The following is a 60,948-nucleotide window of genomic DNA, read 5'->3' on the forward strand; positions in this document are numbered from 1 at the left end:
TACAGATTGACTAAGTGGTCTAATAAGGTTATGAAATTAAAATAATAATAAAAGTCTAATTTTAGAATCAAGACTTATTGTTAAAATTTGTAAAAGTATGATCTACAGATAATTTTAAAACTTTTATCTTTCTAAATCTATTCACACACAGCACAATTTATAAATAGTTAATAATGGAAAAAGTAGCCAATTATTAATTTATTTTTCAAGTGTTTCGTATCTGAAAGCATACATCAGTGGCAATTTTCAACAGTAAAAATTTAGTTAGCAATATTCTAGAAAAGTGAGAAATAATGATGAATTGTGGTAAGAACAAATTAGTCTTAATTTTAATAGTGAAACAAATTTAAGAAAAAAAACTGTTTTTTATTCCTCCATTCCGGCAAATGAAAATGTACATTTTGCACTGCAGAAAGGGAGTATTAAAAAAACATCAGAATTGAAAGTATAGAGATCATCAGAATTATACTAGATCTGAAGTTTTTTTTGTGAAAGAGAAGTTTTCAGAATTATTGTGCCACAGATAGTGAGGACCAGCTAACCGAAAACAAGCTTTTCTTTTATGTATATTAAAGTAGTACAACTTTTTCCCAGATTCACTTTTATTATGCCAAGATTTACGTTAAAATATATATCTTCTTATTCATTTGTGTCGCTGTTCAGTCTAGTGAGGGTGTACTCAACAACATACTTGATCATGTTATATCTGGAGAAGATGTGATCATGTGCCAACTGTGCTAAAAATATCCAACCTTCTGTATACATTATCGCAAAAGAAAATGTCATTTAAGAAACGTGTACAGTTTAATAAAATCTTTGGATTACAAGTGGTATAATAATCCTAGTGATATCATAAAACACCAATGGGGAATTAAGATGGCAAGATCTAAAGGTACTGGTCCAGTTTATGTTATGAAGGCATATCTAAAAACTGGCAGCCATATAGATTTTCACTAACAAACCGGTATTATGGAAACTGTTGACTGTATGTAAATTACCTTCAGCCGAAAAAAATCTTGGGGTGATTTTGTAAAAATGTGCTGCGAATACTGAGATGGAGCTTACATTATACTTAACATAACATAACCAAAAATCAGCTAATTCTATATTGGATTCAGTCAGAGAATAGTTAACTAAAAGATGGATTTGATCATAAACAAATGTTTCTGAAATCCATGACAAAAAAATAAATGTTATAAAATGTTAAAAAAAAAATCACAACTAAATGATCATGATTTTAATAAATATGAAAATTTGTTCAAGAAAAATATTTAGAATTAGCAGCGAGATAAATTAAAATGTAAAATTATCACAACATGATAAAATACAACTTGTTGAATGCAATAATAATATCAAAAACTAAACAAGTGTAAAAAAAAAGGAAAACTACATACAATAACATTTGTATATGCTCCTAGTACAGTTTTGAAAATACTATCCAATAAATTTTAAGTAGAATTAAATATTTTTCCAAGGTGGCTGCTGTTTTGTGTTATAATCAGTAGATAAAACATGAAAACTGTTCCACATTAAATCATTTATATTATGTAGAAAGTGTAAGAAAAAAAAACTTATAAGGCTAAATTTAAAATTTATATAATTTTCTGATTAACTAGAATTATAAAAATGTTGTGAAATAATTATGTAATATGTTTCCAAAAAATAGAAAGAAATTTGTATACAATCTACAGTTTCTATACATTAATGCATAAATATCTAAATATGGCAGTAGTTCATTCAAAGAATTCTGGAGAATCTTCAATATTTTTAATTGAAAAGGGCAAACGGTCAAAAGGGAAAACTGTGCAGATTAACCTTTCTATTAGGAGTGCCTTATTTTGAAAATTTGATTCAAGATATTACTGGAGTAATAACATTTTTACACTGTATCTACATTATTACACAATAATCCTAACAAATCACATTTGAATTGTACGTCAGGGTAGTGCAGAGGGTTTCTCTTCTCCTGTAAGGTTGACTGCTTTTAGCAAAACTAGTTATATTTTAGTATTACTAGTTCAATTCCATATCCTGGCCATAACTTTGTTAACAGGATGTAATTAACAACACATCCAAGCAAGGCAATCTTGGAGTATCAGATGATACTGAAATGATTTGAACTGAACATGTAACAGAACAATATTGACTACTATTGTTCTTCAATACAATAACAAAAATAAATATCCTTAAATAATTAAACACAAACAAAAATTGATATCAAACAAAACTCTTTATTGCATTATTTGAAAGACTAAACAAAATAATATTGAATGCTGCGCATAAAAGTTATGCTACAGATTGTACATCATCGTACAAGCATGTTATGTATCCACCTATCTCATCACAAGATTAATACAAAATATGACTTTATTAAAACATACGAGGGTTATCACTTTTTTTGACAACTGGCACATGAATAAGGGGAAAACTTCAGATTTACTTAATTTCCTTTACTTCTTTATTAAAATCATAGATTTCTTAATTATTTTTACAGTATTTTTGGAAATAAGAATTAAGTTTTTTAAACTTCTTGCACTAGAAGGCTTAAGCTTGATTGATATACTCAAAAAATGTAAGAATACATTGTCCTAACAAAAATTTTCTATGTTGAAAATTACACCTGGTTTAAAAATGAACTACTCCAGAAAAATAGTTAACTTATTTTTTTATTAATAGTTAACTATCTTAATGCAGCAGTCTAAATAGTGTTGCAAACCAGTGCACAAACAAAGGATAGTTCCTGGTTTGAAAGACCTTTTTTCCCGCTACATATGTCTAACCATCATTTACCAGAAAATAATTTTAAAAAATCAGAGTATTAACATACCTTTTTGAAATCGATCTAAAAAATTCCAAACTACATTTCTTTTTGTGCTTCTGACAACATTTACAAATTTAAGTTTACAAAATGGGAAGAAACCTTTTTTCCCACTATGTGTGTCTAACCATCATTTACCAGAAAATAATAAAAAAGAAAAAAAATCAGAGTATTTACATACCTTTTTGAAAACTATCTAAAAATTTCAAACTATATTTCTTTTTGTGCTTCTGACAACATTTACAAATTTAAGTTTACAAAATGTGAAGTCTACCTTTATATATAGATTCAGTATTTTATTTTATTTTTTTTTTAAATTTAAATCTATAAATTCACTATAAACACTTGTTACGAATTATTTATTTTGAAATTGTCATAAAATAGAATATTTCAATTTTTCTAAATTACTGATTATTTTCAAGTATATTCAAAATACACCAGGATGTTCTTGAGCTGATGTTGTTCATATTGTGCTTATAAAAATATTGATAACAGAAAACAAGTAAAGCAACATTAAAATACATAAAAAGAAAGTTTTCACAGTACATCAACTGATCTATGAAATAAAACTATTTTTCATGTAAAATCATAATCAAATTATTGAGAAAGTAAGTAAGTTAGGTTTTAAATAAGCATTACTCAGTTAATAAATGAACCTACTGTTAAGATAAACAATATAAATATCACATAAAAAATGTCCTAATAATATATCAAAATTAACACAATATTTAACTTCCATGTAGTACATAACTGGTTTCTTGTGTTAAAATTGAGTATTATAATACTATTTTTCCGAAAACTAACTTTTAACAAATAAAACCTTTTTTCTGAACCATATATATTTGAAATGAATGTGCTTTTAAAGTTAAAACACACCTACAAAAACAGGAGATTTTAGAGAATTAAAAGGCATAAGTCTAGATTTTTTATCTAATATGTAGCATAGATAGGTCTATCCTAGATCTATTTTGTCACACTCGGATTGAAAAAAAAAATAAGAGGTGATCAACACCAGCAAACAAATTTATCTTTCTGTGAATTTTTCAGAAATTTGTTGTCAAATACATGCATAGAACCTATACTCCTTGCAACAGATTATCTGAGAATGTTCCTACAAGTTTTAGTCTAATAAACTATATAAATTTAGTTTTACAGAAAATAAATGTTCCTTTTTATTTATATATTTTGTACCTTGTACTATAAATGAAAAAAAATTTAAAAATTAAGTTTTAAAACAAGTCATGTATAAAATGTTTTTATGAGCTTGAAATAATAAGCTTCGTGATTTTAAAGCCAAACTTCATCTTTCAATAAATGTGATATGAAGCAGGTTTTTTTTAATCAATTTTATGCATTGGAGAAAGATACGAAGCAGGTTTTCTTTTATCAATTTTATGCATTGGAGGAAGGTAAATGAAGTTCTAGCAAGGAGGCACTATAACAGGTGTTAAAGCAACCCAGATTTGTGTAAAGCTAATAAATGTAAAAGGAAACTTTAACAAAGGAAAATTTTCTTTACCAACTCACAATTTATCTATGGTATTATCATAAGGAGTTTATAAGGTTTGTCGAATGACTTATGAAAATATTGGACTACCTTTTCAACAGAAATTATATCTGAAGCACTCAATCTACAAATTCAGCATATCAACAGATATTTGCACTACAGGAATAAAATGGAAAAGTAGTATATCAAAAGTAGTTTGTAAAAAGAATATGACAATTATTTATATTTGGAAAACGCTAAAGGAAGCGTTGGTCAAAGAAATTTAGTAAGCAAATTACAAGTATACCAAACATTACGTAAGACACAAAATATAATTTTTCAGCAGATAAGAATTGGAAATTTTATCCTTTCTAAACCATCATTTTTTACAGGCATAAACACACATGTGAAGAAACTTAATGAGAACATAAATGAAAAGTGTGGTTCACATCATTCTTTTAATTAATTAAAATTTAGCTTAATTTATACTCAAGGACGGAAAAAATTATTTTTTTTTTTAAATGCAGATGGACTATCAACAACCTAAATGTCTCATAGCTAGTCTTACATAAACTAAACATCTCTTTTCTTTTCTCGATTATTTATTATGGTTTTCTGAAGCACCGGTCAATTTTGTTTTTTTATTTTTTTTGTAACCGTTTCAAATTTAATTTCCACATGAAATAGTAAAAATAAATAAACAGGATATAAAATTCGCCACTCCAACAAATTTACATATGATTCATGGATAATGCATTTACAATTACTAAATTAATCTAATCAGTTAATTAATTACTAAAGGTAATCCTTGTTTATCTGAGATAAAAATAGAAATTATACTATGAAATTAACCTGGCTTCATACATTATTAATATTTAGAATTTTATTTCAGAGATCATCATTCATCTGACTTCATGCTATTCTCCAGTCCTTTGCATTGCATGCTAATTTTTTTATTCCAGTATCCAAAATATTATTATTTTCCCATATTAATTCTAATCTATTTCTCTTGAGATTAATTCAATTTATCTTAAAACTCCTTTATTTTACACATAATAAGACATTTATTCTTCCTGAATACATTTTTTTTTAAAAGCCTCAGTAGTTTTTTCAGATTTACTTAAAATTTCATGCCTATATTGCCATTAGGCACTGCACTTTTCAAGAATTTCATTCTAATTATTAGATCTAATTATTTCACGCAAGTAGGCTGTATCTCAGGTTTGAGGTAGATAGCAAATCTATCTCATAAGTTATGTTTAATAACATAACATGGTAATAATTTACATCATGATTTTACAAATTTTCTCCAGCAATTAATTTGGTCTTCCAGCTCTCTTTTCATACACCATAAATTTTTGTCATCTTATAATGATTACATATTCCTATCTATCTTTAACTTTCTTTTTAACTACTTCTATTGAATTCCTCAGTAACCGCACTTTTTTTTACTATGATACATTTTTATATTAAAAGGGGGATAAATGTATTATGTACATTTTCTGCACTCTTTTACTATTAATTACAGTAGCTTCTAAAAAAAGCTTAAAAGTAGCTTCTTAACAAATGTGTTTTCATTCGATTTATTTCTGTTAATCTTCTTTCAATAACACTTTCCAGGCTCCTTACATGTTTTTTCTGTTTGGTCTTTTGTACAATATAACATAAAAGATATTCTATTTCTTTACCAAATTTCTCAGCACTCATCTATTTTTCACATCTTGATTCCTCAGTAAAAATAATGGTTATCTAATTAAACTGTCTTGCTTCTTCAACTTCTATTTATTTATATATATGTATATATATATATTAAGTATTTTGTTCTTTAAGTATTCATATGAATATCTATATAGAACAGAACAATTTGTTAAATAATTAGAAGGAAGACATCTCAATAACTTTATTTAAGACTAACATTTTGGCTAAGAAAATGCCATAACCTATCGCTATGAATGTACCCTGATGTTTGTATCCAGCAAAGGTCTGTAGTTTCCTTAAAAGGCTGAACTGCATATCAAGGCCACCCTGTGTTCTGTCAAATCAATAAAAGCTAATTACTAAGAAAATAAAAAAGATCTGAATACAATTTTGAACAAGTGAAAGAAATAACTGGGAACTGTTCTTAAGATCGGTTTAATTACAAGCCATATGTCAAAAGTAAAGGCCAGTCACTGAGAAAGTGATTTTAATTGAATTGCACATTAGTAATAGCTTCAATTGGTATATTAGATAACTACCGACCATTTTGAGAGCAGGCTACTATTCAATTTCCACGACAATTAGGAATGATAGCTACAATAAAACATTCCTTCTCTTACGAAGTACAATCTATTATTCAAACTTTCATCATAAAAATTCTTAAATTCTTAATGTTATTCAAATTAATTACTTAATTCATTACAAATTGTGTAAAATTTGTAAGTTTACAACAATAAAAACAAACAAGGTAATGTATGTATTGAGAATTTAATAATGACCATTAATTACGAAAATAGTAGCTAGCAGTGATCAGAATGACTACAGAGTTAAACAAGTTAATGCTATAAGTTTGTAGAAACTGATGCTACATAAGTGTTCTTGGCATAAATTTGCCAAGACAATACAGAGATTTAATACTGAAAACCTAAGCTGCAGTAAACTATACAGGTCTTGAAAATGTAAACTAACACACTAGCAAAACTCCACAGATACTTGTATGCTAACTTTCATACTACTGAAGAGATAAATTTTCTCCCAGTACCTTAATCGATGATTAAATGTAAATTCCTTACATTGACGATAGATCAAAACAATACATGTGATAAGCATTAAAGTTCATTAATACAAAATTTCAAGCATAATATCTATCACTATGGAAGATCATGACCACTATTTTCTGAAACCAAACAGGTGACACTTTGGTGAGTTTAACTGAACCAAAATAAACAATTAGAGTGAAAGCATACCATATAATATTTTTAAAAAACTGAGCGAGGTATGACAATCAGAAACAATAAAGGAGACATAACATAAAGCTCACTGCAGTTCATAAAATATGGTTGTACCGCTATTGTCTGATGTGTTCTACAATTCTGACAACTTTTTCAGCCAAGACCTTGCATCTGCTGATTTACAGATTTTTCTTAACTCAAGAGAGCTTGGTTCTTCACAGGGCAAGAGAATAATGAGCTAAAACAGCAGTATTGAATGGTCTGGATTCTGAGAAGCAAATTTTTACACTCAAGGTATGAAAAAACTAAAAAAAGCTTAGAAAAAAAAAAGATTTTGTAGAAAATTAAAGTTTACTTACAACACTTATCTGTTAATTTTTTTCTTACAATTTGAATTTATAATGACTGATCTGCCTTTACTTTAGACATACACTTGTGAAGTTTTATATAAAATGAGCTAAAGAAAAACTGACAATTTTAATCAGATAGAATATACAAATTTCAAAACCGCTTTGAGTAGCAACATCAAAAGCCCCTTTTCCACCCTCCAAAAAAAAAACAAAGTTTAAATAATCATCCATGTAAGTCAATATATTTTAACCTTGTTAAAATAACTAAACTACATAAAAAATATAAAATCTTAAATAAAAGATGAGATATATAACAAACAGAAGCCTCATGTAGACAGTTATTTTTTAAATAGTTAAATAAATATACAACACATAGTCATATTGATCTAAGTAACAACATATAAAACATTAGAATAAATTTTTGAAATATTACTTAAATCAATAACACACTTAATATCAATGTTTCATTAATATTAAAACAATTTTTTTTTATATTAACAGAAAGATCTCTTACTTTAAAAAAAATAAAATAACTTAATATACAGTCAAAAAATAAACAATTTTAAAATAGTACTAGTCATAATATATATACCTTCAATAACCCTTTGAATCAATTAATACAAATAACCGAAATAAATAAATAAATATTATAAAACAAAATTAAGTTTTACTATTAAGTACGATAAAATAATAAGTTATTTTATGTGTTTTTATTACTTTATAATAAATAAATAAATACTAAAACCATAATCAAAAATGATTAATAATAAAATTATAACAACATAATTTATATAATACTATATTCATCATAATTGTTTTAAAAATAATGTTTTTAATAAAATAAATAATATATTAATAAAATCTTTAAGAAAAATGAATACAAACAAACGATCACATGAGATCCAATATAATAACACTATTAAATTATATTAAAATATAAACATTATTTTATTATTTTTTTTATATTATGCGATCGATTACACATCCCTTATTAATAAATAAAATGTTTTATTATTAAGTCCATTTAAAAATAGAATTACTGGATAAAATAATAAAAATTGAAAATAATTAAAAAGAAAAAAGTAATTTCACATACATATAAACATAATGTGATGTAGTATGAAATATAAAAACAAAATTAAATATATTTTTATTATATTATATACATTATATTAATATCATCTGTCCGCTACCGACAATAAATTCAGGCGATGTATTAATTATTCCATGCACTTCACAAACGACTTTACTTTGACTCCATCGATTAAATAAAAATATAATATATTTATATATGTCTTTGATTAATAATTAATTAAATATATAAGTAATTAATTACATTGCTTATAATAATTAAATAAGTTCTCTTTTATTAATTAAAATTTTAGTGTCGCTTGCTACGGAATTTAAAAACGACAGTACGAGGTTTTTTAGTCGATTTAACATTTTTCATATCACAGCTTGCTTTACGTTTACCGGTTACAGTTGCACGCGGCTTTTCTTCTGGCTGTTCCGGTATAGTCAGAGTAGCGACCGGTGTTTTATTACTTTCTTGTTCGGCACTGCTCCAAGTGTTCCATACTTCATCTGTACTCGTTCCAGGTAAAGTACCTGGAAAGCCAGCATCTAAACAAGGTTCTTCACCGATAGCTAATTCTGTATGCATGATTCCAACTCCTTGATTTAACATAGCCTGCACTTGTCCGAGTTCTTCAGTTGGTAAAGGAGCAGCCAATTTACCGCATGCGACACACATTGGGTTTAAAGGTGATTTTGAACGCCAATACTGCAATTCTGTTTTACACTTATTTAATTCCTGTAAAATAAAAATGTTAGGTTATAAGCTTATATAACTTACAGTAAAAATTATAAGTTACAATAAAGTGTATTCTCTGAACAAAGAAAAGAATCAGATTTATAAGAAATACATATAATCCAGAAAGCACAGCAGTTATCCAAAATAAAGCAATGATATATTGATAATTTATGAAATAATCTGTTTGAAAGTCGCCTTCGTTACTCATTTTAACCAGTTTCTCATGAAGTCAAAAATGAGCAAGTGAATGCAGAGTTTGCAAATCTCAAGTATCTTTAACTATCTTTTATCAAAAATAAACTAGTAATAAGTTAACAATATTTTTGACAAAATCAATCCTATATAAAAGCAACAGCAGAACTTGAGATTTTTATTGACTTCAAAAACGTATTGCAAATCCCAACTAATGTAGAACATTTAGTGTGAGAATAATAATGGATAATGGTAACATCATATTAATGCCTGGTGTTAGCTTTGTCTCATATTAATATGCCAGCAACCACCACCTGAAAGCTACACAGAAAGGGAAGTTCAATTATTTACTGTGATTATATATATTAGCTGTATGTGGAGGAAATGGCTATGTAGAAAAGAAGCAAAACTGTGGAAGAAAGAGGAATAATATAATACACTTTTACAGCCGAGCTATGTTGTACTATGATATAAATAGAAGGGAAATGGAATTTGCACATACCAAAAGCAAGAAGATAAAGACGGAATACACTTCAAATGAAGGAAGTAGTCAAAACTAGCGTCTTCCTCCCATTCTTGTATAATTACAAACAATGTAATCAGAAGTCATGGTTGAATTAGTTTATATGGATATACACATACAAGTATATATACATGACCTGGGTGAGATGGAGGTGTATAGTTGTTACCACTCACCTAATACAAACATTGAAGCCTTTGTTGATTTTTGGAAGACCTTAGCCAAAAAGTAAACAGAAACTGAAGTAGAAGAGTCCTAGTAGCGGTAGACTTCAATGCTAAGTTGAAGTCTCCCGCACAATGTTCTCCAGCTGTTTGTAGGTTATAAACATTATTACTGTTGCTGTGACTGTGAGTTTAATATTGTATGTGTTGTAATTAGTGCATAATTTCTGGTTTTCAAGTGATTTTGAAGTGAAAAATTTGTTAAATCAAGATGTCACAAAAATGTGTAAATTCAGGGAATAATTTTTGTTACATTTGTGGTGAAATAACATTTTTATCACAGAAACGCTATCTGATGCCTCTTGTAAAGACTGCCTATCAGCATTATTTAGTATAAGGTTAGGGGACCAGATTAAGTCATGGGCTCCACATATATGTTGCAATTCTTGGTCAGTTATACTACGGGAATGGCTGAAAATAAAAAATTATCTATGGTTTTTGCTGTGCCTACAAACCATACAGATAACTGATATTTCTGCTTGATTCCACCTATAAAGGCAGGATTGTCAATGAAGAAAAGAGAAACAGTTCAATACTCTAATCTTCCCATCTGAGCTTGAAGTAGAAAATGAAGACAGTGTGGAAGAAGAACCTAACATGCCTTCCACATCCCATGAATCTGATTTTGACCAAGAAGCCGACAAACCGCACAGACTGAGTCAAGCGGAATTGAGTGTCATTCGAGATGTTGATTTGTCAAAGGAGAAGGCACTTCTAGCATATACAGCAATATAATCTTCTCCAACGTGATATAAGGGTCTTACAGTACAGACATCAAAGGGATCTGCTTTCTTTTTTTAAGAAGAAAAACCATCTTGTTGTTTGATGTGACATTAATGGCTTGATGAAATGTTAGAATTTGAATCATGATCCAACTGACTGGAGGCTATCCATAGATTCCTCCAAGCTTAGTTTGAAAGCTGTATTAGTTCACAGTTAGAAGGACAGGTAGAAGGGAAAAATTGTGTAGGCAGGCCACGTTTGGAGTATGTAAAACAAATTGTTGGGGATGTAGGATGTAGAGGGTATACTGAAATGAAACGACTAGCACTAGATAGGGAATCTTGGAGAGCTGCATCAAACCAGTCAAATGACTGAAGACAAAAAAAAAAATTAGTTCACAATGAACCATCTTCCTTACATTCCTGTTGGTTATGCAGTTCACATGATGGATGGAAGATGTACATTTTTTAGTTAATTATTCATAAATGGTGTCATCAAATAATTTATCACAGTTCACATTATGGAGAATTATGCAAATATGGCAATCCTCCTAGACTCAATCAAATATGTAGAACACAAGTGGAAATCCTGTGACAATCTAAAGGTCATTGCTATACTCTTAAGAATGCAACTGGGGTACACTAAATACTGCTGCTTTTTATGAATGTGGGACTGTAGGGATAGGAAATCACATTATATTCAAGCAGACTGGCTTGTAACAAATCATAACTCTAGTGAGAAAAATGTGTTGCGGAGCCTCTTGTGGATCTTGTGGGTGGATGGTCTTCCACCCTTTCATATAAAGCTGGGTTTGATAAATAATTTTGTCAAAAGTATGAACTGACAACGACAGGCCTTTAACTACTTAAGAGACAAATTTCCTACATTAAGTGTTGCAAAAGTTAAGGAAAGCATTTTTGTTGGGCCACAAATTTGACAACTTGTAAAGGATCCTGTGTTTGACTGAATTTTTGAAGAGGGAAAAAAAAGGAAGCTTGAGAAGCCTTGAAGGTACTCATTCATGGATTTTTAGGCAACAAAAGAGATGAAAACTAGTCAGTTGTGACAGTACTTCTGCAAAAATACCATCAACTTGGATGCAAGATTTCCCTTAAAATCAATTTTTTCACTCACACCTGGACTTTTTCCCTCCTAGTGGTAAAGTCGTCACTGATTAACACGGAGAAATACTCCATCAGGACATTTCTGTAATGGAACAAAGATATCAGGGCCATTGGAATGAAGCAATGCTTGCAAATTACTGCCAGTCTGTGTGTAGGGATGCTCCAGAAGTCACTTAGAAGAGGAAAGCCAAAAGACAACGATCTCATGAAACAACCACATGATTCTCTTCAGACCCAACAAACTGCCAGGTATTCTTCCTCTCAGTAAGAACTCTTAGAATGTAACTGTCACTAAAAAAAATGTCAAATGGACTTTCTGTGTAATTTGTATATGCAATTAAAATGTATTATTTTCTCATAATCCGTTAAAATAAAATACTTCCACTTATTGTATATCAGAGAAACTACAGCTAATAAACAATTTTCTTTGTCATATTCGTTTTTCTCAACCCATAATTAGTAAGATTTGACTCTGAAAGTAAAGGAAACATTCAAAAAAATTTTTTTGTTGGGCAATGTAATTAAACAGGTTAACATCAAATGGTATTTATTACATAGATAGTTAATAACAATCAATAAATACAATATTATTATATATTTAAAATTACTGGAAAAAAAATTAAAACAGATTAATTTTCAATTATAAATTTACTAAAGGAAACTATAAGATATCTGAGGTGACCAAGTAAAAGTATAAGTAGAAAACCATGGATAACAAGTTTTATTACAACTAAATTTTTTGTTTGGATCAACTCAAAAATAAAAATGCGAAAGATGATAGATAATCATACTGAAATATAAGAGATTAAATTATTAGAAAGTGCAAAGTTGCAAAGTAAAACCAGTTAAATAAGAAATAAAGTGAGACAGATAAAAATTAACTACAAAGACAATGTAGCAAGTAGAAAAATAAGAGAAAACTTGGGTAAATGAATTAATAACAGAGGTGTGTTTGTGAAAAAAATCAGTTAGAAAATAAAATGAAGGTGCCAGGCAAATGGTGAACAGAAAGAAAAATATAGTGTCTAGAGCAAAGGACTGGTTTGATTGTTAATTTCTTGAAACAACTCAAAAAACATTTGCAGTAAATCATAAAATATTAAATATATTTTTGTGAGTGACCTGAAGAAGAGTACTAAATTTCCGAGACGTTTCTTCATTCTTTTTATCATTCTCATCAAGGCGACTGGCATATTCATGGAGTTGTTTTTGTTGTTCGGCCAGTTTGCCCTTACACTGACGCATTTCCCTCCGCATAACACCTAATTGATAACTGTATCTGAAAAAAAAGTGAATGTTAATCTACATAAAAGAGTTAAAGCTGCACTTTCTTACTAATTTAAAAGCTTTTTTCTAATATGTTTTCGTTTTCTTATAAAAATTAATCTTTACAATAAAACAAATAAGAAACCGATCTTATTCAAAGTACCTGATAATTTCTGTTGTCTTAAAAAATAAAATAATCAGGTCTACTTACCAATCTATGTTGGTAAGATGCAATAACCGATCTGATTATTTTACATTCTGTGTAGCAGTATTAGATAATTTATAAACTTCCAAGGAATAAGATGCATTCCTAATCTTTTTGCATGATTCCAGCTAATGCTGAACAGTCATCTCTCATTGTTTTCTCTTCCTGCCAAATGTAACTTTGAACTACAGTCACTTCTTTCAATTGTTACAATATACTGCCAATGAAAGTAATGAGATTAAATACTCAAAATCAAATCCTTACAACTAAAATGAGCTGATAAAATTTAATACTAAGGCTCAACTATAAAGAAAAAAATCCAGAGTCGAGGTAAAAATTTCAACTCTTACACACGTTTTATAAAATCCCAACTGATTTCTAGACAACACTTTTTAACTGCCTTGAACCACACAGTTTCATTTCCTTTGGCAAGACCTACAGAGGCATACAATAAAATAAAAAACAAAACAATATAACGAAAAAAATGAAGAGGCTAAAATTCACATTTTAAGTGCCAATTCCTGTAGAATACAAAGTGAAATTATTATTAGACAACTGAAAGCAATTTATATTCACAGACAATGTCTGCACAAATCAATTAAAACTGTAGATATGTTTAGAATTAAGCTTACTAAATGCTAACACTTAGTAAGCTTATATTCTTTTTACAACTATTCATTTCACATAAAAGCTTTTAAGCAGTTAAGTTGGTTGTTCCTACTGCAGATCCCACACAAAGGGAGAACGGTTTTAGTATATTTCACAAATATATTTTTTTAATCCACCATGTTATAATTTCTTTTTTTTTATTCAATTTGGGAATGGTCCTGCTTTAACATGAACACAGCCTCAAGGGAGAACAATATTATAAACTATATGTTATAGTGAACGTACAATTATTTTGATTATAAAAATTATTTCACAGGAAAAAATTTTAAATGTATAATTGCATTATTTTGTGCTATTACATCACCTATTATATTACAGAATATTTACTGACAACTTTTCTTACAGATCTTGTAAAAAAAAAAATTGTTGGTCTAATAAGGAAAAAAATTTGATATATTACAACTTATATAAATGTAAACAGAAATTAACTAAAACTGATTTTAGGTCAAATTTAAAATTTCTTTTATTTTATGTGTTTTTCCCAGTTCTTATTTTCTAAAGAATAGTAGGAACTTTAAACTAATTTGATATTTTATTTAATAAGAAAGTTATAGGGATATTTTGTTTGTTTTGTTTTTGGTCATCCCTTGCCATAATGGTTGATCATATCAGAAACTGTTTCAGACAAAAGTTTTAGGTAATGTTTAGAGAAGTAACAACCACTTTAAAACAACTCAATACTGTGGCTATTAAAGAAGGTATATTTTTTTTGTCTTCAAAACCCCATTTTTTCCACCCCCTGGGCCAATAGTTGATATCAAAAAAGACTTTATTTACTTATTTTTTTTAGGCCCTTATCCAAAGACTAGTACGAACTTTAAACAAACGTTATTTTACTTAATAAGAAAAATTAGTGATATTTTGTTTTGTCGAAAAAGTCACCCCATTTCCACTCCCATGGTCTGATTTTGGCCGTTAACAAACTCGACTGAGATTTTGGGACAAGTTATTTTTAAGGAATAATTTGAAATTGATTGGCGCAAAATTACGGCAGTTATCATGTCCACAAGAAAGTGAAATACATATAAACTTTTGAGCTGATGGTGGTTTTGGGTTTTGGGAATGTGAAATGTGAAGTATGTCGAAACTTTCTGGAAGCTGAATCATGGTACCCATTACAATAGGTAAATTTCTTATGAAATCTACCTAAAAACTAACTATTGCTAAATTTTAAACCATCATTTATCTATCAAGATCTTGCCATATATATACTGTTAATTTATTATATAATAATAATAATAATAATATTTATATAAATAATTTTAATTTACCTTTTCATTCCCTGTTTTAATTTGCGTATACGTTTACGTAATACTACATTAGACTGAGGTATTGTACAAGTTTCAGCTGGTCTTTCATCTGAGCTGTTTCCTAGAGTGTGGCCAGGGGATTCATCACCACTTTTACCCTGACCATGAGGTGGTAAATCTAAACATAAATACTTACTTCCACCGGCTGCTGTAAAACATCAATTGATACAATTAAAAATTAGGCACTATAAATTTACAAATAAGAGTTCATCATTATTTAACACTTCTACTAGCGATGTCATTCGACGGCATCAACAATCTTTCATAGACTGCCGGCAACATCAAATGACAGCACGCAATATTTCCTTCAATTCATTAGGAATTTACTTCAAATGATGGCATATTTGCTCATCAGGAGACTTTAGCAATGTTTTTAGTTTATAAAACAACTGCTAAATCAAGATGGTAGCCATTTTCTGATGTACTGTAGTTCCAAGTAAGTCGGTCATAACATACATATGTGTGGTTAATTTACCAAACACTTGCCATTATACTATACGTTGCATTTTGTCAGATAATTCATGTATTTTTTCTTTGTTTTGCATGTATTTTTTTCTTAGTTACTTATGCAAATTATGCATAATTCTTATTCAGATGAACTTGAAGTTATTTGTGATTTGTAATCATCTAGTAAAAGCGATGTTTTCAATGGCAATTCCGATGACGATCCTGATTACATTACGAACAAATTTCATGAAAATGCAGGTTATTAGGTTATTGAAATTCTATTTACATTTTTTTTCTAATATTTATACACTTGTTGATACATTCTAAAATTCACATTTTACACTTGATGATGATAATCAGCATATGTTTCAGCTATTTTCTTATTACAGTGATTTTTATTTATGTTTGTTTCAGATTCAGTGATGATAGTACATCAAATGTATCCACAGAAGCTGGCACTTCAGCATCACAAACTAGACTGCATTCGGACAGAACTCACTGTAGCCAGCACAATCACGATGAAGATGGTCTGAAACCAATGAACTTCCAAATATTGATGTATTTTTAATAATTAAAAAACCACTTATCAACAATTTTTTTTTATGCGTTCAAGTACTTTCGAAATAGAATTCCATCATCAGGAACTTAAAAAATATATATTATATTCTTAATAAAACTAAAATTTCATTGTCATATGTAAAGTATATACAATATAACAGTGATTATCATGTGTTTAAAGTTGTGTCAACTTAATGTCCTGTCATTAAGAATGTCTCCACCATTATGGTAAAGTGGAATGGGAACGATATGGTCTACTTACTCTGTAGTTATTATTTAGTACAATATATCATTATCAAATCACAATACAAATATAATATATCATTATCAAATCTTGTTTGTTCATTTATTAATTTATCATTGTTAAAATACATTGTACTTTTCAAAATTATTGGTAATTTGTATATTATTTGAAGAATCGAGTATGTCAATAAACGTTTCTGTGTTATAATTATGGTTGTTATTTATAATATGTTTAGCAAAATTAGATTTTTCTATTTGAACTTTTTTTATACAATTGGTATATTCTTGTATTCTAATAGAGAATGATCAATTGGTCTTGCCAGAGCATTTTAATTCACAATCTGTGCATTTTAAGCTACTTGTCTTGTCCATCTAAATTAATTTTAATTCAGTTTTTTATTGTTTTAGATGGATCTATATTATTTATATGTTTTACAATTTTATTATATGTTACATATGCAGTTTTTAAACCAAATAATTTAAATATATTATTGACTTTTCTATCATTTATGTTATACTTGATTTTGGTATAAATATTATTGTTATTAGTAAATTTTATGTTAACTTTTATATAAATTTTGTATTTTATTCTACTAAGTAATTTATACATTATATTTTTGTTATATCCGTCAGTTACAGTGAAGTATTGATTATTTATTTCATTTTTAATTTTATATCATATTTTAAATATTTTAAGGCTCTATATATATATAAAGGCGTTAAAGGTAGCCATTTATGGTTATAAGGATGAAAATACTCATAATGTATTGTTGTATTTGGCTTGGTGGGTTTCCTAAAAATGTCAATATTTAATTTTTTTATTTTTATAACCTTTATTAATTTTTATATCTAAAAAATCTATACTTATTATTTTCTTGAGTTAAGGTAAATTTAATATAATAATTTAAAGAATTCATTTCACTTAATATTTTATTTTCACCATCGTTGCATAGTTGGTTATAAATAATTAAAATGTTGTAATCATATCTTTTATAAAGTAAGATTTGATATTTTTTTAATAATGCTGTGTAAATTATTACAGGCATATCAGCCTTCTGAAAATATTACAATTGATGATGGTATGTGCAAATTCAGGGGCAAGTTTATTTTCAAACAGTATATGCCCCAAAAACCAAGTAAATATGGCATAAAGCTTTACACGCTTTCAAAGTCATCAACAGGCTAGATTTGAAACTCTGAAGTCTTTTGTGGCCAAAAAATTCAGATCTGGAGATAACAAAAGATTTATTGGAAAGCCTAGCTGGTAAGGGGCATACTCTGTTCACAGACAGATTTTATAGAAATCCTTCTCTTGCAGAGGAGCTGGCAGAAATGAGAAAAGGTATAGTAGATACTATGATGCCTAACAGGTGAGGGATGCCAAAGGCTCTAAAAAAAACCAAGAATTCAGAAAGGAAACCAAATTCTTCGGTGGCAGGGAAACTTGTTAACCGTATGCTGGCGAGATAAAAGAGATGTGCATTTGCTCAGTACAAGGCATTGTGCTGAGATGATAACATACAATGACAGAACGGGAAGAAAAAAAGAACGCCAGCCTGTGTTATGGGGTATAATAAAAATAAGTATGGAGTTGATCTTTCAGATCAACGTATGTCATATGGAGCCTTTGACATAAGTCTGTGAAATGGTAGAGGAAGCCTACTTTCCATTTACTACTAATGTGTTTAGTAAATTCCTTTACACCATAAAGGAATTGTGTAAAGATCTACCAGTTGAACAAGATGATTTTCCAACACCTAGTCCCACTAGTAAGCAGCTAGGCAGACTGCAACCAGATAACATTTCTTGGAAAAAATGGCTGTTCCTCCAGGGGAAAAAGGGTTCAAAAACTATGTAAAGTGTGTGCAGAAAAAAAGAAGAAAAACAATGGGAAGGCTATACGAAAAGATAGATCATATTATTACAGCGAATGTAAAATTCCTTTGTGTAAAGGGTCGTGTTTCAAACGTTTCCACCAAAAAAAAAATTATTTAGTGTAACATTTCTATTTACTATAAGTGTTTTTTTTTATTTAGTTATAATAAGAAATATATTTTGTAAATGTAAAAAGATTTTGTAGTTTTGATATAAAATAAAATAAATTAAAAATTTTACTTGGTCAAGTTTTTATTTTCAACACAAATAGAGCCAACTTATAGGAAGAATTTCTACAATTTGTTTTCAAGACACATTTAATGCAAAAATATCAGAAAAAAAAATCACAGTCAATTTATATAGAAACAGAGGAAAAAGTAGTATAATATATGATCTGAGCTAAATAAAGTAAATCAGGCTGGAATGATAATATAATCCAAATAACAAGTTCAGGAATACAACATGTAACAGTCACAACACTGGAGGCTAGCATGTTAGAATTACTAGTGACCTACCAACATAAAACTTCTTTTAATAAGAATCTTATTCAGGCTTCCTATTTCTGGCTCATCATAAAACCTGTTCATTTTAAATTTTATTAGTCCGCTTAGTGATTTTTAACATTCTACCAATCCAACTAATTTTCTGGTCTTATGATTTTTGATGTTTAAAACAACAAAACAAACATAACAAAAACAAATAAATGATTATGGCATACTTCACAAAAATATATATTCTTCAATTTCAAACCTATTCCTAAACCTGTTTGATGTCCTTAAATTTCTTTTCCAAATAAAGGCTCTTTTCCCTTGTGTTTACCTTATTTTTATATTTCCTCAGATAATGACCATTTGCAATTTTACTGCCTAAGCAATAGATTAGGATTTAAATTAGGACTCAACTCCTTTGCAATATGTTGTCTTAATGTTCAACTCCCTATTGGCCCAACCATCTTCAACATCCTTTAATACACATTATTATATTTGGTTTATTTTAATTATTTTCAAACACAAATTATTCTTGCATAAATGAATGCATATGTTCATCATTTATATAACTTATTTCAGTTCTGCTAAAAGAAAAATAACATAATAATAAAATATATATTTTCTCTTCGTGTTACCAGTTTTTAATTTTACTTTTTGTATCTTTTATCTCAGCTTCTACATAAAAGTTGAAAAACAACTAAGACCTGTATCACTTCTTTCTATTCTGGAGTTTACCTTTTTTGATCTAATTTCTAATCTTAGCCATCAAATTTTAAATGTTTACTCTTACAACTTTCTGATCTGAGTTATCAGTATATCTAAAGTTTTTATATAAAATAAGTAATAATGATCCAAATTACAAAAAGTAAATATTAATGCTTTAATACATTTTACTCTAAAAAATATAATTTTCAGATAAATTTAAACCTCTTATATCTGATGGAAATACCACATTCCTTGCTTGATTGTAGAATCAATAGGAAAGTATGCAGAGTTCTTGCTCTATATATGAAAGGAAAGAAAGATTAACACTTTCCACGCTTCCAATCATGTCTACCAACTTATTGACAAAACGAAACATGTTTTTCATCATAGTTAATGTATGGGTTTAGATAATGTAAAGCTTAGATAATAAGAATCTGTTTTATATAAATGTACATCAAAAAGGGAATGTACAACTGTTCAGGACATTCATGTGTTCTTCACACAAGAAAATTATACGAGGTGCTACCCAAAAGTTCGGGGAATTTTAACATAAAATAAAATAGCTTACCATAACTTATAATTTCCACTGTCTCCTTCAAAGTAATCCCCTTGGGCATTGATACAGTGATCCCAGCATTTTTGAAAGCCAAGAAATTCTGAACGGCTAGCGATGTGTGTGTGGGCGTGTTGTCATGGTACAGAACCCAGCTGTTGTTACCCCACAGATCTGAACGTTTGCGCCTAATGCTTTCATGTAACCACTTCAAAACTTCACAACAGAACATCCCACTGACAGTTTGACCAAGAGGAACAAATTCCTTATGGATAATGCCTTTGATGTCGAAAAAAACAATCATCATGGACTTCACGTTGCTGTGAACTTGGCATGCTTTTTTGGCCATGGTGAACTTGGTGACTTCCACTGTGACAACTGCTGCTTGGTTTCAGGGTCATACCCGTACACCAATGAATCATCACCAGTTATGATGTTGGAGATGAAGTTAGGGTCATCTCTTGCTGAATTTTTCAATTCACTACAGACAGCTACACGATTTTGTTTCTGGTCGCTGTTCAATAGTCTCAGTATGAATTTTGCAGCAATGCATTTCATGTTCAAATTGTCCAACAAGATGCGTTGCACAGACCCATATGACATTTGTACGATTGCACAAACATCATAGATTGTCTGTCTATGATCTGCAACAATAGCCTCTCGCACTTTCGCAATGTTTTCTGGTGTTGCGCTTGTTGATGGTCTTTCTGAACGCTCATCGTCATCGACTGTCATTCGTCCATCTTTGAATCGTTTGTACCACAAAAAAAATTTACTTTTACTCATAGCATTGTCACCAAATACTTCCACAAGCATGCGATGGGTTTCTGCACTAATTTTTTTAAGCATGAAGCAAAATTTGATGCAGGTTCTTTGTTCTTTAAAATCTGCCATTTAGAACTTCGCCGAAGCAGTAAAACACAGTGTTACAAAACCGCACAAAAGTCAACAATGCAGCCTTTCACAGTCACAGCTGTTGGAACACGATTCACAAAGAGTACTGTTAGCCACATCTAGCGGCAGCAGGTCGTACCAGCAATGGTTCGCGCGCGAAATTCAAATTCCCTGAACTTTTGGGTAGCACCTCGTATAATGAAATAAAAATAAAATTAAAAAAAAAACCAATTTGTAAAATTGCTTCATAACAGAATCCATTATTTAAATATAAATTAAAAATACAATTATATTTATAACTTCTTTTACTTACAAGGTAATGTACCAGTAAAATCCAGAAAATCTGTACCAAAATATGCGATTTCTGGCAGTGTTGGCTCTATGTGTTCCTTGAAGTATTCCATAGCCATTGTAGATAAATCAAATAACTCATCGGTTACTTTATATGGACGAGCTAATTTGGGTGTTACTTTAATGTAATGTAAAATACGATAAACTTCATCCAGTATCTATAAAATAAAATATTTTATATCACAAGAGAATAGGATATAAAACACTAAGGCATTAACCAATCATGCACAAACCAATCATTGACCTAGATATATGTTTTCTAAAAATATTATAAATTTTTCCAAGAAAAATATTTACTACTGTTATGTAAACAATGGTAATACTTGACCATCACCTTACTGAGAGATTCAATACTCCTGCTAGTAAACACAAATTTTCAGATATAATATGTTGATATTAGAAATCAAAGTGTTAAATAAATTAGTTCATATTAATACTTGAGAAAAATAAATAAAATATTAACACCATAAATTTTGAAAAAATTCATGAATGAGTGAAATACTAACGCAATTGATTTACATTTAATTAAAGTAATTCAAAAACTTATTTTATTTGTTTATTTACTGATAACAGGTTATAAAAGTAATAAACAATGTAACGCCTATATCCTTTATTGCAGGCACACAACTTAAAATTGTATAAAACTTAACCTGGACACAATTGAAAATTAACCCTTTCAGTGCCAGAGTATTTTTCAAATATGTATGCAAAATAATGTAAGAAATTTTTTCATTTACATTACCATAAAATGCCAACTCTGATTTGTGCAATTTGCAGTGATTTGGGGAAAAAAATCAAAAATTATTTAATTATTGACAAAATTTGATCATTTTCTTACAATTACATTCAGAAAGGTTTACTCTAGTATTTAAAATATTTTTTACTATCTTGCAAACTAAAATTATTTAGAAAGTAGAAAAACCTAACAGTAAATTAAGAAAAACAATTTTGAATTTTCCAAACAAACTGACACATCAAAAAAATAGCATAAGATAAGTCACCTAATATTGAAAACCACTTAATTTTGAATGAAAACGCACATTTTTTTACACTTATCTTAAATTTTTATTTCAAAATATGAGCATATATTTTACTGAAGGCCAAATTACATTAACTCTTAACTTCAAGTGTTCTTAAACTTTTGGAAATACAAATGTTTATACAGATTATAAAAAAATAAATCCTAGTTGTAAAACTAACACAATATTAATTTTTACATGTAAACAAAAAATATAAAACATATTCACATACCCAACACTTGGAAATAGCCACAGGATACACAAATTCACAGGTATGCAAAGGATATTACTTAGTATACACACCTCTTCTACAAGTTTTACAGGTGTAAGAAGAATTCATGTGTTTACCTCCAGCTTGGGTACTTGTCTTACTGCATACACAACAGTTTTTCTCCTTCGTGTAGTGTAATCTTTCAAAAATATTTTCTAGGGTTCTGTCTCCACCAGTGCTACCACTTGGCTGATCACTCTGAGAATTACAGCACCTACCCATTTTCCTGATGATTTAACCAATCTTGGGATAGTTCTTCTATTAATGCCACTGTACAGTCTAGCCTGGACAGGGGTTTATCAATATTTATTTTGTTACATATATTAAGAACAAGTCTACAAAAAACATTAAAAATTACCCTTTCTTCCAATATTTTATACTCTTTGGTCATCTAAGTACTGAAATAGAACTTGATTTGATGTGCCTACTACTCCCATGAAATCATTGTAGGTTTACTTGTAATCAACATGGTGGTACCTTGTTTTTTACTCTTCCTTTCATTAGCGGCAACAGCATGAAAGCAGCAGATCTTGCTTTTTCTGATTTTTCCATCTAAAACCAAGCACCAGCATAAAGTTTTTTCTTAAACATTTTTTTCACTCCCATATCATGTTTGCTTCGTTGCTTCAGAAATAACTTTTCATTTTTGGCAAAGTGTACCGGTTAAGAAAATACCTCAAGAATATAAATATTTTGTCAGTTATATCAAAGTGAAAAAGTTTTTGAAAATAAATGAAATTTCTTATTCAGTAAACCAGACATCTGTAAAAGCGTCACTACAACACTATAACCCAATCCAGTCATTTTATTTCTTTCAGCTCATCATCTTTTGTACCTTTATATACAAAAAAATTTTTATTCAGTAATGCGTTACAGCATCACAGAACATCCCCAACTTTACACACTTATGCCCCATCTATGTTGTTATTTAGGAAATGAATTGTCTAATTTGTGAATGGACTAACTAACCATGCTATCATCAATGAATAAGTTTTGACCATAAGTAATATAGAATTTAAAGACTAATTATATGAGCGACTAGAGATCAAAATCGTGCGCATGGATCATAATTTGGCTGTCCAGACTTTGTATAGATAGTATTAACCGCCACATGGAAAAGCTGCAGAATAGCTTTACAAGAAAACAAGTTTCTTGTAAACATTCTAAGAAACGACGCAATGTACTGGCTGTTTTTTGTTAAACATTTTTGTTTACAGAACCCCACATTAACATTCCTTACATTACATCATAAACCATACATAATTGTGCATAAATTTTTATGACTTAATAGCTTAATTAATCTTCCTAGAACAAAGGTAATGAATGTACTTGTTTTATTAACTAAAGTTTGTGACAGTCCCACCTCATATTAGAATCAATTATAATGCCTAAGTATTTGGTACAATCAACTCTTGTAATTAATTCATTATCTATACTAATAATAAAGGTACTGGGTGCAGTGGTTAGAGAATGGAATATGAAGTGTTTTGTTAATAGTTAAGGGTAGTAATTATAATCTAACCAATATTTTATGCATAATAGACTTTCATTCAAGGAATTAAAACACATTATCCGAAGTATTACCAGTACAAATATCACAGTATCATTCGTAAATAATACTTTAATTTATATTTAAAAGTATAATCCAATACTGCATTAAAATGCATTATATGTAATAAGGAGATCATTATGATTGATGACAATACTTCTATATTTTGTCAGAATGTTAATATATATTTTTATAAAGGTGTTCATCTAGCATGCATATAAGAAACCATAAAAACATGGCATAACAACTACAACAGATTAGATGTTTAATCAACAGCAATGCTTTTGTAATTAGTTAGCATCCCCATTTATATATCAACAGAAAGAATACAAAGAACCTACGACGAGGGTTCGAGGAAATTAATAAAATTTGACCATTACTTACTTTGTATAAAGTATAATATTAATGAAAAAATATGAAAGGCTGACAAGATGAAATGATGCTACCATAAAAACAAGATTACACAAGCTCAAAACAGATTGAGGAAAAGAAACTTTTAAGAGGCCTAAAACAAAAAAAATTAAATCTGAAGACTACAAAAAAAATAAAATGTAACTTAGCATAACTACAATATACCAAATGATCAGAGTGAGTGGGTGTAGCGATGCAACGACCCTAAATTCTGGGCAATACAAGAATACTGCTATTGAAGTTTATTTGCTGATGAAGAAACATTAGCACATCTACATGTACTCATGCAAAAAAAAGTCAAGAATTTAGAAATGATAAATACTTCAAAAGTTGTTTCAGACCTACACAAATATCAGAGAACACTATTCAAAATCACCACAATGATGCTACTTATACTTTTCAAAACAAAAATATATCGTATTTGTATATAGTGCAATTGAGATTTCTAGTTTTAATAACATTACACTAAAAAAATTAAAGTGAATCATTTATTTTTAAAGAATTCAAGACTCCAGATAAGAAAATAAAAACTTTTGAAAAATAAAAGCGATGTAAGAAAGAAAATAAGCCAATATAATTATGTTCTTTATAATGTTGTATATTATGTTTTTTTATAATATAATTATGAGATTTTATGAAATGATAGGTCAATATTATAGAGTTAAATTTTATAAATATAATAAAATTAGAAGATTTGTACAAAAAATAAACTGTAGCATAACATTCCTGCTGTATGAACTAAGAATAATAAATTAAGAAATATGCTTTCCCAATTCTTCAATATTTCCATACAAAAAGAACATGCAAACTTGTTCTTTTGCAATGATCACATCAATTTAACCTACAGTAATATCACCTTGCTACTGCTTACTTATGAAATTCACATAACTAGCTTCTTTTTATTTTATTATCATTATTATTACCTCTCCAGCAAAAAAACAACAATGTTTACGCTCAATATGTTTGCCAAATGACATTTGTAGAAGTGTAAGCCTCATATGCAATGTTTCAATTATATCAGATTCACATGCAAGTGGATGATTTCTACGAGCAGATTCTCTTCTCGGCATTTTTGCTTTTATCGATTGGAACCTATAAATAAAAAAAAAATTATAGGAATAATAAAATTATAATAAGTAAATATTACATCTAATTAAATCAACAATAATTTAACTCATATCTTGTGATTTTAAATCTCTATACCAAGCTGTCTGTGTAGTCCTGTAGTATGATCTATCAATCTACAAGGACAATTCAAAAATTATTTACACTTTTGTCATAACACATCTTCAAGGTTGTTATATTGCCTTCTGCGCGTGCATCCTTACAACTGGTGCAACTGCAGCAACGTGTGCGAAATTATTTCCCAATCGCATCATTTGCCTTCCAGCTATTTGAATGTAAACATGTCCACTCCACTAACAGTTTGCACCAAGGAGAAACAACAAGCAGTGATCTGATCTCCCTTGGTCAGAAAGTGTGAAAGGGGCAAAAATTCATTGAAGACTTTTATCACAATATAAAGACTGCTTTATCATGTTGGAGACTTCTTATATTTTTTTTTTTTAAACTCTCCCAAGACGACCAGCCCACGCTAAAAAGCTTAACACAGTCGTCTCAGGGTTTCATGGCAGCGCAGTCTGCCCTCCCTAGTTCGTCCGAACTTGGACAGTCAACAAGGTAGTAGTATCTTCTTTGAACATCAGTCATGTTCTGATGCCCATTACATCATTCACAATGAGCTTGGCTTCTGTTAAATCAGTGTGCAATGGGTACCAAGGCAGCTTACTGAGATCACAAGCTCAAACATGTTGAAATCTGCCCACGCTTACACATTTGTTTTTTGGGATGCTAAAGGGGCTATACTAGAAAATTCAAAGAAAAGGGGACTATGATTAACAGCGCAGCGCGATTTACAGTGAAATGTTGGAAAACAAGCTGAAACCAGAAATTCACAAATATAAAGGTCAATTGTCGATTAAATTATTATTGAATAACAACACATTCAAGCAAATAGTTCACCACACTGTTCAAACCAATCAATCAATAAACTGAATTTTGAAGAATTGGAATACACTCCCTACGTCTTTCTGGGGATGAGAAAATTATAAAATACATAGGTTAAAATTAATCTTCAATTAGGCATTACAAACAAACTGGTTTTCACAAAGACAAATGGTATGTATAGTAGATATCAACTAAGCTTAAGTATTTTCGAGTATTCATTTGTTCTGTACTTTTAAGTAGTACATAGTGAAATATGGAGAAGACTACTGCTGCTCCCATTTTTTGGGGCGTATAAGATACATGGTGTCATTCTTTTTTTGCAAGTAGAAAAAAAAAATCTGCAGCCAAGATCCATTGTCAACTGTGTGTAGTTTGCATTAATAATATAATGAATGATGGTTCTGCGAGAAATGTGTAAGAAATTCAAGGAATGGTGAAATGATGTATATCATCACAAGGAAGGAAGGTGAAATTCCATTTTAAGTGAACCTGTTGAAAAAAAATGAACATCCCATTCATGATAAGTGCTACTTCCAATTACTGAACTAGTGAAAATTTTTTCAAATTTCAAAATCCATTCTCTATGAAACTGTTACAGGCAGACAGAGTTTTCTAAAGTACTGTGCACGGTGGGTACCAAAACTACTTAGAGATATCACAAAAACAAACAGTAGGAGCGGTACTGACTTTTCTTCATCAATATCAAGAACAAAGGAAGTGAATTTCTTGATACTACTGTTCCTGGGGATGAGACATGGATATTGGCTCCTTGACATCAAACAAAAGAGTCCTAAACATGGATGCACACATACTCACCAAAGATGCCCAAAAAATAAAACTAACCAATTCTTGCAAAAAAAAAGAAGAAAAATGGTTGCAGTATTTTGGGGTCATTAGGGAATTTTCTTGGTAGCAATTTTGACGCTGAGTATTATAACAATAGCAATATTCACTGTGAAATACTGACAAGGTTGAGAGAGCAATACAAAATAAACAGCAAGAGATGCTAACAAAGGGATCATTTTCTGTATGACGATGCGCAGCCTCACATTGCTGCTAGTACTACAGATGTAAAACAAATTTAAAAGGCAGGTTTTTTATCATCCCCTTATAACACTTATTTGGCGCAGTCTGATTTTCACCTATTCACAAAGAAGAATTGGCTGACTACTCAATAATTCAAAAGCAATGATAAATGCATAGATGAGTTGAGAAATGGATGGTTACTTTGACAGCTATTTTTTGAAACGGGAATAGACAACCTGGTGTCATGATATAAGCAGTATGTAAGTAAATTTTGTGTATAGTAAATTTTTTTCACTTTATGTTGTTTATTTTTATTTGACTGGAGACATAATTATACTTAGTCCTTACATTATTTTATTTAGTAATGATGAATACTAAATTTTATAATTATTTTATATGAAAATAATAAAAAGTTAAATAAATAAAACCTTATTAATAAAAGAATTTAAATTTACATATATATATATATATAAAATATATATATATTAATAATTCTTAATTGGAAAAAAATTAAGGTAAAACATCCTTATAGATAATTCAGCATAAATTTATATTTCAAAAAATATAGTAGTACTCGAAAATTACTTACTACCTCTAGAGCATGAATATCATAAACATTTGAGCTAAACTTTGATAAAAAACTAAATAGAAAACATTTATGTTTTCTATTTAGTTATATTTTGTCACACAGTGACAAATTGATCAGTTTCTATGATGCAACTTTATCGACTAACACATCAAGATCATCAATTGATTACGTGCACTTAATTCATTTACATTAGGTAATTCTCTGTCTTAATATAATATTCCCTTAGAATTGACTTAACTTAGACATGCAGGAAACAGCATCAAACTCATTTAATTCTTTGGAAATCAGTGTTTTCATAATTATCCATCTCTACAAAAATTTTCTGAAGCACTTATTTCCTAAAATGGCATTTAATATTTTATTTTGTACAATCCCCTGGAGTACAATGGACATAAGTGGGATGTAATATTCACAGATAAAAAATATCAGTTGCATATTTCTAAATGGAAACCGATTTCAAAGGATGTAAAACGACATAGTCAAAAAAAAAGGGCAATCATTTTATATTTTGCCTTTGTCTATTGCCAAATTCAATCAATCAATCCATCATAATATTCCTATCACCCATGCCTTTTATTTCTTCTTGGTATATTCCTAACTTATCCACATTTTATTTTTAGAACATCTAGCTTCAAGTTCTTTGCTGATCACAAGTAGCTTTTTGAAATACCAAAACGTGTACTTACAGTATTAATATGGTTAGCCATTTACAGGCTATTTTTACAGAATGAAACTTTTTCCATTCAGACTCATTCTATCTGTTAGGCAGTTATGTAAAAAGAAAAAAAAAAGTCCTCTCTCCTCAGCATAATAAATTTATCTTTAAATTCCATTCTTTTTTTATTCTATCACTATTTTTACTTCCTTGTATGAAGTAAAGAAAGTACTGTGATGGCGAAAAATTTCAGATTTCAACAGAAATATCCATTTTGACTAGTTTCGGCATGACGCGGCACATATGTACCTCACATAACTCAAAAACAATTAGCCATAGAATGTTGAAATATTGCATTTAGGACTGTTGTTAACATATAGTTGTGCACCTCCCCTTTTGATTGCAATCAGCTGGGTGAAAAAAACCCAAAATCCAAAACATCTGGTTTTTGGACTTTTTCTTAACTGCAGTAATAAGCCCTCCTTGAGAGCTTTTCAACGGTATATCATAAGTGGTACTTATTTTCATTGGTTCCAGAATTATAGCCAAATAAAATTTTAATTAATGGAATAATTGGATCTTACGAGGAAGGCACATCAGTTCGAATCCAAGACTTCATATACAAATATTTTTTTTTACTTTAAATATATTGATTTATTAGTAATTATTAACCTCTGACTGTAAAAATTTTTTTACAATAAATAATAATTCAATAACAAAAATATGAAAAAAAATCAGAAGTTATTAGTGGTATAAGATATTATTTGTGTTAATGCAAACATTTTTATATAGGTTAATAATTATTAATAAATCAATATATTTCAATTAAAAAAATGTATATGTATATGAAGTTGGATTCAAATCGAAGAAGGTGTGCAGCATGGTTATGTATCTGACACGTTCTCACTTACACCACATAACTACTTGAGCGACATGAAACAAAATTAATATATAAACTAATATAAAATGCTGATAAGGACGCCACAAAATCATGCAATGTGATGTCCACCACAATGCAATTGTGTAACTGTCCACTTTATTAAAGAGCTGGAAGATTGTATCTCACTTTCAAATGAAATAAGTTTAAATGAAGTGCAGCAAAAGTGTGTATATGTAATTTAATACAGGTACAAGGAAGTCATGTGGTGTCCATATCAACTTTTTTCTTTATGTTTAGGGTCAACAGTTTAGCCAACTCATCTTTACATACCTATTAAATTAACTGATTTAAAAACAGCACAACACTGTACTACCAAAACAAAAGATTTGCTTGCAACACTAGGTCAAATGCTACTGGAAATTACTTTAATTAAAATCTGTCAAATTTTATCACTGTCTCAATTAAATTTAACATGAAATTTTTAACTTTTTCAGGAAATCTTTGGTAGTAAATATATGGTAAAGGAAACGAGAACACTATGATGAGAACGATGAATACATATAAATAAATGATATATATTTCACTTAGATAAAGAAAGCTATCAAAATAAAGTAGATTTTCATAAAATAAATAAGAATGTTATTTAATAAATCTTCACAAAATAATTTGGCATTTTTAATACATAATTTTTTATCATATACATTTATATTTACATTAATACATAATATGTATATATTACATTTAATATTTATTTTTTTTAAATTAATTCTTTTAACAGTCATACTCCTCTGTACTATATATATTTATTTTATTAGCTCAATCAAAGTACAGAATAAATAAAGTAGGATGACTTACCTTATTTCACTATATATGCAGGAGGGCTTTCGCGACTTACTCGCATCATTAGCTGCATTATATATTCATCTCAAATTACATTACAAACTTTGTAAAATATAATAACATCTGCATTTATTTACTGATTTAAAATTTAAAACCTTTAATCTTTGTATTTTAGACTTTTATTTAGTTAAATTAAAATTAAAAAATTAATTAAAATTGTAAAAATTTTTACATATGTAAAAATATTACATCAAGGCATAAAATCAAAAATTAAAATTAAAATTGAATAAAAATAATTTTAAGTTAAGCAATTATGCCATAAAAATAAATTTTGTCCATTAAAATAAATATACATTTAATTAAACATGTAATACAACATAGTATGTAATATAACATATGAACAAACATAATGACAACGTCATTGTCACCATTGAGCAGTACAACACAATGTTACAAACATTTTTCATTCCCGAAATGAGGCGGCTCATAAATGTTGTGCTCCACAAATATATTTTAAATGCGTTTCATCAATATGGCCCACCCTATAACATACAGCATTTAAAATTTTGTACACTCCCCTGGTACAATGGTCATCAACAGAAAGTAAAACTCAGAGATAAAAATATCAGTTTCAAAGGATGTAAAATGACAAGAGTCAAGAATGCATAAATATATTGTACATTTAATACATATACATTACATAATACATTTATACTTACTTTATATTTTTATTTTTATATTATTATACAGGTTGATTCAAAGAAACTGGAAATTTTGAAAGTTGTGTTGGTAGCCGTGGGCGATTGGTACCACTTGATAAGTGGCGCCAGCCTTTCTAACCTAACCTGCCATCTAGTTGTTATAGATCCTTGGAGTGGTGCCCAACGTGCATTTGCTATCAAAGCGTTTTACAAAAACAATGACAGTGTGGAGAGAGCGCGTAGAGAAATTCGTCGTCATTTTAATCTGGGACAGCACGACCGTGTTCCATCAGCACATGCAATTAAAACATGGATATCTCATTTTGAGGAAACTAGTTCGGCAATGAAACAGAAACCTCCAGGCTGTGAGCGAACCGTCCGTACACCACAAAATGTTCAAGCTTTACAAGATGCTGTCACACAAAGTCCACATCGGTAAATCCATCGTCCCACAGCATATTTACAATTGCATAGTTCAAGTGTTCGAAGAATGTAAGTGTAGGACTTGCAATTCCATCCATACAAGTTGCAGATCGTCCAGGAACTGAAACCAAACGATGCAGTTGTGCGAGCAGAATTCTGTAATGTAATGCTTCAGAAGGTAAATGATATCGAAGAGTTTGTTTACGAACTGTGAAAGCGCATTTCCACCTCAGTGGATTTGTTAACAAGCAAAATTTCAGATACTGGGCACAAGAAAATCCTACGCAGCTACACCAGCGTCCGTTGCACAGCCAGAAAGTGACCGTGTGGTGTGCTATGTCATCTTACAGTATTATAGGCCCTTATTTTTTTGAGGATGACAACGGTCTTGCGATTACAGTGACGTCGGCTCGTTACGTAGCCATGCTTGAAACCTTCAAAAGAGATTTCCACCAATTCTTAACACAGCTTGGTTTCAACAAGACGGAGCAACGTCACATACTGCACGAATATCGATGGCAGCTGTACGGCGATTGTTTCGACAACGTGTCATTTCACGAAATGGTAACATTAGATGGCCTCCCAGATCGCCTGATTTCTCAGCTTGCGATTACTTTTTGTGGGGGTCACCTTAAAAGGAAAGTGTTCCACAGTAAACCTGCTACAACAGAAGAACTGAAGGCAAAAATCCGAGAAGCAATTGCGGAAATTCCAGTTGAGATGTTACAACAAACCATGAACAATTTAATGAAGAGACTTCGTGAGTGTTTACGAAGAAGAGTCACCTGGAAGATGTCATCTTTAAAAAACAAACTAAAATGTATGTATCCTAAAATGGCAACATTTGTACAATTACATGAAATAAAATTCATTTTCAAAAATCATTTTTCATTAATATTATTTAATTTTTTAAATTTCCCGTTTCTTTGAATCACCTGTATTTATATTTTTAATCATATAAATATACATTTTTAATAACACAATAATAATCACTCATAACATTTATTTGATTAATAGAACTTCATCAACTGTCCAGTATCTGCAACAGGATGTATTTTACTAAGAAATTGAATTCCTGAGATCAGGGAATATAAAACTAACTGTTTATAGTCAGGAGGAAGAGTCTGTTGATAGAGGCTATTCTGTAGTATCTAGCATTAGGCATCTGTGGCGGTTCATTTTCATAATATAACCATTGAGAGCAACTGATGGTTATTTTTAAAAATAAATATGATACATAAAAAGTAATAATTATTTAAATAAATGTGCATATTAAATTTTGTAATATTGATAAGGACAAAAGACAATACATACATTAAAATAAACAGTCAGTCTTTAAGTACAGGGGAACAAACTCAAACAATTTTCCTTTCCTGACATGTCTGTTGTATACCAAGCTTACTGCAGAAAGTGAGGAGTTAGGTATTTCCCATACCATTCTTCATTGACCCAAATATATTATATATAAGGACTACATGCCTATTGAAATGCCTGACTACAAAAGACATTATTACCCTCAAGTAAAGCACCTCTAACCAGTGTCACCTTTCTCGTCCAGTACAAAATGAAGACTAATGAACTAATCATGTAAGTCTATAAAGTTATAGGGAAATTAATGGTAAAATAAATAATTGTAACTGGACTTGTGTTGGCAATAATCTCTATTTGTCCCAGCCTTCATCAATCGAGCAGGAAAATTGGTATGAAAAAGTGAATTCTTTTGAAGAATTGATTAAAAGAATACAATTTTTTCAATCTCTTCTCTCAGTCAAATTAATAAACAGCAGAGTCAATGATAGTAAGTACATAAAAAAATTTATATGAGCAAAATACCATAAAAATAAAATTTAAAAGATACATAAAATATTATGTTTTTATAAAAAAATTCTATTTGTAAAAACTATCATTCCAGAAATTTTGTTTAGACTACCAAAACTGAAGAAAACTTTGGACAATGCTGGTTACACAGTTTACTACATAAAAATAAAATTGGATTGTAGAGATCTGAATTAGCCAAAACAAAATCGCCTACAGAACGTTATCAAAATATAAATTTACTGCCAAGTATCACAAAATGATTATGGCTATACTCTATGCTATATCTACTGAATAAATGAATTAACTGGAACAAACAGTTTTCTACTGGAGCAAATAATAAATTTGTATCTTATAAAGACCGTAAATGATTTTTAAGCATTTTTTAATGGCAACTGCAGTTATCACAATTAAATTAAAATGCCAATAATTAATGATAAAAAAAACAACAATGTGAATCAAAAATGATAGGTGGATAAATAATTATGTCGCTATGAAGAATTGATTGAAATAATGTACCTATGCAACATCTGAGTCTGCAGACGCTGAAAAGTAGAATTTAAAATAGATCCACATACACGATCTAACTGTCTGCAAACCTGTAAAAAAAAGAAAAGAAGTTATAATGTGTATATATATAACAAAATATAGAATAACACACAGACTACTAAATATAATAATGAAAAAAAAAATGCTTAGCTATTTTATAGTGAAAGACTGTCACATAAACTACTTTTTTATTAACTGTGTACATAACCACAATTAAACTTCTTTGAATTGCCACAAGTCATTACATTCTAATCTTGATAAGATCACAATAAGTATTAAAAAAAATAGATACAACAAAACACATGAGTAAACAATATACAAGATAGATACACATAAATATAATAGCATGTGGCTGTATACCTAAAACACAACTGAATTCAAACATAAAACATACTGACAAGCATTCATAATAAAAATATAAAACACGATAAAATATTAATGGAATAATAAATATGAATCTTTTTTTTTAACAAATAAGATTTATGTTACTTGGCCACAATATCATTTTAACTATTTCTCTAAAATTGTTTATTATTTATCATATGTACTTCAAAGACACATTAAAACAAAACTAAACGTGCAGAGCAACACATACATAAAAAATTTATAAACAGAAAAAAAGCAACGTAATAACCAATAAAGAAAAGTTTATTTCTGCCATAAAAGGAGCAAGTCTAAATTTCTTACTCTAATGAAACAATTAAAATCTAGGTCTCTATGCTTCAAAAAAAAAGAATTTAAAATTCTGTCATAGTAAAGGGATTTTGGACAGCTGTGTTTGTACTATATTAATTCATGCCACAGGAATTATTTAGCTGCACTTTTACAGTATATATTTACTGTTTAACTGTAAATTTATCTGTAATTTAACAGGTTTACATCTACTTACACTTATCTAACTTCTTTTCTTTATCTTTATGATGGGAAATAAGTTTTAGTGGCAAGAAAAAACACTGATTCAAGCCTTCAAGAACTGTTATACATACTAGAAATATCATTTTTCATGCTATAAAATCCATCCCATCTTCATAAAAGAATAAAATTAAGGCAACTGTAATTCTCAGACTCTTGCGCTAATATGAATAAATACAAAAATAATGACAATAAGTGCTGAAACGAGAAAAATCTATCTACAGAATCTTCTTCCAAAAAGAAGAATCTGCTTTTTGAGTATATGTTCTACGTTAGTTGGTAATACATGCTGAACTAAAGTTCCCAAGTTTTTCTTAAGCAGTGACCTAATACTTTGAAATCATTAATTAAAACTGATAATACAGCACTACAGTATGTCAAAAAAAATCTTATTCCTGAATTATTTAATTTTATAAATAATCTTATACGATATTAAAACCTGTTTTTTCCGTAGGTCACAATTTACTCTAGAGGATTTTTAAATTACAGGTAAAAACTATTATTTTCTCCTACATTACTGGTGAGATTTAAATGTTCCTTTAACTTAATTAAAATTAATGTTCAAGCGTATTTGAAAAAAAGAGTTTTACCTGAAACGAGTACAGTTTGTTTCAAATTGAAATCATTACTGTCTTTCCAAAGACAGTATAAGACATTAAGTCTTATACTGTCTTTGGAAAGCATTATTTAAAAAAAAATTCCTGAAATTTCCAGTACTCGTTAAAAAGTATAAAATGAAACAATGAAAAAAAATACTATGTACATAAAAAATGTTTTAATCCATAATAATAGCCCTTTTCAAAATAAATTCCAACTCATAGCAACAACAAACAGAAAATAAGTTCATGTGGCATAAAAGGAAACTTCCTTTTTTTAATTGGTCATCTCTAAGATGTACATCTTTAAAAACAAGGTTTTTTTTTAAGATCTAAACTTTAATTTCACTTGAGTGCTATTAAAACAGGTGGTACTATAAGGTAAATTAAAGAATTTTTAATGTATAATGTGATACTATACTTTCAAGCACAACTTTCCCGTAAGACTTGTACAGTTTATGTAACTGACTTTAATATGAGAGGTGGCTGAAATATAATGCACAGTGGACTGTACTGGGAAACAAAATATCACAAAGCAACAGGTGCTACCATCTTCTAGTTCCATTTCCCCTATTATTAAAATTCCAAAACTCAATGACCCCTCAGTCATGAGGGGATCCCCCTCAATTACTGTTACTTCCATCGTTATGGTGTTAAAAATGCCTATAAACATGTCTAAGACAAGAAGCAGCATTTGAATTTTAACCGAAGAAAAAGTGAACAATAGCTACATTCATAATCTAAAAACTGTTTACGGTGATAAAACTGTTGATCAAAGTATTGAGTATGACAATAAAATTTTGTGCATCAGAAATTTGTTAAGCAAATACTGAAGAGGTGGATGAATAGATTCACAATCACTTTCCATCACAAAACAGTGCATTGCCACGTGGAAAGGCATATCAAAATAATGAGAACACATTATTCCACAACTAGACTATCGTGAAATCTATTCACAGTAGGTGCACTTAACTGCCATACGAACTCACAAAAAAGAACAAATGACAATGAAAGGAATGATGTGAATAGCTTCTGAAACATTATTGTAACAAGAGAGATGATGTCCTTTCAATACTGTGACGGGAAAAAACTTGGTAACATCATTATGACACAGAAGAAAAACAGTAGATCATGAAATATCAATATTAAGATTCACCACAATTAAAATAAATTCTCTTGATACTTGTACTGGGTTTCCCAAATGCTTTTATATAACCAACTAAATGGGAACCAGATCGACTATAAATTCTATGCAACATATAGATGTTAAGACAACTTAGGAAATGGTGTGCATCATGATAAATGATTCACAGACAATAATTCTGCAACACAATAATGATTGGTCACACATACCACATGCGACCGCTGAGGCTCTTGTGAAGTTGTAATCTGAACCTACTCTACACCATACTGACCAGGATTTTGCACCCTGTAATTTTCACTTCTTTCAATAATTAATAAGGGATATTAAGAATATTCCCTTCATCAAGGATGATGAACTAAAGAACAACACAGTGAGGGCGTGGATTGAGGAAAGACACCACTATTCTTCAGAAATGAGAAAACTGGTTCACAGTCAGAAGAAATGAGTAGCTATTCATTTATAAATGGTGATACATGGAAAAATTAATATAAGTCTTTGTAGCAAATAAAATATACTTTTATGCCGTATTTGTTTTGTTTGACTATCTTTTTTCGTTTGTTAGTTATGAATGACTGTGCATTACATTTCAGCTGCCCCTTTAGTGGATAGCCTAGAATGTCCTAGCATTATATATCAACAATATGAAGTGGGGTTGAAATTCAAAATCTCATTTGTAAACTTCAGGCAGAGTTAGTCATATAAGGCCAAGAAGAAAAAACAAAACTTAAAAATAATGAGTGATTTGTGAGTATAATATATTGAATTATATTGAATAACAAGCATATTGATAATTTTCATAATTTGATCACTAACATTAATAATGCATTCATAAAATTTACACTTTACACTTGCACATAGCATATACTTGATATATAATTGAAAAAAGTAAAAATAAATGAAAGTAGAAAGAATAAGCAGAATAAAAGAATACAGCATGAACTGCTGAATTGATCATTTTTAAAACAAAATTAATATATATTCTTTAAATAAGTAACCTATACATTTTTATTTGACAGGAGTGCATAGAGGTCAAAACCTCACATAAATCACAGAACACCATTAAAATAAATCCAGAAGAATGTTTAAAAAATGACAAAAAGCGTTATTTCATTTTATAAATTCATAATGAATACCAAAACAGAAGCTTTATAAATACATCAAATATTCACAAAAATAATTTCTTAAGTTTGTAATTACTTTTTTCTGTAATTAAATTAAAAAAAAAAAAGGTATAAATTATTTGAGTTTAGATTTACATTGATTTAAAATAACAATCATTATTTAAAAAAATCCTCATGTTTGAGCTTAAAAATAATAACAAACTGTTGAACATAAGTGGATCATGCAAAAACATTTTAACCTGCATTAAATAAAATCTTGTATTTAATAAGATATTCTCTCTACATACCTAAAAATTTTTATTTTAATAGATAAAACAATGAAAATTTTAATATGAAAATACTCACCAAGCGCATATGTGACACGTTCTTGTACCCGATGTAACTGAATATTTTTTCCAGTATTTCATGAGGTAAATCTAATAAACGAGCATTTGAAATATAAGAATGTTGCACATTATTTGCCCCTTGGCCATCAATAATATTATTTCCAAAGTTACTAATAATTGTACTATTAACAGATGATGAATTCTGATGACACGAAGAATGATGACGAAGTGATTTTGATGAATTACATGATGATGTTTCTGGTATTGATAATGCCGACCCAGTATTGTCTACTGCTGTACTTGATATAGCATTCTGTTGTCTAGTAGATGATGATGTACGTAAGACGGAACTTAACGTTCCTGTACATTCATGATAATTACTATTGTTACTTAATGAAGATGTAAAATGTCGAAGTGATTTCGATGAAGATGACAACGATGATGCTGCTGTTTGTAATGACGATGATGATGTAAGAGATGATTCCAAACCGGATGCAGAGGTAGCATCTGATGAACTTCCAGAAGAAGCGGTGCTCTGTTGCCGTGTTGAAATATAAGAACGTACAATAGCAGCAGCTATACCTTGTGTTTCATGGTTATTACTATTATTGAGAGTATTATTGTTATTGCCATTGTTACTTCCACTACTGTTCGAAAATGATGCCTGATGTGATGAAGTATGATGTCTCAATGATTTGGATGAACCAATTGATCCAGAAGATTCTGATCCTGATCCTGAACCTGAATTATCAGCTCCTCCCCCGATGTTACTTTGTTGTCTAGTAGATACCATAGTATATATAATATGTCACACTTCACCAAACTTAAAGCCTGGAAGAAAAAAATATAAACTGATTACACTACAAAACAAATGGAAAATTTCTATTTTCATTACAGATAGGGATGAAAATGATGGCAAGAAATGAAATTGGATGCTAAACTGGTGATCATAAAAGAATGACAAGGTTAAAGGCATAAATTAAATAAAAAACAAAAGTACTATATTGGATTAAATGTTTATTAGTTTAATTAATACTATATCAGTTATATTGATTTACTGTCAAATCCTCAATCTTATATAGTTTTACAAGTTATGGATGCCCCAGCAAATATTTAATTGATATTCAGTTTCTGGTCATACGCAATATAACAGATCTTTTGTTATGGTTGTAATTGCTACATAAATTCATACCTTTTCATGATTGAAATTAAATAATTTTTATGAATAAACATTGTTTTTAATGCATCCCGAAAAGAAAAAATCCCAAGTGATTAGTCCAGCATTATTGGAGGCCAGAGTTAGGTCTTTCTCAGTCAGTCTATCTGTAAATTTTTCATTCAAAGCCTGGGCTAATGAATATATTAAAGTGTAGACATGCACCAATCTTAATAAAATGGATATATATTTTCTACTGCATTTGGTTGAGGAAAGCAACAGTCACTTAACAGATCAAGATAAACAATATCATTAAGTCTTTTCTGCAAAGAGAAAAGGTACAATTACGTAATTTTTCATTAAACCACACAAACATTAATTTCAGATTTGTTACATACTTTCTAACAACGTAATCTGTAACATACTTACATGTTTTTTTTCAGATCCCGTATTAATGAATTGTGTCTATTAACCCATCAATTAAAATAATGAATGTATTAATCCATGAAGTTAATGTATGTAAAGAAGCTAATGGGTCTTCCATAAATATCAAAAACCCAATAACACAGTTGATTTCAAAAACAGCTACTCCTCATAAGGGAATAGTTGTTTTTAGAATCTCTAACTCAAAACTTTGTTACGCAATAGATTTCTAACTGTGGTACGTCTAATTTGTTCAACACCTTCTTCTGATGTTGGTGGTCTGCCAAGCGATTTCTGTTTGAGAACAGATGCTATTTTTTGAACTGACTGAACCAGCACTGTGTATTGCTTTCATGCAATGGCTCCTTTTCATATATACATGTTGGAAATAAAATTATTTACTTTAGTTCGATGTATCACAAAACACTTCTTTTTTTTAAAAACAGAATTCAAAGAAACAACTTTGCAACAATACAAAGCGTATGTATGTATACGTAGCAACAATACAGACACTGATGCAATCATTAAACTTTGAGAATATGCTTTCAGTAGTCCCAACACAAAATGTATCTAACAGCTTTTTTCTTTTTTTTTTGGGGACCTAGTGTGCTGACTGGAAATAACTGAATATCTATGAACAGGAAGGAGGAAGAGGAGGAGGAGTTACAATAGACACTAAAGTAGTGGGCCAAAATACTGGTGAGTTTACTAAGGAATTAACAAAAAAGAAAAGTAACAAGTGATAACAGAGATGCATAAAATCTGCGAAGAGAAACAGAGTAAAGATGAGAAAATTGGCTAAATGGAAAAGGTCTGGAAGAAATAAGAGATTTCATCTATTTAGAGACTGTTTCCTCAGAGGTTGAGAAACTAGAAAAAAAATTATAAGATAAGGCAAAAATGAAACCGGGTTTTTTTTTTTCAAGAGACTTATCTTTAATAACATGATATCCTGCTTAAATGTAAGAAGGTAATGGTGTATACTAATTTTCTCTCAATTTTAACTTAAGACTTAGAAACATTAACAGGAGGTAAACTAATCAGTACACATGCTTTAGAGATAATGTTTAAACACAATATTTAATTAAAAAAGGAGAGACAAGATAAAGAATGACAAAAGGTTACCTAAGAAGTTTAAGAGAAAGCGAAGTTTTAAAGTAGAAACTTGAGACATTTTCAACAAAAGCATCTTTATTTTAACCTTTTTTAAGACAGTTTAATCACCAAATCAAAAAGTAAAAAAGAAGAAAAAAATCAGTAATGATTTTCATACAGATCACTTTTACATTTTAAGTTTAAGAGAGGCCAAAGGAAAAGACTAAGAATGAAATAGTTGACCATAGTGATAGAAGAATTAAACAGATTATAATGCAAGAGGGGAATGAATGAGAGGAAGTTTGTCAACCAACAACTGAAAATGCACAATTGAAACTGCGACCCACAACTTTGAAAGGAAATCATATGATTGTATATATATACACACACACAAGCATACAATTATTTTTTATAAAACAAAAAAGTTGTTTTTGTTATCAGACATAGGAAAGAAATACCCTTTGATAAATAATCACTTTCTCAAAGTTTAATGAAAATTTTGAAGTAAATTAAATTTATATTTCAAGAAATTGTACCATTTAAAACCTATTTTAAACACTTCTTTTTAACATTACATAGATGATACAATCTTCTATAGCAATTTAAGAAAATGTTCACAAACAGCATTCAGAGATGTTTCAAAAGACTACCTACCCATTTCATACTCTACTGGATATAATAAGTAAAAATCATTGTTACAATTTTAGGTTTAAAATTGTAAACGATTTTACTGGCTGAACAAAATCTTTTAAAATAAGAACTTGACACACCTGATACCTTACTAAAGGATCTTTATTTTAATCTTTTTTAAAGACAGTTTAATCACCAAATCAAAGTAAACTACAAACTTAATACATAAGAACTATCTTAAATATTAAATGATTTACTTGATAAAGTCTAGATATTTTTATAAATTCAATTCAGCCCGTTAATGTATGCTGAAACATTTTCATAAAATATGGTACTTTATTACAGTCTATTTTTTTATGGTATAAATTTCATAAGACACGTAACTTTTTTTTTTTAATTTGTCTAAGGAGTTAGAATGCAAAATTTTTAACATACATTTAATTTCATCTATCTCTATTGCATCATAAAAATTTATTTACAATTTTAATAGAAAATTATAAAGCTGAATCATTCAAAAAATAAGTTTTCAAAGTGTTGTTTATTCCAAAAAAAATTATTTACTGTATAGTGGTAAAGGAAAAAAATGGTCTGATTTTAAAGTGACTAGGAGTTACAGAATGTATAACTTTGACTATGTTATATTTACCGCAAGGAAACACAACAAAGTTTTTAATGGGTATACTCTACATCACCTTCTAGATCTTACAAGTCAGTTTAGAAAACATGTAAAAGTTACAGTTATGGAGCTACAGGGTGAACAGACTATAGAAAATGTCACGATATAATTATTTCTATTTTAATAGAAATTAAATTTTCTAAATGACTCATATTGGATAATTTTAAAAGATGATAAAGGCAGTTATACTAACTTATACTACCTTTATACAAAGCTGAAAAAAATATCAATCAGTGTAGAGGTCAGCATGCAACTTCTGGATTGTATTGTCTTTAGTTCAATTACCAAATAACATTTTTTTTTTAAAATCATTCATCATCTACTTTCCTCCTTAAATTAAATGCTAAAGTAATAATACTAAAATATAATAAGAAAAGTGTCCAATTTAACTATAAAATTCAGCTGTAAGAGAATTCCCAGAAATGATAATTTAGCAGTTAGTAACTCAGTCTATTTTTTGAACCGACAGATGAGAAATTATTTTTAATAAGTTATTCCAATTACGTTTCATTTATAAGTACATATCTTTTCACACATGAACTTCTCAAAAGAGTGGCTTAACTCATGTGAACTTCAAGGTCAATAGGAAAAACAAATAAAAGCATAAAATAAAATTACACCTATGTGTTAGGAAGATAGTTACCATTAATTTTACATTTGAAAAAAAAAATTATGATCTTCAGAAATAAATTATTTTACGCAAATAACATACGAAACCATTCATTTTCTATATTATAACTTCATAATTTTCTTTACATTTTGAAAATTTAAAAATTTTAATCGAGTCTTCATTTAAAAATAATTATGAGTTAATTGGACAAAATTACTTATTTAAAGATTTTTCAAAAACCTACGAATAAAATATAATTTCATTACTTTAAAAATCATATTATACTATTATACGATAAGACATTAATTAACAGATGCTAAATTTAATGATAAAATCTTTGTAAAAGTAGATAATAAAATGACAAAATTCATAGGTGCAAAAACTATATTACATTTAGTGAAAGTAATCTCACTCTTATCAGAACATTACCTCTTCTGATGATGCTTCTCTAGATGATTACAGCATAATAAATTGTATTAAATTACAAATAAAATCTATACAGTGTTTTTATAACAAATAAAAATTTATCAATTCAGCTGTTACAAAAAAGGAGAAAAAAAACAGCTGAAGTACAGGTACATAATTAAAACATATAATACAACACTCTAGAAAAACAGAGAATACTTAAAATTAAATGTTCAGCTGTACAATGATAAAAAAGCAAAATATGATATTTTTAGGAAACCGATGAGATATTGATAATATACAGAATACACAAAGAACTGAATAACTTCATTAAGTCTAACAGCAATGTGACTGGTAAAAACCGATGACTTTTGATTATCATTTTGTACAATACAAAAGATATATGCATCAATTTATTTGTAATAAAAAAAATTACATTATAACAATCATAAAATTTATATGCATTAATTAGCATTTTGATTTACCAGCTTAAAAACATTATTTCACTTTTAGATATAAAAGACACCAGAGAACAAGTACAAGTTTTTCAAAGGAACAAACTTGCAGACCCTGAATTTGAAAAGAGTATCAAAGTAACAAATTAGTAAAGCCATCCGCGCTAGGAAGAAGACATACTTTTGATACTTAATTTAGAATCAAAATCATTAGAAAATTACAATTCTTTATCATTAAAACAATTAAATTTTTCTACATCACCACATTTTTGGAAAAAATTTCTGATTAAATTATGAAACATTATAATTCACAATTATTTAGCCACATTTCTGACAACTAAATATGTATTTTATAGATTTATTATCCTAATATTAATTAATAAAAGATATATAGACTTAAAATGTCTAACTAAACACAGTAAACTACAAAAAAAGTCATCTGATTCATTGTGTATATAAATAAAGAATATATTGTGCATTTTTTATTTATAAATATTTAATTTAAATCAAAATCATACATGTATATGTATATACATACATATATAAAATTTAAATTATAAAAGAAAAACCAATAATAATTTTAATCTATCCAACCATCACTACTTGAAAATAAAAAAATTTATAAAAGTTTTAAATCAACCTATTTTATTCTGACTAATATTTCAAGAGTATTTGATATAAGAAGTCAACAACACGGAGTAAATATCCGATAGTATATATCTTAATTAGGAAGGAAAGCAATTCCTGATTTACTATCATCAGTTCTTGGTCTATTATTATTATAATAACAAAGAGATCTAAAACTTAGCTCAGAATTGTGCAATATTTCACTCAACATCTATCTGACTCAATTACATTTGTTATAGACACATGTTTCCATAATTAATCATCAACATTAAAATTAAATTATCGCTAATTGTTCCTAAGAGATCCATACATAAATAAATATGAAAAACACGACCTTTGCACTCAAAAAGCAGCTTCTGAACATCAGATACATATATTGCAGATATATATAACACTGTGTATATTAATTTAAATACAATTGCTTCCAGATGTCATCACACAGCAGTATGTACATGCACTCGTTCAGTTGTATCTGTATCATAATACGAGTAATAGTTTATTCAGTATATTTATCGATCAGGATGACACTGCATACCTGGATTGGACTTTTAAACAGCCATCACATGGAAAATTAGTTCACAATTTAAATCTGTAAGATGAGCAGCCGAACCAAACCACACAAAATAGTAAGGATAAAGTAATTGAAACAAGTTCTTAAAATCTTATCAAAAATCTTCCAGACATCTAGCCATAACCCACAAAATGTTAAGAGGGAAAGTAATGATAAGGCAAATTAGTGGATACTGGCAAAATAATCATCTACCCAGAGGGAGGGAAAAGGTAAGCAGCAGCTGCCTGATTGACTCAAATTCCTCACATCTTTACCTCAGACAGATCAACATCCTTGTATCGACCATTAATTCATTCATATATAAATCACACATATAAACCAACAAATTGCTTTTCCTTTCGAGACACCTGGTAACAAGCTCAGGTTCCTCACTTATTTCCAGACTCGTTTGGCATGTGAAAGTATTCAACTGAACTTTAGTTAATTCAAACACTCTTTATCACATGATATAACTCATATTGTTTCTGTTAGCATTAATGTAACTTCAAACTTTCTGTTTATTTATTGATCTTTGTAGAGCAGTTAAATCTCCATTAATCTGTACTACACACTGATCTCTTTAGTAATACTTTATGTACAGTAATCCTTTACTCTTGAGTAACAACAGAATAACGTCATGATGTAACATATTAAACTGATCTCTACTATAACTATTCAAAAAGAAAGTTAAATTATTAGGCAAAGAAAAAATCCTGTATGGTCTCATCACAAAACATTCACTTCATAAAGATTAATTAATAATTCTGCAGAGTAGAACATATAATCCTGTAAGAGGCAAAAATTAAATGCCAATAATAACTTACAGATCAAACCGAACATTAAATTTAATTTTGTGGATCAATCTAATGACTTGCAGTTCTAAAATCATAACAGTATTTATTTTCTTAAAAATCTGATCGCTATCAAAAAAAAAAAAATTAAATAAGCCAATTAAATTAAAGTGTAATAAAAATCACAAAACAGGCTGGCTTAATTCAAAGAACATTTAATATTTTTTTTAAAAGTTAGCACAAAATTGAACATTCTTCTAAATGTTATCTGAAGAAATCATACATATCAATTTCTTAACACAATCCAATTCTATCAAACGCAAACTTGCATTACATACAAATATATTTTTAAAAACCCTTTCTTCTTTTTTCAGCTAGTTTAAATCAGAGGACAAGGAATGAAAAGGTACCGCTATCAATTCCCCGGTCATTGGTTCATAAAAGGGGGAAAAAGAATATCTGGATGAAAAAAATAATATACTCTTTTAAAGAGATATAGATCATTAAAAAAATTTTTAACTACCGTTTTACTGTTTTTCAATATTCCTCCAAAACCCTAAATCCAATGTTGTAACAATTCATAAAAAATATAAAGAAATTTATATTTCTTTTTATTTATTTATTTTTATTTAAGACCAGAAAATGTTATCTGTTAAATACATATTTGAATCTAATTTAAAAAATAAAATTGAGAATTTTAGTCATCTTAAAAACAAAATAATCTAAAAATTTTATTTAATAAAAACAAAGATCACCAATTACTCATAAAAACCAAATAACAGTTGCATCAGCTGTTTATTACTGCACAGCCAGGCATAGAACATAAATATAGAAAAAAGATCATTGACTTAATAAGATAGTGATGAAGAGTATTTGTTACAGCAAAAAGATTCAAATGATTACTTTGATATTAAAGTAAAGAAAGCACAAAACAGAATAATTAATGTAAAACATAATTTCAAAGGTAGCAAGAATTTACATTTATATTTTTTTAAAGGATTTTGAATACAAATAATGAGGTCAGCAAAGCTTATTAACTGTATTATTTTGTGTAAAACAAATAAAATAAAATTATTACAATTCAGTAACACATTCCAGTAATAAATAAATAAATACATTAGCATAATGACATAAATATTAATAAAAATTTAACATTAAATAATAAAGGTCTGATTTATTTTTAACATCAGGTTAATAAATGAACTTTTAATTTATTTAAATTGTAACAATTCAGATTGTGTAATTGAGAGCCATAATTTATTTTATACCAGACTTGCAACAATTTTTTATTTTTGTTAGGTGAATTAATTCACCACAGAAGCTTTTAAATAAATATTTACAATCTCCTTTATGTAGCCCTTTTAGTGCTAATCATTTTCAAGAAATAACATGCTGTTGGAAAATTGAATTTTATTAGCTTTTTAAAAAAGAAATCACAAAAACTAACCCAAACTAACTACATTAATTGTTTTAGCATTCTATTTAAAAAAATCTGTATAAGTAGTATAAAGTAAATAACAAAAAAAAAAGGTAATAAATATTAATTTCAATTTTTATTTTATTTAACTGTACAAGTGGCATTAGTAAAGTTTTGTTCTGGCAGAGCTATGAATTAAACCCACCGGTTTGGTCTACTGGTGAACGTGTCTTCCTAAATCAGGTGATTTGGAAGTTGACAGTTCCGGCATTCAAGTCCAGTAAAGTCAGTTACTTTTATACAGATTTGAATACTAGATTGTGGATACTGGTGTTCTTTGGTGGTTGGTTTCAATTAACCACACATCTCAGGAAAGGTTGAACAGTTTGGCTTGTCAATATCAAACAATATTTAACAAAGTGAAAAATTCAACAGGAAACTGGTCAGCAACTCCATTTTTCATAATGTGCTTGTTGTTAAATGCTTGTTATTCTAGTAAATGGGTTCAAATTATCAGAAATGATTTCTCAACATACGGCCTACAGCTATTCTGCTATGGTCTCTTAATAGGCAATGAAAATGTTAAATTGTATAATTTAATATTCTGTTTAGCTGTTGGAAAATATTTCTTCCATCATTACTTATAATTTCTCAAGCAGAAATCCTGTTGGGTTTTTTACTGTTTTTTTTTTTTTTTTTGTATTTAGCAGAATAATTTTCAATATTAGTGATTTATCTCTGAAAAAAAGTGAACAAAAGTTCTGTTGTAACCAAGTCGTGAATGAAACTAACATATTTATAACATATATTGAAATAAAATGTTATTCCACTAATGAAGAACCACAAGTAGTGTTGTTTTTAACTCATATTTGGCTGCCAGTATCCTTAGAAATGGCTGTTATTCTAGTTTGTATTTAAACAATTTGTTCTGATTCTTTTGTAACCATTTTATTGATGAAAATTTCACTGTGTCAATTTGATTTTTACCCATAACTCCAGTATGTTGATCCAATAGGTTCTTACTTTTTCCTCTTAATACTTATAACAAACACATCACATGCATCAATTTTTTATGTTTGTAAGACATAACTGCAATACCTATATGCAATTTAGCATATTATTCTGAATTTACTAGAAATGATGTAACTCTTAAATGACCTTTTTATAACTAACACGTATTGTTAGAGTACATTCAGTTTTTGTATTATTAAGTTTTGTTAGTTTAGTATTGTTTATAATAAAATCAGACATTTTAATCATTTTCAAGTGTTTGTAGAAAAGTTTTTATTTGTGACTTGATTATGGCTTCTACAAGTCAGGACTCTGCTGTTGATGTTGTATAGCTTTCATTAAACAAGTTTATATCAGTTTATTTGTTTTGTCTATTTTTATATTTCTTTCAGTCTTTGCATCATATCTCTGTAAATTTACAATAATGTAGTTTTTATTGCTGCAGAAATATATAAACATGAAGTATTATTTGTTGCGTTTTGAAAATTTTAGTCCTACAATAATTTTCATTTCTTTACCTTAAACCCTGGAAGTGGCACCTAGATTTTTCTACAGATAAGGTGCACTTTCAAAATGCAACAGACAAAAAAATCACCATGTATTTCTATAATATCTACATTTCAAAAGTTATAAGCACATTGATAATGTATCTTTCGATATGCATAATTTTCTTATTTTTCTTTCTGTTGAACACACTTTTTATTGATATATCTGATATTTGTATGCATGTAACATATTTTTATAATGTTAATAAAATAGGTATTTTTAGTAAAAATTTATCCCAGTTTTGTGTACATACTTATCTGGGTTTGCACCATTAATAGTTTTTAAAATTTTACAAATGCATGAAATATACATAGTTTGTATTACATCTATCTATATTTATAGAAGAAATTGTTGTGACTGATTCTGAATCGGTGCCCAGCAAAAACTACTGAAAGTGATGAAAATTTGTATACACGTTCTACTGTATAACAAAGGATAATTTGAAATTCCAATTTTAAAGGGTTAAAATGGGTTAACATTAAATTTAACTATTTTTTGAATTTCCCAACAAATGATTTCTGTGTGTGTAATTTTCATGTTAATATCTAAAAACTAATTTCTAGATATTTTTGAAATTCGATCTTGAAAAGGGTGAAGAAAGGTAACAAAATTTCTAGTAAGTGCAAATTTTTCACATTTCCAGCTATATTAAACATGTTCACTCTATTTGGGCTTGCAAATACTCTTCAGGTAATATCTAAAAACCATTTTCAGGATTTTTGAATTTTAATATTTGAAGGGTGTAAAAACAATTGTTTTTTACATTTTTGGTGTTTAGCTGCTATCAATCAATCTGTATGAGATTTAGTAACATTGTGATGGTAATTAATGTGTGTAATTTCCTGAGTGTGGAATAAGAAATCTAAAAATCAATTAGTAGATCCCCTACTGACCAAACTGTTCCTTTGAACAGATTACAATACACTGACAGTTTTTATAAATTGAACACACATTTTTATTTATTATTATTATTCTCACAGGCAAAAGTTTAATGAACATAGGAGAGTCTACGGGGTGGCCCCTTGGCCTGACAGGAAGGGCGAGCAAAGCCAGCCCTGAGCTGCTAATCATCCCCTGACTGTGACAGGAAATGCAAGTAACCATATAGCACAAGCGAAACTGCAACAGGAATGTTAATTTATATTATATGAATCTACTTACAGTGCAATTAAAAACTTAGATATTCTAGACATAAACTCAAGATTTTATCAACAAAGATCACTTTTTTTTACCTCTGGGACCACTGTTATGTATTGCTTTGGAGAATGAGATGAATTACAATCTTTGATAGACCAGGGTATTATCAACAAGCCAAACTGATCAAAATGTTGGAGGGTGATAATCAATCCTACAAGTTACATCTTCACTCTGTTCACTATAGGATGTCCTTTAAAGTGAAGATTATAAGAAAAAAACACTGTCTGTTAATAAACTACATGGTTTTAAATCCAACTTATCCATCACTGTGTATTACAGACCGAAGCAGTAATAAAATTATAATTTTATCATAAAAAAATATAAGGATATTAAAGCACATTTGGAATAAATAATTCTTAAAATGAAAATCTGTTGGAAACTATCAGAAATTTACTTTATTTAGGTAATTTTTGAACTTTTAAACTGTAGCACAATAAATTCTAGTACTGCCATACTAAGTTATTACGTAAACAATTTTAAATGTAAATGAATTTTAGTCTACAATTTAGACCAGGGTAAGGTATTTATCAATTTTTTTTTTTAATGAATGTAATATCAGATGAAGGTGATGTTTACTTCTATCTTAAATTCTGAGAAATTATATTTTTTCCGTAGTTTACCAACTTTACATCTGCTAGGCGGCCTTTAATTGACAATGGAAAAAGTTATAAAATTTAATTAATTTTTTACTTCTTTGTACGAAGTAAAGGAAAAATTTCGCTTTCAGATTTCAATGGAAATATCCATTTTGACTAGTTTCGGCGTGACATCTGTAAGTTTCGAAGTATGTATGTATCTGGCATAACTCAATAACTATTAGCCGTAGGATGTTGAAATTTTGGATTTAGGACTGTTGTAACATCTAGTTGTGTACCTCCCCTTTTGATTGCAATCAAATGAACCAACAGTGTCCAAAATCCAAAAGAAATCTAGATTCTGGACTTTTTTGTAACTGTAGTAATACGCCGTCATTGAGAGCTTTCCAATAATATATCATAAATGGTACTTATTTTCATTGATTCTAGTTATAGTCAAATAAAATTTTAATGAAATATTTGGATCTTACAAGAGAAAAAATTTGAAGTCGATTCAAATCAGACTTCATCTCCCTTTGTTTTTAATTTAAATATGTTGCTTTATTAATAATTATTAACCGCAATTGTAAAAAAAAGTTTAATTTTTACAATAAATAATTATTCAATAAAAAAATCAGAAGTTATTAGTGAAATAAAATTTGATGTACTTTTAAAAATATTTTTATGTAATTTAATAGGCATTATTACATATGTGTATATGTAATAGATTTGGTGAAACATCAGATTACTTAATATTAATTAAAAATCATAATTTAGAATCTTATTATTTTTTAATTTTCTAGTTTAATTTTATTTAATTATTCTGGGATTTCTGTTTAATTTTATCTATATTAAAGTTAACTACAAAGTGACTGAAAAATAAATCCTCGCAAGAACAACATATACATTGAGGCATAATACCCGATCTTTAATAAACTGCAAAAAATTCTTATCTTATAATTCATTACACCTCTGATATTGTTGGACAATATTCTCCCGAAGTCGGAGTTGATCATCATTTTGTTTATTTGTTTTTTTTTCCCAATCATTTAATCACTAATTAGTTTAATATAATTCTTCTGATCTTAATTTGTGTACACGTACTCTAGTTTTAAAATTTTCTCTCTTTATCATTCTCAATCTTTTTATTCATTCCTTGGTCTTAACGCTTTCTTCCTCTTTATAATTATCTTCTCCTAATCTTTTTATTCTTTCTGCAGTTTTAACATTTTCTTCTTTATATTTATCATCTTCTCTTAATGTTTTTATTCTTTCTTAGTTTTTATTCTTCCCCTGTTCTTAACATTTTCTTCCTCTTCATATTAATCTTCTTGTCGTTTTTTTGAGATATATTTCTTCAAGTTATCTTTCTTTTTCCTGTATAATAGTTTCTTTTTCATTTTTGATTATTTACCAAATAATCCAATAACAGAATATTTTACACCGTACGGTAGAAATTAACATTTGTAACCAGTATACAGAAGTTCATTAAATGGAATTGTTTAATTATTATTAAGTTTTATTTATATGACACACCAGAAATCTGAAACTTTTGTTAATCAGAAACTCACAAACATATGAATAATACTGATCTAGTAATAAGAGTAATAATTTTTACTCTACCCTAATATTTCATGAATTAATAATTGTATAAATATTTGATGTTAATAAAAACTAATATTTCAGCAATTTTGTAACTGTCCACTTTAAAGAATTTGAGGATCGTATCTCGCTTTCAAATGAAATAAGTTTAAATAAAGTGCAGAAAAAAATAGGTATATGCAATTTAATAGGCATACAAGGAATTCATGTGGTGTCCACATCAGATTTTTTTTAAAATGCATCACAGTTTTCATCACATTTAAACTGCCACAAAATATGTTGCATCAGGCATCCGATTTGTCAGTTGATCCTGAAAAACTGCCTACTGAACCCATCAATGAAATTATACCATTAACATTAAACAGTAAATGATATGAATCTTGATCAGAATATTAAGGTATAGGAAACTCCCAGTGGTAATAACTATTAAACAGTGTGTAAATCAAGAATTTGTATAAGAAAAGATCATAAGAAAGCAATATGATGATGGAAAACCAGATCTACCATCCAAGGATTTTTAAAGGGAGAAAAGCTTTAAGGTTACAAATAATAAAAATATATAGCTGTGAAATATATATTACAACAGGAAAACCAGTGAAACTGTTCACAGTGGAAACAATTATAAGCATGAAACAAATACAAATTTTATATCATTACTTCAATAAAAAACAATATAATTGCATGTGTATGTGTTCATAAGTAAGCAAAAATATTTAATACAAATATTTAGGACTGAAATGAAATTTAAAAAACCAGAATGGATAATGTAGGCAATGCATGCGCGTAACTTGTTTGGCCCAAAGTTTTGTGTACATCATAGCATGCATGTTTCTTTACTTGTAACATATTCGTACTCGAGTTAGAACTTAGTAAATTGGACTGTGTGACTTTTTTCTTGCTACTGCAGCATAACTTTCACTGCTTTCATTTAATGCATTTCTCTTAGCGATACACTTACCCTCCACTAACCTAGAAAAATGTTAACTACACATAACAATGTTCATTACAACAATATGGCATAGGTAGTAACAGCGAGCAGTATCGACACAATAACTTTTAAATACATTTACAATAAATGTACATGATTTACTTTTTATAAGTGCTTAATATCTATTAACAACAAAAAAAAACCAATGTTATTACCAGTTTATCAAATTAAAGAAACCAGTAAGAGGAACCAGTTTTTCAAGATGGGGTTCAAAAATAAAGTCAATTGACAATTTATATTTCTAAAATTTGTAACGTTATGACAGTCAACGTTTCACACAATGCCATTCGAATGCATCTTCTAATAAATTTAATCTTTAAAGTGGTAAATTGTTTTACACTACCAAAAAGACAGATTTCATAAACAAAAAAAAGATTGTTTTAAAATTATGTATTTATTATTTCTAGTCTATTAACATCATAAAATAACTTTTCTTAAATAATTATTAGTTTGTTAAGACATTTTTAAGCCCCATGTGTATATACGTATCTCATCAAAAACAACAAAAATACCTAACAAATATAGAAAAATTCATAATATACTTTATACTTAATATACTAACAATTTTTTGGTCAGTGAAGAAAAAAAAACATATATTTATATATTTTTTTTGTTTGTATGTTACAGATTACATACAGTGTATTACTGATCCAACACCCGATTCTTCATAACCTACAAGAGTAGATACAGAAAATGTCAAATGCTTTATTTGACTGTATCATTATATATACCGATCTTGGTGGAGTGGTAGTGTCTTAGCCTTTTATCCAGGGGGAGGTCCCAGGTTAGAATCTCCATCAGCTACGGTATTTTTCATATGTTATAAAATTCCAATATTGAAATTTTTTATGAAAGATATAACTTTGAAAAATGCTAATAGTATCAAACTCTAATCTGCTTTCTTGAACATGAGGCAGTTACAGGACAAAAATAGTCAGCAAGCTAATAAAAATAATATTTCCCTACTAGCCTAATGCTTTTGGTTTTGGTCAGAAAGAAAATGAATTGTATTAAAATGTAAATATAAATGTCATGTGAAATTGTGAAAAACATTTTAAGAATGTTTATTTGTCAGTTTATATGAAAAAATAACCTGTCACAGCATCGACTAGATGAGGCTATGATACATAAACAAAATTCTTTTTCTATGGTCAAGCTAAATAAGAACATGTGTTATTATAAATGTATTCAGATACCTATTAGTGTATATGATCGAGTTCTGGTGAATAAGTGAGCAGTAGAAAAAATTGCCATCTACAGAGATAAACTATCAGACCCAGTCCTATGATGACAAGGAAATTCATCCAAAGATAGGTCATGAACTCTGAAAGACAATAGTAACTGTTAAGTTCAAACCCATGATGAAAATGTATAGTAAGGATAAGCAAGGACAAGTGGCCAAAGGAAATATTCTTATATTAGCCAGATTCTAGAAGAGAGACTGCAATTAACTGGGAGAATAGTTGTTAAGGAGATGGATCCAGGAAGAAGGCTGCAAGCAAATATGCAGAAGTGGTAATTGGAATGGAAAAGTGAAAGCGTTTTAAGCTGCTAAAATAAAAGTTTTAATTTTTCTAATTTTAAAAACACTCATTTTGAAATCACCGCAATTCTATTTTTAGGTTTATATAACTATAGAGAAACTGCACCAAATTGCAGTTATCTGGATTTCCAATTATCTGCAACAGCATAAGCTTACTACAACAAGATTTTACAAATGAGATTGCCGGAAATTGTTTTTGTACTATTTAATGATAAAGTTTCATTAATATTATATTACTCAAGAAATTTTAAACAAAATTTGTGGGTACATTTCATTAAAGCTATTTAAGTTCATTTTATGAACTATAGCAGTCAAAACAAAACAGATGACCAATTTATAAACGATGATGAATACAAATGTCACAATAATAACTAACCTATTATGAGTGTTATCTGTATAGCTGAGATAGTAATATTCAAGATGATTTGATACACTGATGAGAAAGGATGAGTATGTCCTCAGCCAGATAGTTACTCATAGTCTGCCTTAACAAACAAACATTAAAAGTGGTGCCCTCTTAGCTACAGAATTGTAATTTCTAATGAATTAATGCACAGTGATTTTTTTTCTTATTACAGTAGATTACTCTTTTGATTTTTATGTAGATTACTTAAGTTAACCGTAATATTTTTGAAATTCTTTCAAATATTGGAGGCAAACAAAAAAAAACAGGTTATTTTAGCAATGAAGGCTCAAAAATGGTGAGTGAAGTAAAATGATGTAGGAATACCTACCGTTTCAGATATTAAAAAAGATAATTTTTGAACTTGTATCTAAACCTAAAGTTTGTAACTGTGAGCTTCTGCTGGATCCCAGCTTCGGCTGGGATCCAGCATTATTGGAATTTCAGGCAATAAGCACACTCATAGTGCGGCAAAAGAGGCTTGTTTCCAACCTCCTTTTACTAATCATGTTGTTTTGAATGATCTTGCCTGTTTTCTCAAGAGGGTGGTTCATGATGAATAGCAAAATGAATGGAATGCTACCACAACAATAAACTTTATGCAGTTAAGAACACTGTGTCACTGTGGAGCTCTTCATGCAGGAATAACTGTCGATGGGAGTTATTATTTGCTGTTTGTGAATAGAGCAGACTAGGCTCACTCATGGATATTTGATGAATTTAACAGATGCATCAGTTTGTGCTTGCTGCAACTGCCAACTAACTGTGCACCACATCCTTGTGGATTGTATCTGTTGTGTGGCATTGCACCACAAGTTTACTAAAGGCTGACATGTGAAGTTTGTTGGGGAGCAATGCAATGATGTTATCAAATGTCTTGTGATTTGTAAAGGTCATGCATCTTGATTCAAAAACTTGGTTATTTATACAGTTTTTATCATCTGTTTATGCTATTTGGTGTAAGCAAACGTTAATTTTGTTTGTTTAAGTTACTATTTTTATAGCACTTTTATCATACACCATGAGCTCTTTCCATTTAAGCTATATTTTTATTTTACTGTATTTTAATTGTTTCTTTTAAATATGTATACCTTTACTATATAAATAGATATCCAGGCACTAATGATGATTCTTTGTTATAAATATAAAAAAAAAATAAATTTGACTTAGAACGTTAATCTAAAGAAGTTAAGATGGCAGCTAAAAAAAACCAACATATACCGTGAAAATTTGAGTTTATATCAGAATCTCTATTACATTAAAAAGCATTGATATTAATGAAATGTAGTAAGATGATCCAGATTCTAAAGTCACTAAAGTGGCTTAAAAATAATAAAGCTAACAATGAAACTCAGGAGCTAGAAATTCACAGTGAAAAAAGTCAGTCAAAATAAAAGGTGCCACAATTTTGTTTATAAGTTTATCAAAGACTTGAAAAAAAACAATAGAATGTTGACTTGGCCTACAACAAGATGAAAACAGGGTTACAGTGTAAAACCCTACCTAACAAAACATTACGAATCTGAAGAGAAATCAATGCTACAAGACATCAGATGAACAAGGATCAGACAACTATGACCTGTGTGTATGTCCCTGGGGACATATATGCTTCCCTTGAAAACTGTTGAGAACCAAAAACCCTAGAGGAATTAAAAATACAAAAAAACTTCCAGTAATATAAATGAACAGAACTTAACAAGTATGGATGATTTATGGCTTTTTTTGTTCTGTGGCAAGACAGCTATTTTATATAAGAGGTAAAAATGATTCAAAACAAAGATAAAGGAGGGATAGCTTAGCTGGTACTCGACAATGACCCTTTCTCATCCTTCCAGAAAGAGTTTGAAATATGGGCATTTTCTTCATGCTGTCAAATGTGATTGGAATCTTACAACAAATGAACCAAAGAATGTAGACTACACCACAAATTTGAACAGAAAAGACCTGCTAAAAGTACATTTGGCAGACAGTGTAGTGACACTGCCCTCATTTTGGTAATTCTGAGCAATTACTTGATCAACTTCAATTTTGTTTGTACTTTAATATACCATAGTAGATATGCTTAGGATCAGGAAAATACAAAATCTAAATGTTAGAAAGCAGTTTTGGACAGCAACCTGTGCAAGAGCAAAGTCTGCACCGTGTTATCAGTATTCTAGTCAATTAGCTTCAGTTTTATGAGTTATCAAGACCTGTTCAAATGCTATTCTTTTCTGTGGAGAGAGGTTAGGGTTAAGATTAGAATTATGGTCAAGGTTAGACTTTTGTAGAGAGAGATTAGGGATAATTTTCCAAGGTACAGCAATACTTAATAAAATATCATACTAAACCAAACTTATGTTTATGCAAAAATATAGTTATTACAGAGAGACTACGCTATATGTTTCATGCTATTAGTCATGGTATGATGGATAATCACCTTATGAAGAGCATATAGCATCTTCAACAGCTGACTAAGCTGACTGACAATTATTAAGATTAGTTTATTGTTTATCCTTCCTCTCTCCACAAAACTCTAATGGTAACTTTAACCCTAACCTCTCTCCACAGAATTAGCAACTGTTAGGTTGCCATAACTCACAAAATCGATAATACAGATAACTAGATCACTGACAATGCAGAAGAGACTTTGACCTTGCGCAGGTCATCCACTGGCCAAATCTAATTTCTTTAATGTCCAAAAATTTGTGTCATGTGTTTTCCTGAATCTAAACATACCTACAATGGTTAAAAGTAAGAAAACAATTGAAGGTGATCAAGTAATTGCTCAGAATTACTGAACTTTCTGATTGTGCTATGGAAGGTTTGGAGTGCAATACAAAACTGTTGAAAATAATATTTTTAATTCCTGATTCATGAAATTGTGGAATTGAATAGGTAATTGAATGGATAAATTGAGCAAGAATGCTAATAGAGAAATTGTTGGCAGGTCAAGAACTAAGGATTGCGACTACTGCTGAAGATGAAAATGCAAATAGAAAGGAGGAAAAAATCTCCAACAACAAAAAGAAAGCAATCTTAGATTTCTACAAATAGATAATGTAATTAAAAACTTTTATAAACAATTTATTTGTCATATTTTTCACTTTTACAGATTTTATCAATTTTGCAATTTTTTGAAACACATAACTTTGTAACAAGCTAAGGTATGTATTCTTTTTATAGTTTTAAAACGACTTTTTTATTTTATTTTTAAACAGAGTAACTGAAAAATTACAATTAGCTTCATTTTTGGGTTACAATACATTTTTTTTAATTTCATGAACTACTGAATTTTAGATCAAACGAAAGTAAGCATATTTTGAAAAACAGTCCACTATTCAGGAATTTTCCGTATCCAAACTATGCCAGTCAAAGTTCATCCAGAAAATAGAATTTAAAATCTTTAATCCATATTTAGCATTAATAAAATTAGTATCGGGGTTGCTAATTTTAAGTGGAAGTTTTTAAATAATAAAATTGGCATCTTTCTGGCAATTAAACATAATAAATAATACCATCCAAATTACAATAAAAAAAAAAGAACATAACTAAATTTTATTTACATATATTGTGTCTGTACTATATCTATTATTAATTTATAAAAAATAACCACAAATAAATACTCATACAAAATTTTCAGGCAATATGACACAAACAATGACAAAAATCTGTTTCACTATTACAAAGAAAAAAAGCAAAATGCCCGTTAATTCATGAAGAAACACATCAACTTCAACTGACAATTAAAAATTAAATCCAAACCAGTAACATACTATTGTAAAATCAAAATTTTAATTAACCAATTAAAATAAGCATAACAAATCATTAATATATTCTTTACTTAGGACTACTCTGACAGAATAAAAAAAATGATTAAACAAATGAAATATGATTAATAACAAAGAACTATTAACAAGCAATAATTATAATTAAATATTACTTTTATATTCCACAATATATATATATAATTATTAAAAATATTAAGAATCAAAATTATTATAATTTCTAGAAAAATCCCATAATGTCTAATAGATCTGAAGTTATACCACATTTATAATTATATTTTATAGGCCATACATAAATTGGAAAAACAGATCAATAAAAGATTTCTAATATTTAATATAAAACCAACAGACCTTCTTTTAGAATAAGGCTGCAGAAAAGTACAAGCCATTAAAAAAGTTTAAGCCATGTGCTTTACTGATTCAGTAACCGTGATAACTTATAAATCCCATTACTTAAGAAAAAAAAATTTATACATTTATTTACACACACACATACGTATATCAATTTATTTATAATATATATTTGTATTTTACTGAAATGTTCAAATTAATTATATGAAACTGAAGGCAATCCAGAAAAATAAAAATGTACTGATCACATACATGTTTGTAAAGCATGGTACAGTCTCATTTAAAATGTAGAATTGTTGAAAAAAAATAAATCTATTAGCTAGTTTTAGAGAACAATAAAAATTCATAAAAATGAAAAAACGACCATTCACAATACCTCCTTCTAACATGAAATTGGATAGGCAAGTAATTAAATACAGATTGCCTAAGAATTTACATCTCATATGATATTATATTTTACAACATATTCTCTTCACGTAACTAATAAAACGTGAAATAACTTTAGTATACGACACAAAATTTAAATAGAATTAAGTTTTCAACATGCTCACTAAGAAATTATAGGTTAGAATTTTAATAATTAATTAACGTTGTTCATAACGGACAAACTACGTATTTTCTTCAACAAATAATAAATTAAATACAGAACTTATTAGGAAAGAGTCCATAACGATACTTATAACACAATTTTTCTTTTTTATTTACCTAACTCAGCAGAGGTTTATAAGTGAAGACACTTGATTTCTCAAGTGCTATAAAAATGAAATATGAATAACTGTAATATTTATCCTCAGTTTTAATACCTCTTAAAACGATCAGTAATACAAGAACTGTAACATTACTTAATTAAACCTAAATGCATATTGAAATCCTAAATTCTAAATAGTTAATTCTAGTCCTCTCCACGAACGTTAACCCACGACTCTCGAAATGATAAATTAATATTAGAAAACGAGAAAGGCTACAAAAAAAGAAGATCATGTGTCTAATAATATGAAGAATCGTTAGTTAAAGTTAACATGCAAAGCAGAAATTAATTAAATAATAATCCTCTAAATTATACTACGAAACCCCAGTTCACCATCTTTGAAATGGTTGATCATTACCCTGAAGTACAGACTTAGATACACCACATCTGTGTGAAACCTACTCCCATAATAATAATTATTCTACTACATATATAATATCTTAATCAACTTAACAAAGTTACCCATCAGTTAAACTAATCTAATATATTAAATATAAATAAATATAACAAAATTACATGTGAAAAGAGTGCACAAGAACCTCTGCGATCCGTTAGATTTCTCAAAACGAAGGTTGGGACAAATACACAGTGGGGGGAGTAGAACAAAGCAATGGTTCTCATTGGTTTAGCTTTCGATCACACTGCTAAGGAACTCCTGACATCTTTCGTTTAAATAAAAAACTATGTTCAATTTTAGTTTAAACCGGTAAATTTCATTGAGCGCGCTTAACAATAATCGCAAAAAATAAATTTTATAAGTTTCGTTTCTATAGCTAAACCATAAAAAGATATTCTGTATACCAA

At 28.9% G+C, this 60,948-nt stretch overlaps 1 protein-coding gene across 1 annotated transcript; it reads right to left on the reverse strand.

The window, feature by feature from the left end:
- Positions 1-7,893: 7,893 nt before the first annotated feature.
- dmpd (F-box protein dampened) lies at positions 7,894-60,738 on the reverse strand. Its single transcript, XM_075374410.1, has 8 exons — positions 60,661-60,738; positions 38,598-39,409; positions 34,450-34,529; positions 25,918-26,086; positions 21,707-21,902; positions 15,592-15,778; positions 13,303-13,459; positions 7,894-9,397 (listed from the first exon to the last, which is right to left on the reverse strand). Exons 2-8 carry the CDS (start codon positions 39,369-39,371, stop codon positions 8,966-8,968), a joined length of 1,995 nt encoding a protein of 664 aa, XP_075230525.1. The 5' UTR covers positions 39,372-39,409; positions 60,661-60,738; the 3' UTR covers positions 7,894-8,965.
- Positions 60,739-60,948: the final 210 nt, after the last annotated feature.

This window comes from Lycorma delicatula, chromosome 9, assembly GCF_047948215.1.
Source record: "Lycorma delicatula isolate Av1 chromosome 9, ASM4794821v1, whole genome shotgun sequence".
Lineage (NCBI taxonomy): Eukaryota > Metazoa > Arthropoda > Insecta > Hemiptera > Fulgoridae > Lycorma > Lycorma delicatula.

What these genes read in the sequence shown, in the direction of transcription:
- dmpd (XM_075374410.1), bottom strand. Translation starts at nt 39,371, where the DNA reads ATGGTATCTACTAGACAACAAAGTAACATCGGGGGAGGAGCTGATAAT. An exon ending in ACGTGTCACATATGCGCTTG is followed by an intron (nt 34,530 to 38,597) that starts GTGAGTATTTTC and finishes TTTTTTTTACAG; the next exon opens with GTTTGCAGACAGTTAGATCG. An exon ending in TTAAAACAGGGAATGAAAAG is followed by an intron (nt 13,460 to 15,591) that starts GTAAATTAAAAT and finishes CTTTTTTTTCAG; the next exon opens with ATACAGTTATCAATTAGGTG.